The 72,089-nt window shown below is 34.5% G+C and overlaps 1 protein-coding gene and 2 non-coding genes across 4 annotated transcripts; 2 read left to right on the forward strand and 1 right to left on the reverse strand.

The window, feature by feature from the left end:
- Positions 1-17,317: 17,317 nt before the first annotated feature.
- Positions 17,318-17,390, forward strand: TRNAA-CGC (transfer RNA alanine (anticodon CGC)). Its single transcript has one exon. It is a non-coding gene; the product is annotated as a tRNA-Ala (tRNA).
- A 6,928-nt stretch (positions 17,391-24,318) lies between these two features.
- On the reverse strand, positions 24,319-24,391 carry TRNAE-CUC (transfer RNA glutamic acid (anticodon CUC)). Its single transcript has one exon. It is a non-coding gene; the product is annotated as a tRNA-Glu (tRNA).
- Positions 24,392-24,442: 51 nt separating this feature from the next.
- LOC131652334 (large ribosomal subunit protein eL43) lies at positions 24,443-27,486 on the forward strand. Of its 2 annotated transcripts, XR_009298686.1 has the most exons (6): positions 24,443-24,563; positions 24,675-24,714; positions 25,621-25,709; positions 25,802-25,884; positions 25,988-26,133; positions 26,495-27,486. XR_009298686.1 is itself a non-coding variant. In XM_058922173.1 (5 exons), exons 1-5 carry the CDS (start codon positions 24,561-24,563, stop codon positions 26,049-26,051), a joined length of 279 nt encoding a protein of 92 aa, XP_058778156.1. In that variant the 5' UTR covers positions 24,443-24,560; the 3' UTR covers positions 26,052-26,461. The 2 variants fall into 2 exon arrangements, 1 of the variants encoding a protein (XP_058778156.1); XM_058922173.1 differs by lacking the exon at positions 26,495-27,486 and having other exon boundaries at positions 25,988-26,461.
- The last annotated feature ends 44,603 nt before the right edge of the window (positions 27,487-72,089 follow it).

Genomic DNA, 72,089 nt, shown 5'->3' on the forward strand with positions numbered 1-72,089 from the left:
TGAGTGTTTGCAGGTTTCTGATTTGAGTCTACGGCCACGCTCGAAAAACCGTTGCCTAAAGTTGTTGAGTTTCTGAAAATTAACGATGAAGAAGAAGGGACCAAGGGCGGCGCGTATTCAGTTTAAAATCCCAGTAATGTTTTTTTATATATTATGTTTGTCGATTGCATTTCTAACAGCGAACAAATAATGGTCCAGTGGAAGGCACGCACTCTTCCTTTCCCTATAGGCGCAGGTTCGATCCCTGCTGGGGACATTTTGTTCCATAATATTTCTTTAACAATTGTTGTCCACCGATCCAGCGTAGCTTGCCAAGAAACACCTACGATGCACCCTCAGCCTCAACCACAGGATCTTCATGGAATCAGATCCTACGCCCCTGAAGATGCAGACATACCATGGTCCTTCCCAAGCTTGTCACACTGAAACATAAGCTGAGTTTCCTAAATTCATTATTTTTCTAATTGTTATTTATTTTAAGCTATTTAATAAAATCTCTTTTGTACTTTAAAATAAACTTCTTGTAAATTTCTTTTGTTATATATAAAATCTTTATTTTAATAATATTAACTTAATCAATTTAATTTAGTTATTAACATTTTTTAATTTATTTGATTAAATTAATTTAGTTGTTTAATTATTTAGTTAATTACAAATATTCATTAATCAATAAAAATACATATTAGGATTGAGATATTTAATCAAAACCCTATTTTCATCGATTTAATTAATTAGGTTGAAAAACCAATAATTAATTAATTCGAATTTATTTATTCTATTAACCACGATTAACTGGTGCCCTAATCAGGGTTTACGAAGATCATGCCCTACACTGAATACATTTCCTTTTTTTCTGTGCCTTTCCAGGTTTGGCTTTACAAATACCTTCCGACTACGCGCCACGCCCTTCACAAAGCTATGTATTTAATTCATTTTAAAAGTCTATTTTGTTTCCTTTGATTTTAGGGTTTGCCCTTATATTTCTTGAACTATGCATACATTCACCTATTGTCTGCCTTTGCCATTTTTAGGGTTACCTTTGAGGCTTCCTCTGACCGCCAACCATATCAGATCAAATTCGAAGCTAAGTGTCCTTTCTCTATTTTACTTTTAATTTCATTAGTCTATTTTTTATGATTAATAAAGTTCGCCTTCGAACCTGATAATGCACTCACCCTCCTTTATTCTTTCTTTTCCAATTTTCAGGGTTTGTCGACTGCCAAAGCTACGTGTATTGGTAACCCTAAACCTTAACTCTAATATTTTCTGTTTTAATTTTTAATTATATCCCGCTGGTTTCAATTCCCCTCTCCTCCGCTGGTTACAATTTCCCTTCCCCATTATTATTTTATATTATTGTGTGGTTAGTAATCTTAGGGAGTGCAAGCCTTAAATCAATGTAGATAATTAATTATAAGATAATTTTCTGAATATAATCACGTGATTGTTGCACACACGCACGCTTTTGGGGGTAACCTCTCTGTTGCCTTGTTGCCTGTTGCCTTGTTGCCTGTTGCCTTGTGTTTTTTTGCAGAATAAGCCAAGTCCCTCGAATACGAGGATACCTCAGCCATGTTGCCTCGGTCACGACCCTAAATGATGCTGCCTTCGATACACAAATGACCTCGACCCTCGGAAGTTGCCTACGGAAAAAGGCTGAGGTATCCTCTGGTTGCCTACGAATAAGGCTTATTCTGATCCTTGCCTTAGACTACCTGCCTTCCTATGGCATGGGACAGTCTTATGGCAAAGGATATTTCGATGACCCTTCAACCTCCAAACGAAAGGCTTCCTGCCCTCTTATGGCAAGGATAGACCCTTTCATTCTGAAAGGCTAAAAAGAGACCTATCATCTGAGTTTAAGGTAATTGCCCCTAATTGCCTTGCAATGCTCAAACCTTTTTATTATATTCTTTCTCACAATTTTTCAAAAGGGCAACGCTTATTCACAAGCTAAAGTCCCTATCTCTTTCATCTACATTTTCTAAACAAACGAGCAAGCAAAGCAATTAAGAGCCCATGGAAAACCATGGATGCAAAGGGTGCCTTACACCTTCCCTTTGCATAAATTACCCCCCGAACTCAGATTTCTTAAAAGGTTTTTTTCTGTTTCTTTTTGCCTTTCCGAATATAGTTTGGATAAAATAAAAGTCGGTGGCGACTCTTGCTTACCGCGACATTTCGATTATTAAAAAGTCAGTTCACCGTGTTACAGAACTGGCGACTCTGCTGGGGATTTTTCGATTAAGAGGGGTTACCTTAAAAGTTTAGGAATCACTTAATTGTTTTCTTTTGCTTGCTTTGCTTGTTTTATTTTTCAGGGCTGTTTTGGGAAAATTGAAGGACGAATCCTATTCCCGGATTCAAGAACACTTAAGATTAGGAGCGGCATAGTCATGGAGACCCCCCTTGTGCATGCTTGGGGTTGGTCAAAATGAAGTTCGCGCTTGAGTTAGGCCTCCACTGGTTATTGTGTACCTCTTTTGCATGAGAGAGGTTTATGCATGTATCTTTGGGTGCGTCGGAGCTCAAGGACCTTTAGTTACCCTTAACCCATCCTGGCTTTTAGGAACGTAGTGGGAGGGCTATTCTTGGTGCATGCCAAGTTATGGTCGCTACCCGATACTACAGCTCAGATAGGTTTCTTCCTAAAGTATCATTGCATGGTATGCATTTACCATGTTCGAGGGTGCTTTAGAGGGGGCTGACAATTCTGAGTCACTTGGTAGAACCCGTTGCTGAAATTCCCTTATCCATAGAAATGCCCTTGGGAAGGACACCTAATCAGACTCCATGCAAGCCATAAGCCAAAAATTGTGTGACTTGTGTGACTTGTTTGTGTTTGCTGCTAACCTTTGTTCTTTGCAGGTTTTGTTAAAAGGACGTGTTAGCCCTTACTATCCCACACTATGCCTAATGAATTGCATTCGCATAACATTCATGACATCATGACATCATAAGCATAACATGATTTAACTAACCCTTTCAAGGATCTTAGGGATTTAGGGCGCACAATTTCAGGTGCCCTTATCAAAGGTTGATCTCCTAATCAAGGGGCAAGAGGATTTACTTCCCTCTGGCCACATACCTTCCAATTCAGAGATCCAGTACCTATCAAGGGGCAAGAGGATTTATTTTCCTCTGGCCACGTATCTTCAAATTCAGAAGTATCCTGAATCAGAGGCGATGACCCACTCGATATGGTGAGCTTGATTCTTAAAGAAGGACGCTTAAAAAATGAAAGCCAAGGTTCTTCAGACGAAGCTGTGACTGATTAAATTCCTAAAGTTGCTAACTAAATTCCTTAAAGATCCTTGAAAACATTTCATTTGCATTCATAACATTGCATAACAGGTTTCCTATGATGGGTTTCTCATCCTTCCTCGCTGTTTATTTCAGCATCATGAATCTCGAACAATCAGTTAAGGATCTTCAAGCTCAAAACACCGAGTTCCAAGCCTTGATTCTGAATTTGTCCAAAGGGCAAGAAGAGCTGAAAGCCATGTTGACTAAAAAGAAGAAGAAAAAGGGTAAGAAGACTCGAGTAAAAAAGCTTAGACCAATCTTGCAACTCAGGGATGCTGAAACCTCTGAAGACAGTGATGAGGATGAGCAAGATGATAATGCTAGTATCAAAACCAATGCAAAAAGTAACCACGATTCTGCCAAACTCTCTGAAGAAGAAGAGGACTATTACCATGAGGGCGAACATCCCGATGACAAATACAAGATGTTAGAAGAGCGTCTGAGAAGTGTGGAAATTCAGAAGGTACCTGGGCTGGATTTTGAAGAGCTTGGACTTGTGCCTGGGGTCGTTATTCCTCCAAAATTCAAAACTCCCGCCTTTGCTAAGTATGATGGAGTCTCTTGTCCTAAACTACACTTGAGGTCTTATGTAAGGAAGATTCAGCCTCACACTACTGATAAGAGGCTCTGGATCCATTTCTTTCAGGAAAGCTTATCTGGAACTCAACTCGAATGGTATTATCAACTGGAAAGTACCAACATCCATACCTGGGAAGATTTAGTTGTTGCTTTCTATAAGCAATACCAATATAATTCCGATCTCGCACCAACTCGCATGCAACTACAAAGCATGTCCATGGGACCTAAAGAAAGTTTCAAGGAGTATGCTCAAAAATGGAGAGATCTAGCTGGAAGAGTCAAACCTTCCTTGGCTGACAGAGAGCTGGTAGATATGTTCATGAATACACTGACCGGCCCTTTCTATAGTCATTTGCTGGGAAGTTCATCATCTGGATTCACTGAGCTTATACTGACCGGGGAACGTGTCGAGAATGGCATCCGAAGTGGTAAGATTCAAGTGGCTACATCCTCAAGTACTACAAAGAAACATTTCAATGGGAGGTCAGATTCCAATGCTGTGTATGGGCAGAAAAGGATAAACCACGATCAATCTATTGGGGCAATTCTGAGCTCCACACCGGCACCTCAACAAGGCCGTCAAAACAAACAAGATACACCAAGACGTCAATTCACCAAGATCAATATGTCGTTAGCTCAAGCTTTACAACATCTGCTAAAGGCAAATTTGGTTACCCTGAGGGATCCTCCTAAGAATCCTAACACCTCTGCTCCCAGCTATAAGCCCAATGCGAGGTGCGCATACCACTCTAATAGTCCTGGACATGACACAGAGAATTGTTGGCCGTTGAAGAACAAGATCCAAGATATGATCGACGCTGGCGAAATTGAGTTCGACACCCCTGCAACTCCTAATGTGATCACTGCTCCCATGCCTAATCACAACAAGATTGCTAATGCTATGGATGGCTAGAAGGATGAACTTTTTAGATCATTAGATTTACTTTCATTTGCAATTTCTATTCTGTTTGTTTAAACATTCAAATTATGATAGACATTATCTGTTTTAATAATTATCATCAGTGCATTGCATATGATTGTCTTGAGTACATTATTTCGTTATCACTCATTTTAAATTGCGTATTTACTTTGCATATGTTTTATGTTTACTCAACTCCTGCTAAAGTTGTATACCTTTTGAGGGAGGATGACGAAAACGATACCGCAACCCCATACAGTATGCTTTTGAGCGGACTATGCTGACGATGTACAGGCATTGTTTCAATTCCTAAACAGTGGAGATATAAGGAGGATAATCCCTCGTCAACCCCTTTTAGCCTAAGAAGTAGAAGTTTCTTTCTTGTACTAATTAAAACCCTTGATCATAACCTGGGGCAGGGTAGTTCTCAGTTAATTTGGCTGTGCATTCTATTTTAAGAGAATCATTCAGTACACCTTTCAACAAAGGTTTCAATCACAAGCGTTCGTCCGCACACGTCAAAGAAGTGTTGGAGATGTCAGTCAAAAGCCAATGACAGCTCATCAATCACCAAACAAGGCAGTCAATATCTTTCAAAAAAGAAAAAAAAAATGAAAAAACATATATACAAAGAAAAGCCTGCTAAGTCAAAAATCAAAAGATGACTTAGGCAAAAATCAAGGCATCCCGCTGACTGTAAGCTCAAGATAGACAGTTCAGGCAAAAGTTAGGGATATCAAAAAGATGGAAAAAAGAGAAGTCAATAAATTCCTGAACAACACAATGTTGTAACTACCAAAAGGAAGAAGTGACTGCTGTCTCAAAAAGTGCTCTTTGCTTGTGAACCATCATCATTATCAAAAGGTGCAAAAGTCTCTTGGAACCCGAATGCATAAGTCGAATTAACTGAGCTTAGGATCGAAGAACATCACGAAGAGGGGTGGGTACAAATAAACTTTGAGCCTTTATCCTTTGTTTCTTAAACCGTGAACCAAGCCACGTTACAACCTTTTAAAGTCCTAATTGAAACATGGTTAGTTCGAAAGCATACTGTTACCAAAAAGGTATCCTGACTCCTTAAGGTTTACCATAAATGCCAAGTTGATGTCACGTTTTTACAAACGGTATGTTGTTATAAATATCATGTTCTTACAAATGTCATGTTTTTACATCTCATGCTTTAATGTTTTTCGAAAACTCAAGACAAACGTATGCACTGCATCTCATGAATTCATTATTAAACAAATTTTGCTACATAATTTCAAATGTTAGCAACAGAGAGAATTTGCACAGGATACAACTAATGACTGAAAGTTATCCCGACAGACAATATTACTCCAAGAAGCAATGTCTCCTACGTATACAAGGGGGCATGACACGTTTTTCCCAATCAATCTGGGGCAATCAAGTCAAGATTCCAAGAATCTCTCAAAAAGCCAAAAAGTCAGGGGCATCATCCTAAGTGTACGATTACTAGGGGCATGTCACTTACAATATACACTTCATAAAGTCCTCGCGAGGCGAATCTTTCCAAAGTTCCTGATAACTGGGGCAAATCTATGCAAGTCCAGTTCAACATCTTGATCAATACTCAGTGGCGTGTCCTGAATCAAGTAGTAAGTTACTATGATATTGGGGGCAACTTTCAAGACACTCACATCTCCCCACAGAGCCAGGTTCATAAGATCATATCCCTACAGAGTAATCATTAAAGAAGATATCTTCAAAAGTTCTCGACAAAGATATGGATCCCCAACAGAGTTTACATCTTCAACACTGTCGTTTCTCCAACACTTTGCTCTTCGCCAACATGGTTTATTAATGTCTTTATTCCCAATCAGGGTACATCAAGTTACTGATCATCCCCAAGCAAGAATCATAAATCCCCAGCATAACTCATGACAAGATCGAACGTCAAAATCACAATGATACAGAGATTTATTTTCTCAAGATACTCCAAATAGCATAACTCATGTTCATACATCATATATCATAGTTAATTCATAACATACATACGTCTCATGACATATGCATAACACTCTCATTCTTTTAAAAAAAAAAAAATTACATACATCACGACATTGCATAAAGCTGATGTTTCTTTTGCAGTCTACTTATACATCTTCTAGATATAGTGCAGATATAATCAATTCAACGATTAAATTCTGACACTCATTCAAGACAGAGATTTAGTTCTGACACCTAATTTTGGATACCTTCCAAAAATGGTTCAGATATAATCAAGACAGAGATTTACTTCTGACACTTAATTTTGGATATCTTCCAAAGATAGCTCAGGGATAATCAATACAGAGATTTAATTCTGATACTTAATTCCGGGTATTCTCCAGAGATAGTTCAGAGATAATCAATACAGAGATTTAATTTTGATACTTAATTTTGGGTATTCTCCAGAGATAGTTCAGAGATAATCAAGACAAAGATTTAGTTCTGATACTTAATTCCGGGTATTCTCCAAAGATAGTTCAGAGATAATCAAGACGAAGATTTAATTTTGACACTTACTTTTGGGTATCCTCCAAAGATAGTTCAGAGATAATCAAGACAGAGATTTAATTCTGATACCTAACAGTTCAGAGATAATCAAGATAGTTATTTAATTCTGACACTTACTTTTGGGTATCCTCCAAAGATAGTTCAGAGATAATCAAGATAGAGATTTAATTGTGACAATTATTTCGAAAATAGTTCAGAGATAATCAAGACGACGATTTAGTTCTGATACTTAGTTTCGAGCATCCTCCATGAATATTTCAAAGGATTTAGATCTAATTCAGGCACTACGAACAGTGCTGACACGATCAATCTCCAATAAACTTCCTCTCAAGGCTTCGATGGCATCTTTAATTCCATCTCCGATAAAAGTCTCTACTTCAGCTAGGGCAAATTTCTTGGTATTCTAGTGTTCAATCCTCTTCTACCTTCAGATTCCGACTGGCATACAAACCACTCTACATCTTCAGGTATAAGAAAATTGAACAGGGGCAGCTGTCATACCCCAAAATTTGCCTCATATATTTGCAAACGTCATTTTATTTCGAATAATTGACATAGCACAGTCGGTAAGGATTTGAGGTTAAAAGGTACAAGAGTGAGAGGTCCTCGATTCGAATCCCACTTCTGACATTTTTTATTTAGTTTGTCACTAACTTTATTTCTGTTTTAAATCATTTTTAAAAATCACAAAATTGTCTTTTTCTTATTATTTTAAAATTCTTATTTTATTAAATAGAGTAGTTATTTTCAGTTTTTTATACATACTAAAAAATAACCAAAAACTCATAATTAAAAAATTTTAGGTGTTAGTTTTTAATTTCATTTAGTTACGTCATTGTTATAGTATTACCATAAATAAAAAAATAAAAAAATGGAAAGGAAAGTTGTTTTTCACGTAAAGCCAAATACCCATCCTTAGCATAGAATCAAGAACAAATTTCTCTCAATATTGCTTCAAATCTCCAGAACCAATCAAATCTCAATCATAAGATTTATATGGATTTGTTTCAGTTTTGTTAACCTAAACCAATCTCTTATAAATACATGATATTCTCAAAAGCCAGAGGGGGATTTTGGCCGCAAGAGAACTCTGTAAAAAACTCAAAAAAACCGTGACATCCAAGTGAAGCGTCAGTCGAAGTTTGAAGCGATTCAAGGGCTTTTGAAGGATCAACCGTGTTGTTGGAGTCTTGTTGATCGTATCCCAATCAGAATCAAAGCTTGCCGCACCCTGGATCGAAGCCTATTAACTCACGGTTTAGCCAATTTTCTTTAAATTCGATTATCGTCATATAAGCATTATAAATATCAATTGATTGCATATTATGGTTTGTATCAATGTTTAGAACATGTCTGGATAGTTGGATTTGAGTTTTAACGCAGGTGTCATCGTGTGCCATGGCTAGGGTTTCGGTTTCTTGAAATTGGGAACCATGGATATAGGCCAAATTAACCCAAATTGATTGCGTTTTCCTGTTCAGGGGCTCGATTAGGGTCGATCTGGGTTATCGTTTTGTGTTTGGTTGATGAGTGTTTGCAGGTTTCTGATTTGAGTCTACGGCCACGCTCGAAAAACCGTTGCCTAAAGTTGTTGAGTTTCTGAAAATTAACGATGAAGAAGAAGGGACCAAGGGCGGCGCGTATTCAGTTTAAAATCCCAGTAATGTTTTTTTATATATTATGTTTGTCGATTGCATTTCTAACAGCGAACAAATAATGGTCCAGTGGAAGGCACGCACTCTTCCTTTCCCTATAGGCGCAGGTTCGATCCCTGCTGGGGACATTTTGTTCCATAATATTTCTTTAACAATTGTTGTCCACCGATCCAGCGTAGCTTGCCAAGAAACACCTACGATGCACCCTCAGCCTCAACCACAGGATCTTCATGGAATCAGATCCTACGCCCCTGAAGATGCAGACATACCATGGTCCTTCCCAAGCTTGTCACACTGAAACATAAGCTGAGTTTCCTAAATTCATTATTTTTCTAATTGTTATTTATTTTAAGCTATTTAATAAAATCTCTTTTGTACTTTAAAATAAACTTCTTGTAAATTTCTTTTGTTATATATAAAATCTTTATTTTAATAATATTAACTTAATCAATTTAATTTAGTTATTAACATTTTTTAATTTATTTGATTAAATTAATTTAGTTGTTTAATTATTTAGTTAATTACAAATATTCATTAATCAATAAAAATACATATTAGGATTGAGATATTTAATCAAAACCCTATTTTCATCGATTTAATTAATTAGGTTGAAAAACCAATAATTAATTAATTCGAATTTATTTATTCTATTAACCACGATTAACTGGTGCCCTAATCAGGGTTTACGAAGATCATGCCCTACACTGAATACATTTCCTTTTTTTCTGTGCCTTTCCAGGTTTGGCTTTACAAATACCTTCCGACTACGCGCCACGCCCTTCACAAAGCTATGTATTTAATTCATTTTAAAAGTCTATTTTGTTTCCTTTGATTTTAGGGTTTGCCCTTATATTTCTTGAACTATGCATACATTCACCTATTGTCTGCCTTTGCCATTTTTAGGGTTACCTTTGAGGCTTCCTCTGACCGCCAACCATATCAGATCAAATTCGAAGCTAAGTGTCCTTTCTCTATTTTACTTTTAATTTCATTAGTCTATTTTTTATGATTAATAAAGTTCGCCTTCGAACCTGATAATGCACTCACCCTCCTTTATTCTTTCTTTTCCAATTTTCAGGGTTTGTCGACTGCCAAAGCTACGTGTATTGGTAACCCTAAACCTTAACTCTAATATTTTCTGTTTTAATTTTTAATTATATCCCGCTGGTTTCAATTCCCCTCTCCTCCGCTGGTTACAATTTCCCTTCCCCATTATTATTTTATATTATTGTGTGGTTAGTAATCTTAGGGAGTGCAAGCCTTAAATCAATGTAGATAATTAATTATAAGATAATTTTCTGAATATAATCACGTGATTGTTGCACACACGCACGCTTTTGGGGTAACCTCTCTGTTGCCTTGTTGCCTGTTGCCTTGTTGCCTGTTGCCTTGTGTTTTTTTGCAGAATAAGCCAAGTCCCTCGAATACGAGGATACCTCAGCCATGTTGCCTCGGTCACGACCCTAAATGATGCTGCCTTCGATACACAAATGACCTCGACCCTCGGAAGTTGCCTACGGAAAAAGGCTGAGGTATCCTCTGGTTGCCTACGAATAAGGCTTATTCTGATCCTTGCCTTAGACTACCTGCCTTCCTATGGCATGGGACAGTCTTATGGCAAAGGATATTTCGATGACCCTTCAACCTCCAAACGAAAGGCTTCCTGCCCTCTTATGGCAAGGATAGACCCTTTCATTCTGAAAGGCTAAAAAGAGACCTATCATCTGAGTTTAAGGTAATTGCCCCTAATTGCCTTGCAATGCTCAAACCTTTTTATTATATTCTTTCTCACAATTTTTCAAAAGGGCAACGCTTATTCACAAGCTAAAGTCCCTATCTCTTTCATCTACATTTTCTAAACAAACGAGCAAGCAAAGCAATTAAGAGCCCATGGAAAACCATGGATGCAAAGGGTGCCTTACACCTTCCCTTTGCATAAATTACCCCCCGAACTCAGATTTCTTAAAAGGTTTTTTTCTGTTTCTTTTTGCCTTTCCGAATATAGTTTGGATAAAATAAAAGTCGGTGGCGACTCTTGCTTACCGCGACATTTCGATTATTAAAAAGTCAGTTCACCGTGTTACAATATGTATGCAGAGGATCGCGATGATCTTTGCGAGCATAATCAAACAAACACCTTAGGTCCCACCTATTTCATAAGAACCTCTCAATAATATGGAATGAAAAACAAAACAAAGAAACCTATAGAGTACTATAGAGACGTTGGGTGCTAATACCTTCCCTTCGTATAACCAACCCTCTTACCCAAGATCTCTCCCCCCACTTTTAGGTTATTGCAGCTTTTTTCCTTTTCCTCTTTTGGAAACAATAAAAAGTTTGGTCCGTACAAAAGAAAAATCATTTTTTGAGCACTCGAGCCCAAAGAAGGCATCAGGTGTCTCATCCCGAAAAAGGATAACGATTTTTCGCCCGCGACAATATTCTTTAAACACTATATTGAGCTCTTGAACAACCTTTAATTTTTGTGTAAAAACACCTCTAGAATCCCTCCAAGTCCGTTTTATCATATTTTCACAACGTGGGTCCTTCGTCCAAACTTCTTCAAATCTAAACCGGAGAAATTTCTTATCGCTAACATGCTCCTTCTCAATCTCAATGCGAATCACGGCATGATTAGACCCGTGCCTGGGAAGATGAACAACCGAAATGATAGGAAATTGATCTTTAAATAAAGCTGAGCATAACACTCTATCCAATCTGCACTTAATGTTTTCTTCTCCCTGCCGTCCATTGGACCAAGTGAATGGATAGCCAGAAAAACCACAATCTTGAAGGCTACACAAGTCTAGAACATTTCTACTCCGGGCCAATTGTGAGACTGTTCTATTACTTCCTCCTATTTTTTCACTAGTTTGGGTAATATCATTGAAATCTCCAAACAGAACCAAACACTCTCCAAACTCACTGTTAATGTCTTGGACCAACTACCAAATATTCCTTTTATGATGTTCTTCTGGAAATCCATAAATCCCTTCAAACTCCCATGACTCCTCTTCATTCTCCATGACGCACCTACGTAAGCCTTCTTTTCTATTGTCTGTGTATGAGTTTCTTACCATTTAAACGTATGGTTTTCAGATAACATATTAAATTCTGTAAAATAAAATGAGAAAATATTTTAAAAAAATCAACTTAATAGAATATTAACAAAAGCCTTCCTTTTTGCTTCGTTTCATTTCATTCTCAGTATGAAAGTTTTTTTTGGTCTCTTTATGTTCTAGTTTTACAACACACTAGATATAAATATAGATACAATAGTCTATAGAGGTCCTAAGAAATTTGATAAACATCTTAACTAAGTTTTTTATTTATAAAAATCAGCTCTTTTCAAATCACACAATTTAAATTTCATATCTCCTATATTTTTCCATTTCACCAATGTGGGAGTCATGGATGATCCTTGGTTGCACTACAATGGAAGTGTGTGTATCCCTTTGCCGCAACCTAACTAAGCTTCTTAATCAACATGAGAAGACATGGAATACAAAACCTAAAAAATTGAGAAAAATATAGTATTGCTTCATTTATGTTATGAATAAAGCTGAAACAATCATGTCAAGAATATTTGAAAACAACAACAATCGATGGAGAATAGATCAATTAATTTCTTAATTTTGATTAGTTACTTCATTGTAAAAGGAACAAGAGTAAGTCTTGAGGTACTAAGGTAATGAACACACATAAAATGTTTTTAAACTTATTTTCTTTTGGTAAATCTTCTTAAAATCAAACCAACCGAACACTTAATTTGATTAAAAGCTTGTATAATTAATTAGGAAGGTAAGATACATGTCTAATTGATTAAGATGTCTTTTTAATCGATTAAATCAAATTATAATGTCTCGTATTCGATTAAGGAGACAAATAATTGATTAAGTGACATAAAATTTGAAAATTTCTTAATTTAACTTAGTTAATTAATTAATTAATTAATTAATTAATGCATAGGTTTAATCAATTAACTCATTATAATGGCTCATGGATTGGTTCCTTTTTTAGCCAAAAAACTTTCCTACATAAAAGAGGTTTAATCTCATTTTAAAATACCTTTTTTTTAATAGAAACCTTTTTTACTATTTTTCTTCTCCCATTATTTTGTTGGGAAATAACCTCCATAATTTCCCTCTCCATGAACTCAAAAATAGGCGTTAGCGGAAACGTGAAAATTAAGCTTGAAGAAACAAGAAAATTTTAGCGTGGAAAACCTTTTCAATATGAGAAAGGAAAAACCATGGGACCCTTAGGCCTCTTAAACTTCCACTATAATGATAATGGAAATACAACAACTTCACCCTTAGGTGGAACTCACTACAATGTATCTCTCAATTTATAAGAAACACTCACACAAATTGACTCACTATTTCTATCACAAAGAAACCCTCTATGAGGAACACTTTTCTCTCTTTAGCAAGACTCTCTTCTTTTCTTGATTCTTGTTTCTTTTCTCTTGTGTATTGTGATTTTAATGCTTTACTTATGGTCCTATATATAGGTGAAGCAAGCCAAAGGTACCTGACATGCATTAAGACACTTGTCTTTTGTCTTTCATGCAAAACACCAAGTGTTTTTTGCAAAGCAAGCACCATAACAAGTGTTCTTTGTAAAGCATGCATGCCACCAAGTGTTCTTTGCAAGACATGCACCATAACATGTGCATAACATAAACCATTCTACTTGTCATCACATGTAACCTTCTATTTTGTCAAATGTATGTTGGTTAAGTGGAAATGGTTGGACCCCACATCTTTTATAAATTTTCTTTTTCACTAAAATTCCTTAATGACAAGAGAGTTAAATTTTTTTCTAAGAGTTATATTGTAATTAAACATTTCCTTTTTATTAGTTTTGAAGGTTGCAAGCTTAACTTGTTATAAGCTCGCGTGAAGGTTTTTGAGTTAAACCTGTCAAAAGCTCTGGTTTAGATTGTTGGTTTGAACTAGTTAAAAGCCCTGGTTTAGATTTTGAGTAAGTCCGTATAAAAGCTATTGTTAAAGTTTTGAGCTAAGATAATGTAAAAGATTTGTTTATTTTTTTAAAGGTTGTTGGGATGATCATGTGTAAAATCTCAAGTTGTTTTATGGCTCAGACAAGTTATGTGAAAAATCTCAAGTTTAATCTTAGTAGAAATCTCAAGACGAAACTCTTGGGGATTAGAGTAGGCCAAGTGGTAAGGCCAAACTATTATAATTCTCTGATGTGATCTCTATATCATTCATCTATTTAAATTTTAGTTATTTATGTTATTCTGTTGTTTGTTTCTCTTCCCGTTCTCTTCTATTTTATATTGATGCTTCATATCTTTTTTCTATTTCAAATTATTTTTAATAAAATAGTTTTTATAAACCTATTTTTTGAGAATCTTGAAAATTATAATTTATCACTTTTTTGTGTTTGGAGTCACTTGGTCAACAATATTTAATACTTATATTTTTCATTTTAGATTGGAACATTTCTCAAATAACAGAATCACTCAAATGTCTTAAATGTATCTCTTTCTTTATTTTGATAATAAAGCTACATATGTCATTGGTTATTTTGCAAGACAAAAAACATCCTTTTTCTAATAGTTCTTTAATTGCAAGTTCTAAATTTGAAATGATTTATTTTTCCATACGGGGACCATTATCAACTATTTTAGCTCATAACCACAAATACTTCCTCACCATACTCGATGACCATACTAGATTTGTGCAGATTATGCTGCATAAAATCAAATCTAAAGTGTCTGCACAAGTGCAAATTTTTTTGTTTATGATTGAAACCCAATGCTAAACTAACCCAAAATAATTAGAATATACATTGGTCTTGAATTTAGGTTAACCACATTCTATACTTCCAAAATTATAAAACGCTAAAAGTCATGTGTTAAGAAACCCCAACATAATGGTAGGATAGAAAGAAAGCATTAACTTTTGCTTAATTTTGACAGAGCCTTACTATCTAAAGCCAAATTCCCTAAAACTTATTTGTATTATGTCATTATGTATGTCACTTTCATTATAAACATGGTTCCTACACCAACTCTGTAAAAACAATCAACTTACCAAAAATTACATGCCAAAATTCTTTACATCATTTCATTTAATTTGTTTGGCTCTTTATGTTATACCTCTAGTCTTCATATACAAAAAACAAAATTGGATTCCAAAGCTAGAAAATCCATTTTCCTAGGTTATGAAATTTACATGAAAGACTAAGCCTTGATTGACCTTAACTTAAAAGATATATTTGCCTCAAGAAATATTTAATTTCATGGATAAATATTCCCATATCATGTCTAAACACCTTGTGCTACATATTCTTAGGCATATTATCCTTCTACTTCCATATATGTCTTAACACATACCTGCACTCAATCACACAACTAATCAGAATCCATCTTCAAATAACCCTTCATAAAACACCTCATATTCCTAATTAAAACACATTCTCAACTGGCCCTACAGAAAAATCACACTTCCGATCAGAACACAATTTCTCATGGCCCTACAAAAACATCTGGCCCTACAGAAAAATCACACTTTTGATCAGAACCTAGTTTCTCATGGCCCTACAAAAACCATATAACTGGTCATAACACATATACCTTTGACATTACTTATCCCCTCATGAATGATCAGTCCAGACCTATATATGTACTTTTCAATTTTTCTTATGACAAAAGTAATCAAATCCAACATCACATTTCTAATCCTAATAAACCACACATGTGTGATCACATTACTACACATCATTCACAATTACCTTTGGATGCATCTTCAAGAACTAGGTATAATCCATCATATTGACAAAGCTATATATGCATTGCAACTCATGATTCATCTCAATCAACAAAGGATATTGTATATCCTATCTCTCATTAAATGTCTTATTCTAATTTTTTATCTGAGTTATGAATTTCTATTGGTTTTCTTCAACACGAAAGAGCCTCACATCTTATTGTTATAACAAATTGAAAATATTTACCATGAGTTTTTTTGGGTTTGATGCTTCCTAATGAAACTTGGAGTTGTTGCAAGTCATGTATCGGGGATGGAACCGAAGATTGAGGAGGTGGAATATGATGTTGGGGTGGTGGAAGTGAAAATTAAGGAGGAGGAAGATGATGTTGAAATGAAGGAATTGGCTAGGGTATCATATTTTAAACTTAGAGATGTTGTTGTCGTGTAGGTAATTCACATATGACAGAAAGAACTAGTGAATCATTATCTCGAAAAATGTGATCGTTGATCGCATATTTTTATTTGCATTACAAGTAAGAATTAGCTTAAAACCTTATTTCAAAGAAGACAAGATAAAAAGTTTATTAATAAGTTAAGATTGTCTGAACTGTAACAAAAATGCTTGTGGTGGTGCAATTATGTAAGCTTAAGAATCCAGTGCAAGTTTCTAGAGAATCAAATGAAAATTCTCACAAACGATGCCACTATATTATACTATAATATATAATATGTACTAGGTTGAACATGACTTCCATGGTAACACTTTTGATGTGGTGGTTATGGTTCTTTGGTGATTAGGGGGTGCCTGCAAAAGGTTAGCACTCCAACGCATAAGTCAATATTTGAATGAGGTAGAACTTTACAAGTTTGTGTAAAAATAATATTTGGAAATTACTCAAGGTCACACTTATATAGAGAATACAATTATAAACATTCTCGGTTTGTTCGACATGAAGTGTAGGAGACAATTGGATGTGAATCAACAGATCCATGAATGAAGGTTTACATCTGCGTTAGTGATAAACACGCCTTTTGATGGATTTAGTCAGTCTTAATGGACCTTTAACCAGCCTAAAACAATTGTATTTCGTATAAACACATATTTAAGTAGTTCATTTTACGAGCATGGGGCTCCAATTGATTTACCATATTAAAAAATTGATTGAATTGGAGTGGGAAGTTAAAGTGTGTCACACATATTGTAAAACTAATACTCATGTTGATGCTTTAGCGATAGTGGGGTATAGGAATAGTAGTTCATATTATATTACTTATAAATAAATGACATCATACTCAAATTAGTCTTTTGCTTGTTGCTATCACTGTAGGAATGAGTCATCCTAAGATCGTTGCTTTGTTAAAAAAATTGGGCTTAAGCCCTCTTTTCCCAAACTTTTTTATATATTTTTTCAAAAACAAAATAAAGTTACTTTATATGTAAGAAATAATTTAAAATTATTATAAAAAACCTATAATTTCGTTTGGATTGAACAAAACAAAAATATAACTCAAATAATATTTTATAAAAGGGGTTGAATAAAATATAATAACTTTTCTTAAACTTTAGGAATATTAAAGTTTATTACATTACCAATAAAGGGGGTGTAGCTCATATGGTAGAGCGCTCGCTTCGCATGCGAGAGGCACGGGGTTCGATTCCCCGCACCTCCAATTAGTTTTTAAATATTAATGTTATTTAATTAAAGTTATTTGATAAAAATAAATAAAAAATATTTATTAGTATTTGTCTTTTAATATATTGGATATTGTAAATATTAAGTAAATTTTTATATTTTATGAATATATACATGGAGATTTTGTGGCTAGGACTTGAACCCAAGTCTTTTGAATAAGAGTTGAATATCCTGACCAATTAGATTATAAATAATTTATTAACACGGCAACAATCTTCATTTACCTCTGAAGCTCAAATTTAATACAACGAAATCACTTTCCATCCAGAAAACATGGTAAATTTCCTCCATTCCCACCATTATTATTTTATGTCACTCTGAATAATTGTTCAAAATTCTCATAATTTTAGTTCTCAAGATAAATCTAACACTTCAATAAACATGTTATGAATAAATGATCACTTATTAGAGTCATACGCCTTAATAAGTGAAACTTTAATCGACAACAAACCAATTTTTCTCCTTAATTTAAGCATAATAAGACACATCTCTTGTGTAATGACTATGTTTCTCATGATTTTTGTGAGACAACTTTAGCAACAATGGACTTCAATATATTTACCATGATTTTTGTAATAATAATTTAAAAAACATTACAAAGAGAAATTCATTGGATTTGATTGGAAATCTCTGATTTTTTTCACCTTTGAATTACATAGATATCAAACTCCATAATTTCTACGGGGTTGATTTAGACTAATCTAGAAAACTCACATAAACTACTAGCTATGTGCCTCTATCAATTCTGAAAAAAGTCGACTAGAATTCCCTCAAACCTAAGATTTTTCCTTAGATATTTATTTTACCTACTCACTATATTTTTTTTCTAATTAAAGGATAAGAACACGTGTTTTGAAAGCATTCGATATATGCATTTTGTTGGAATTAGACTCTCAAACCTTTGAGTAATTCCTTATCGTTAAAGATGACAATGAAGAAAAAATAAGAACAAACGTAGGATTAGGGTTTGCGAAAATTAAAAGAGAAGAAGAAAGTGTTTTTTGCAGAGTTTCTCTCTGCCCACAAACTGTGGAAATTCTGTTATTCACTTGCAACTGCAACTTCTGTGAATACAGGTTAATGACTTGATTACAAACTAATGAGGGTTACTCCCTATTTATAGATTTAGGTTAGCTTTCTCCCTAAGCCAAAGCCCAAAACTATAAAAGCCCAAAATACCTATTTTGGAGCTAAATCTAATCTATTTTAAATCTAAATCAAATCTATCTAGATTTAAAAACAAACTTATGTGTAACAAATTGTTACACACTTCGACACACCTTGTGTTCGAGTAACAGCTTCGACACAAGGAATTACAAATTAACACACCACCTAATTCATTGTGTCTAAGCTATCTACATTCATCATAGCTCTTAGTCTTCTGAATATTTCAACCAGCACTCCCTTTGTCATGATATCTGCAATCTGATTCTCAGTTTTGCAGTGTTCCAAATTCATCTTCCCTTTAGCTACCTGCTCTCGAAGATAGTGGAACCTCATTTCAATGTGCTTGCTTCGACCATGTGCTATCGGGTTCTTCGCCAGATTGATAGCTGACATGCTGTCGATCTTCATGGTAATTGCTCCATGATCTTTACCTGTTATTTCTTCGACCAAGTTCACCATCCACGTTGCTTGACATGCACAAAGAGAAGCACCTATGTACTCTGCTTTGCATGATGATAGTGCCGCTACTGGTTCCTTTCTCGAACTCTAAGCAACTGGTGCACCACCTAGCATAAACACATAACCAGCTGTGGATTTTCGATCCTCAGCATCACTACACCAACTCGAGTCGGTGTAACCTACTAATTTACATTCTTTTCCCTCATCAGCTGTAGGAAATAGAATGCCATAGTCGAGAGTTCCTTTTAGATACCTCAGTATCCTCTTCGCCGCTGCTAGGTGTGATACCTTTGGCTTCTGCATGAATCTACTTATCATACCTACACTGTATGCTATGTCAGGCCTTGTGTGACAAAGGTATCTCAATGACCCAATAAGTCTTCTGTATTGAGTTGGGTCGACATCCTCTTCATCTGGGTTCTTCGACAGTTGCAATCTTGTTTCAGCAGGTGTCGAATTCGAATTGCATTCTTCCATCTCAAATCTCTTGAGAATTTCACTTGCATATCTTCTTTGATGCATCATCAAGCCTCTACTACCCTTGTAGAATTCGATACCAAGGAAGTATGAAATTTCGCCCAAATATGACATTTCAAATTCCTTGCTAAGATCACCTTTGAAGCCTTCGATCTCTTTCTTGCAGTTACCTGTTATTAACAAGTCATCGACATAGAGACATAGTATAAGCAATTCACTCTTGCTTCTTCTTACATATACCCCATGTTCAGTTGTGCATTTCACAAAGGATTTCTCCCTTAGGAAACTGTCGATCTTCTTATTCCAAGCTCTTGGAGCTTGCTTCAGTCCATACAGGGCTTTATGCAGTCTGTACACTTTTCTCTCTTTGCCGTGTTTCACAAACCCAACTGGTTGTGTAACATAGACTTCTTCGTCCAAGGGTCCATTCAGGAATGCACATTTAACGTCCATCTGACACATGTGCCAATTGTTCATGTTCGCCAGACCAACAACCAACCTGATCGTTTCGATCCTGGCAACAGGTGCAAAGACCTCATCGAAGTCAATTCCTTCCTTCTGAAGAAATCCTTTTGCCACAAGCCTTGCCTTGTGTAGAGTCACTTCACCTTTGGGATTACACTTCACCTTGTATACCCACTTCACATCAATTGCCTTCTTGCCTTGAGGCAATTCGACAAGTGACCAAGTATTGTTGTCTTCGATGGACTTCAATTCTTCATTCATAGCTTTCACCCACTTCGAATCCTTCAATGCCTCAGTTGCATTAACAGGTTCGACATCTGCATAGAAAGCATAATGTACCATCTCACCTTCATCATTGACTACATCATCTGATGTAATCACACATTATTGCAACCTTGCAGGCATGTGTCTTGTTCTTTGAGGTCTGCCTGAGCCTGCATCACCTCTAACTTCTTCTTGTCGAACTTCTTCTCTTTCGACTTCAGTAGCTGGTTCGTCATAAAGAATTCTCACTGAATCCTTCTTGACATTTTCAGTCCAATCCCATTCTTTAAGCTCATCTATGATCACGTCCCTGCTGATCACTACTTGCTTGTTCACTGGGTCGAACAACTTGTATCCTCCAGCCGAATGATATCCTATAAGAATCATTTGACTCGACTTGTCATCAAGTTTTCTTCTCAACTGATCTGGCACATGTCTATGTGCTATAGATCCAAATACCTTCAGATAACTCAAGCTAGGCTTCACACTAGACCAACATTCTTCTGGAGTAATTCCTTCTAGCTTCTCTGTCGGACATCTGTTTAGAATGTATGTTGCAGTCGACACTGCTTCTCCCCAAAATTCTTTAGGTAAATGCTTGCCTTTCAACATACTTCTCACCATATTCATGATGGTTCGATTCTTCCTTTCTGCAGTTCCATTCTGCTATGCAGTTCCATAGACTCTCAAACCTTTGAGTAATTCCTTATCGTTAAAGATGACAATGAAGAATAAATAAGAACAAAAGTAGGATTAGGGTTTGCGGAAATTAAAAGAGAAGAAGAAAGTGTTTTCTGCAGAGTTTCTCTCTGCCCACAAACTGTGGAAATTCTGTTATTCACTTGCAACTGCAACTTCTGTGAATACAGGTTAATGACTTGATTACAAACTAATGAGGGTTACTCCCTATTTATAGATTTAGGTTAGCTTTCTCCCTAAGCCAAAGCCCAAAACTATAAAAGCCCAAAATACCTATTTTGGAGCTAAATCAAATCTAATCTATTTTAAATCTAAATCAAATCTATCTAGATTTAAAAACAAACTTATGTGTAACAAACTGTTACACACTTCGACACACCTTGTGTTCGAGTAACAGCTTCGACACAAGGAATTACAAATTAACACATTTGAGCCTATATATAATTCCTTGTAGAAATTATTCACCATCATTTTGAGTTGTGATTGATTCTTCACCCATTCTCATTATCATTAGAAAGCATAAGGATATTGTTTTTTCGCCTTCTACAAATAGTTTTGAAGTGGTAATACTGTGTATTATGATAACCATACTTGATCCATTGACCTCTATAAATTTGGAATCACATAATTAATTTCTGGATGAACCATCAAGTTAATCTCCCATTGGAGTTTTTTCTTTAGTCATTCAAGAAATTAGTAAAAAGCTTTTTGTTGGCTACTTTGTATGTGCAAGTATACACAGTCAAACTAGTAGCAAGGGATAAGAGAAAGTATTGATTCCACGTTGTATTAAGCATAATTTATTTCATACAAGAAATTGGAAATTAAACATTAGAAATGGTAACAAATTAATTGTGTGTATCATATGGTTAGAAATTAAAAAAATTAGGAAATAAGATTAAGAATTTTTTACTTAGTTGATTAATATGTTGTACAATGATCCATATAATAATTTTATCTAGTGCATGAACATGATGTGTGGTGTTATGACATATATGAGGCAAGAAATCAATCTTGTGGTGTATGTCTACGACGTAAAATTTTGCACTGATTCACTATAGAACTTATGTTTAAGCCTCACAATAGGGCAAATACACTTCATATAAAACTTGTTATGTTTACCCCTATATAATTTTTTTTATACCTAAAGTGACTAAGTAAGTAATGTATGTATACTTGCTACTTAACCATATTAGTTCATGAAATCCATTAATTAGATGATACCTCAACCTAATAAATTATTATCTACTCCTAAAGTGACCAAACAAAGGAATAGATATTTTGTAATAAATCGCAAGAACAAAACATATCAAAACTGCACATTCATATCATTTAAAAGATTACCATGTAGTGAACATTTTATGCAAAATAATAACATTATCAGTGGTGCTGCTATTAGGCAAGAAACCAACAAGAGTGTCTAGGAGAGACCCTCTTTGGATGTGATCATTCATTATGTTGTAGCCAATGTTTTTTGCCTAATAGTTTGAGCACGATTGTGATGATCAAGAGACTATGCACGTCTTTGGATATATTTGTATCTAGGTGGGCCTTAGGTAGAAGGACGTTCCCATTTACAAGCTCAGTGCAAACTTGATTTTTGGCGTTTCCATCTTCACTTTAACGGACAACGGGGGCTTGATTGTCTCAAAAAGATATTTTTTATGGCTTAGGAATGTCAGGTGGTTTCTTGGTGGGTTGGGGATAACATTCCTCATGCTCAAGAAAGAAAACAAACTCAACTTCCATCAAAGTTTGGGTTCAGATAAATGAGTTCAACATAATTGCATAACAAATGTAGAGCCACTGCCACTGCACATTTAGAGCCTCTCCACCGTGATTTTCAGAAGTTACTATTGGTAACTTTCACTAACCGTGATTTTTCATAAATTTTAAACATAGACGAAATCAAATGGCTTAAGCATGATAACTAGTGAAATGATAGTAATCACAGACAGAAACGTCATATTCAATCTCTTAATTTATATATGAACAATTATCAAAGTACACTAATTCAAGCAAAATATAATACAATATATACCTGTAAAAACATACAATAATTGCAATTTGACAATTATAATTGAGATCATAATTTTAATTACACTTAAGGTATACCCTCTCTGTCCCATATTATAAGAGAAATTTACTTTTAAGATTCATTGAAAATATATATATATATATATATATATATATATATATATATATATATATATATATATATATTTCAATAAATCTAAAAAATAAATTTCTCTTATAATATAAAACAGATAAAACAGAGAGAGAATATGTTATTTTAATAATTTTACCCAACTGACTTCTATAATAGTCATTCTATGTATATGCAACTGATTTCTATAATACACTTATATATAATGAAATAAACTAACTCAAAGGATGTAGTACTAAAATCAGATAATTAAATCAATTGATGTAGTTGCATATTACTTCTTGTTACAAGACATAAAATAATCATCAAATATTAGTCATTATTGGTACACATTATTATTCAAAATCAGACTATTCATACCATTACTAACACATATTTAAGCAATTTGTTTTTTTTAGCAACGGAGCTCGAATTCATTCGCCAAATTCAAAATATGAATGAATTGGAGTAAAAGGTTAACATGAATGAATTGGGAGGAAAAGATTATGGGCACGGTTGATTTATTTATTTTTAAATAATTTTTATAGTGTTGTATAATTTTGTATAAAAAAAATTTATAAAAAAATTTTTTTTCAAATAAAAATTTGGTTTGAATAATTATTCTTAAAATATTATTTTAGGTATTTCATTTTCTTATTGAAACTTTTTTTTATATCAAAATTTCAAAAAACCACTTAATTTTTAAAGCTATTTTAAATAGATTTTCATAAAAGTCATTTTTAAAATATCACTTTTTGAAAAAAATTATAATCTTTGTTTATGTTATAAGATGTTCGAAGTAATGTTTAAATTAAAAAAAAATAATATAACAAACTTGTAATATTTTTACAAATAAAATCTATTTTTAAAAATATAAAGAATTTTTTTTTAAAACCGAAACAAATAGGCCCGAAAACGTAACCCACTTATGATAAATTTAATATTTGAGTTCATGTATTGCCCATATATATGGAGGAGCAGAAATATTGATTAAAATTTAATTTTTTATGAGCAACCTCCTATACAAATTAGTTTTTTTTTTTTTTTTGGATTTCAACTCTCTTTCTTTCCTAAATAAAAATTATTGACAAAAACAAAACAAAATTATTTTATATTTTAAATTTATCCTTAAAGTTATACTAATAAATATATTTTATTTATTCGTATTAAATAAGTTTTTACATTTCAATCCATATTAGTGTAAAAATTTAAATTTAATAAAAAGAATTTCCGTTGCCGGGACTTGAACCTGGGTCTCTCGGGTGAGAGCCGAGTATCCTGACCAACTAGACTACAACGGATGTGTGTTCTCTATCTCCAAAATAATTTAATTATTATTATATTTGTCTACTGCGAGAACAATCTTTCGCATTGTCAAAGATTAGGGTTTGCGTGACATCAATCTTCATTTTACGATCCATTTATCTGAAACTCAAACTTGATACATCAGCATCACTTTCAATCCAAAAAATGGTAAATTTCCTTTACTCTCACCATTGTTATTTTCTGTCACTCCGGATATTACTTCGAAATCTTCACAATTTTCGTTTAACTTTTCTACGTTCTTTTATTCATTTTGTGCAGACGAAGAGAACCAAGAAGGCAGGCATTGTTGGAAAGTATGGTAGGTTTTCAGTGATTATTATTATGCTCTTTTTGTTCTAGGTTGGTTTCAGTAGTGTTTTTAAGATAATTTGCATTGGATAGGGCTTTTGTTTTTTTTCTGTATAAGATTGGTTTTTTAATGTGCTGCAGCTTGGTATAAGCTATATGAAATTTGTTATTGTTTATGCAATTTTTGTTAAGATATATGAATATGAATGTTTACTAAGAAAAAGTTGCTAAAATCCATGCTAATATGAATTGTTGATTGTGATATTGTAGTTGTGTTAAGATTTTGGGAAAAAGTTGTTTTGAAAAAAGGCGTGTCCGTGTTAGTGTCTGTGCCCGAAATTGACACCGATGCTTGTTATTACGTTAACTTGTTTATTTATTTAAAATTATTACTAGAGTCGACGTGTGAGTAACGGTGTCACATTTCCTGTGTCCGTGCTTCTTACTTTACTTGTCTTCTAGTGTTGTGAAGTTGTTGCGATAATGGCACGGAGGGCAACATTATCAAATATCTGTCATGGTGGCGCTATGGTGGATATACATGGCGGTTTTTGGACTCACGATTGATATTGTGGGCTTTTCCGCCATATTACGCTATAGCGGCACCACAAAGTGGTTGGTATGGCGGGATTTTGGCTCTCCACCATAGACCACCGTCTGTCATCAAAAATACGGACGGAGAGTTCGATATCTGCCTCCATAGACCACAGAGCTATACTTATCATTTTTTGCTGGCTTTGTAACCTGCCATTTGTAATTGATAACACTAGCCATATGGTTGCTTGAAACATTCAAGGACAATAGTTATGTTTATGATCAAGAAATTTGGATTTAAGTACTGGTCATTGATTATGCATTTTGAGAAGACATTTGTTTTCTTTGATGAAATCCATGGTAAGCAATTTTGTTGTGTTAGGTACTCGATACGGTGCTAGTCTGCGAAAGCAGATTAAGAAGATGGAAGTTAGTCAACATAGCAAGTTTTTCTGCGAATTTTGTGGAAAGGTAGATTTTTCATGTGTTCTGTACTATAAGTGCTGAACTGATCTAGTCCTTTATGAGAGTAAAAACCAAAGATGGATCTTATTTTGTTGCAGTATGCTGTGAAAAGGAAGGCGGTAGGAATATGGGGATGCAAGGATTGTGGGAAAGTGAAAGCAGGGGGTGCCTACACTTTGAAGTAAAGCATGTTTTTCTGCATTCTTTTTACTTCAAATGTTCACATTTTTTCTGCCCTTTCCTTAAATCAGTCTGCTAACGTTTTTCTTTGCTATTTCTGACAGTACTGCAAGTGCTGTGACTGTGAGGAGCACCATCCGAAGATTGAGGGAACAAACCGAGAGTTAGCTTTTTGGTTGCTGTAACTCTCGAGATTTTGGTCAATTCTTTTCCCGGATAGGAGTTGAGCATATTCTTCGTTACCTTAAAGGTATAATGGACATGAGTTTGTTTTAGTTTAAATGATCTAAATTATAATTAACACATTATGCATATGTAGGTTACTTTTTAGATCCTCATAATGGTAAATCAAAATAGTGTTAGTTGTTTACTTGTGGTGGTACAACCATTTCACGGAGATGTGAGAATTAAAACATATCAATAATTTTTTAAATCATGCAAAACTGTTAGCACTACATGATACAAGTCGAGAATGTGTTTATTAAGGCCTCTAATTCAACATATACATCAGACTTATAGTTATTCTTATGGAAGAATAAATATAACAACCATATATGAAGCTAATATTGTATGTATAACTCAATTGAAAGATATTTATCATTTCAACCTAGGTCGACGAGTGCCTTATATGGCCAAACAAGAAAGTTGGCCCATGAGGAAGAGAGTCCAAGAATGAGCTTTGGAGGCCAGGATCACTTGGATGAAGGCAAAAGATCAATAAAAATCAATCACCACTACTACAAAATATACCTTTCGTAACACCATATTACTACAGCTGTTTAAGCAATCGTAGTAATAACTCATCTTAACGCGCCTGAATTTATTTTTATTTTATTAAAAGATATTTCATCACGATTCATAATAACGATTGTGGTGATGAATGAAAGGTTACATGCTTCGAATTCCAACACCAATAATTTTTTTTCTTTTTTTTTTACAAAAAAGGCTTGTCCATATTTTTTTATAAATATATTAGGCAAAATACTCTTTTTAGTCCCGTAAGTTAACTTCGGGGTTCATTTTGGTCCCTTAACTTCAAAAAGTTTCAAATTGGTCCCTTAACTCTTCAAAAGGTTTCATTTTAATCTTTTTTGTCATATTAGTGACGGAAAAACTCAAAAATCGGTCGCTAAATCCGCCGCTAATATGCCAAAAAGGACTAAAATGACACATTTTGAAGATTTAAGGGACCAATATGAAACTTTTTGAAGTTAAGAGACCAAAATGAGCATTGAGGTTAACATACGGGACCAAAAAGGGTATTTTGCCAATATATAAAAATTAAAATGCCTATCACAACAGTTACTAACAGAAACTGTTGTGAATAATACTTACATTTTATCATGGTGTTTCTTATCAATCGTGGTGATAAGTTATATTTATATGGTGTTGCGAGGAGTAAAGAAAAAGAAGCAATCCACATATTTTATAATAAACTCATATATTTGCCACCTCTGTTGGAATATACAACAGTGGTGAAATGTTAATATTATGCACGCTTTAACTAAATTGTTGCTGTTGAGTTTCAAATCCATGAAAAATATATATATATATATATATATATATATATATATATATATATATATATATATATATATATATATATCACAACAATTATTTACTTTAAACGATGTGATAGGTAGCGTGCTATCTAGTTTATCACTATGATCAGACGCTGTCGCACGCTCGCGAAAAATGAACAGAGTCGCCACCAATATATTTATCCCATAAGAGAAAGGAATATCAGAAAACCTAACAAAGGAAGGAACAGGGTCTTGCGACCAGAGAATCAAGGTGCGGGAGTCGGTTACGCAAGGGGAAGGTATTAGCACCCCTCGCGCCCATCGTACTCGATGGTATCCACCTATGTTTGTTTCTATCTAAAGGGTGTGTATCTATGTCTATGTCTAAATGCGAATGAATGCAGAATGTAGGGAAAAGAAAGAATTGTACTCGCACGGGCCCTACCCCGCTGCCTACGTATCCTTTTCAGGAATCAGAGTTACCGTAGCTCGGCTGAAGATTTTCTGTTTGTTTTTGTGTTTTTTAATTGGGCGGAGTCAACGTTCACGTTCTTGCATAAGGGACGACCTACGATGCGTACGAACGGAAATGACATTGCCCTTAGGTGCCAACGAGGCAAAAGAAAAAGAAATGCTTGGTTTGTGTCTTTTAGGATAGATGAGTGATGAACAGTTCCCAATACCGGGCCACTCACCACTTTCTCTACTTTGCTTTAGTCTGAACCATTGTTAGATGTTTTAAAGTGTTTTTGGTTGTTGTTTTTTTTAGGGGAGTTTACTTCACGATTCGAATCACATAAAATGCATAATGATCGAGAAGCAGATTAAGGAATGAATCCTACTCACTTCCATCCCATTATGTAATGTTCGAGAAACAGATTAGAGAATGAATCTCACTCATTTCTCTCCCATTAATTAATGTTTGAGAAACAGATTAGGGAATGAATCCCACTCGTTTCTCTCTCATTAAGTAATGACCGAGAAACAGATTAGGGAATGAATCCCACTCGTTTCTATGCCACTAAGCGATTGAGAAACAGGTTAGGGAATGAATCCCACTCATTTCTCAATAACTTTCTTAATGTGATTCGCATCTTCCTTTTATTAACGTTTTAAGGAGTTGAAAAGAAAAAGAATGCAATAGGGAACTATATCTAAATTCTAGTCTAAGTTGCCTATACAAGTCTAAATCCTAATGTTAACATGGGATAGATTCTAAAAGAAGCATACGGAAGATATCACAAAATTATAGGTAAAAAATGATACAATATTAGTACAAAACTTGAATTGAAATGGCTTGGAATATGGTATAAAAGCATGAAATAAAAGGATTCAAAAATAGCGCCAAAATTAGCCTAAAAAATACTATTGTTTTTTTTATTGATTTTCTAATGTCAATGATCACCTAAAGGGGCTAAAATTTAATTTCTAAAATGATCTAAAATTTAACAAGGAAATTTTTCTATTTATTATATGTCCTTTATATCACCTAAGAAATTAAGTAAAGAAAAACTAAAATCTACTAATTTTAATGTGTCAGGGGGTGAAAACTGAAGTTGATGGTGTAGGAAGTAGTTCTGTAAATCAAACGCAGGCCCAATCAGATTAAGGCCCAGCAGAATTTTTGTTCAGTTTCTAGCAACAACAAAGATGGTGCATGACTGGGCTAAGGGGTGCAGGGAGCATTTTCGTAAACAAAGCCCAGCAACACTCAAACCAACTCAATTATTCAGATTTCATTTCATTTCAGATATTCACATTTATCCAATTAATCAAACCTTATGTTAGCATCAGATTTATATGATATTAAACATGATTATTTCCACCTACTTAACACTAATCAATACTCAGATTAATTCAAACCTTATTTCAATTAACATTAATTCAACTTAATTATTAAAATTAAATAAATAATAAGAAAAGAATACTAGGGTTAGAAATGTGACCGTCCCAATTCAATTTCGTCAAACTCTCTCTTCTTCAACCTCGCGACGGTGGTTCCTCTCTTGAACTCGCCTTCTCCGATCGAAATCCAGGGCGCCACCATCACTCTCCTCCGGTGAAGCGACCTCTCCGCTCCGTCTCGTGTTGTCTCATCTTTGGATCGAATTGCGCCACTCGCCGCCGTGAACATCAACGTCGGGACCAACACGACTCTCATCTTTTTCGAGTTTTTTCTAATTCAATTCCGTGATGTCGTTCTTGATATGATTGTGCTGATGATGGTTGCAGACCATTCGGTGAGTTGAGGCTGAAGCGTAGTGAAGATGAATGGAAGATTGTTGTGACGCAAAGCCGGCGCAAAGGTAGATGCGATAAACTGAGGGAGAAGATGGAGGTCCTCTCGTTGACGATCGATTGGAGAGTTGATTTATTTGTGATGAAGATAGGAAGATGAAGATCCGATGAGGGTGGAGAGTTTTCAGGTTTGTCACGATTTCCTCGTCTCTGATATCTTCTGTTACGATTTCTTCCTTTTCTGTTATGAGCTTTTTCTCGTCTCCTCTGATTTTGCATTCTTTTTCTTTGCCTGTTTTTTTTGTGATGATGATTGAAGTCAGAGAGAGCATTGAGGATGAAGAAAATTGAAGGCGTGAAAGGTGAAGATGGGTGGTTTGAGGTGTGAAGAAGATGAAGGGAAGGAACTGAGATGGATGTAGGTGATGGTGAAGATGAATGATTGTGAAGATTCAGGGAGAATGGTGATAGTTTGTGAAGAATGAATCGAGAGACTGAAATGAAGGTCAAGGGGAAGATTATATAGAGGTTAGCTCACTTTGTTTTTCTGTTATACTCCTCAATAATTCTGTTAGTAGCTGTTATGAGAGACTTAGAAAAATCGGTTACAATTCTGTTATGCTGGTTGGGAGTTGGTTACGGATCTGTTTGGACAGTTAGGAATTCTGTTATTTTTGTTTGATAACTGTTAGCTACATTGGGAAATGAAAGTTAGTTAGGCTGTTTTCTGTTTTGTTAGTTGTAGGAGGTAGGAAGTTGCTGGCTGAATGTTAGTAAGAAAACCCGTAATCCCTGTTATGTGTGTTAGCCATATGAATGTCTTCGGTCATTATTTTTCTTCTGCACTGACTGATTATAATGAGTCTGCTTTGCAATTTCGAAAACGAATGGACGTTGGCATTGTGCTGAACCGGTGTTTACTTTTGGTTTTGGCTTGAACTTGAACTGCGACTGATGCGTTCTTGTCTCTATTTATGAACCCTGTCTTTGCAAACTGAACCGGTCTTCTTTCTCAATTTCTGAACCGATGCGGTTTCCTTTGTATTTGCACTTATTTGAATGTGACTTGATGTGGATATAGCTGAATGTTTGAATGTGTGGATTGATATAACCTGTGTTTTTTCTTTTGGTATAGTACTGTCGGTTCTGAGCTTGTTTCTATGTATTATGCAGGCTCTTGATGGTATTGGTTTGAAATTGGCTTAGTGTAGAACCTGGCTGGATTATATGATTTGTGAATGAATGTATGCAGTAAGAGATGCTGAATGGTATGGACTGTGCAGCAGCTTATTGTCTAGCTTTTTTGAATGAAACTTGTTTAGAGCTTGATGAATATGATGGGTCATGTGTAGAAATGTTTCGATATTTAGTGATGATAATGGGGCTTGTTTGATTGCAGGGTTTGATGGAGTTTTGTATGATATGCAGGGCAGGGATGTATATGTATGGGTAGGATGGTTTTATGGTTGCAGTTTGGTTAAAAGATAGTTGTCAATTCTGAGTTTGTTTCCCGTTTTTGTCTTGGTGCAGGATTTTGTTGGAATGGAGACATGGCTTGAAGCTTTGAAGAAAAGGTTTACAAGATGGAACAAGAAATAACATCAATATTTTAGAACAATTTTTGTATTTGAAAGGTGTAATGTGTAATTGAAATCGGATGAATGTATAGATATTTGAATTTTCTGAATCTTTGTAATTGTAGCTTGTTTCTCGTTCATCTTTACACATTTGAGTGAGGAAATTCAATAGGAATGGTATTCATGAGATAAAAGCCACGATACTTGATATGAAACCTCGCCACTCGAAAACTCCGAACTTATCTCTTTCTTGAATTTTCCAATTAATTCTTGAATGGATGTTGATAATTAACTTAAGACATACATCTTTTGAATGAGCTTATACCGTGAATGACTTTTCCAATATGACTTTTGATCTAAATATCGAATATTAGGGAAGATCTTGCATTAGCGAAATCTTGACTTTAATTCGAATATTTTTTAGCCACACCCATATAGCGAGCAATAATAATATCTTGATCATAAAATGAGTCTGTAACCTCATCCTTGCGCTCTAACTTACTCTTTGCAAAGCAATCCATAGATCCCTTTTGTCTTGACAAAATTTCTCCTTGAAGATGAGATTTGAAGCCTAGAGGGAAGCCTTGTCATAATAATAACCCTGAATCCAAACATAACCTTCATAGTCCAATGCTCAAAGAATAGCTAAGTGAATCAAGCTTGAATGAAGTAGGAACCCTAATTCCCAAGATCCTTGATCCCATGTCAGATTATTGATTAATGAAGCATGATGTGTTAGATGACCTAATGGGGGGTATGTACATGAGACTATGAAATGCATAAGCCTAAGCCAGTTAGAAATTAAGGGGTAGGACAAATTTGGGGTATGACAGCTGCCCCTATTTAATCGTCTTAAACCTGAAGGTGAGATTGGCGCTAGCCTTTCGAACATTCGAGGTAGAAGAAGATTAAATATCCAAGTACCATAAATTTGTCCTAAAGAGAAGATGGTGTAAGTGTTATTCTTATTTTTGTATTTTTGTTTTTGATATCTGCTGGGGAAAGAGAAATTTTTGTTTTTATGATAGAAATATTTACAGTGAGCCATTGGATGAATGGTGAGAGCTTGTAACGTAGCCCAAGGTGCCAATACAAGGTTCTCAAAGGAAATGTTTACTACATGGAAGTGGTCGGAGCAGAAGTATGTCTGGTGGGAAGGTAAGATAGACAAGTGTTTTAAAGGAGATACAGACGAGTATCGACAGAAGTGACACATACGAGCATCAAAAGGAGATACAGACGAGTATCGGAAGGATGACACATACGAGCATCAAAAGGAGATACAGACGAGTATCGAAAGAAGTGACACATGCGAGCATCAAAAGGGATACAGACGAGTATCGGAAGAATGACACATACGAGAATCAAAAGGAGATACAGACGAGTATCGAAAGAATGACACATATGCGCGTCAAAAGGAGATACAGACGAGTATCGAAAGAATGACACAGACGGGCATCAAAAGGAGAGATACAGACGAGTATCGAAAGAATGACACAGACGAGCATCAAAAGGAGAGATACAGACGAGTATCAAAAGAATGACACATACGAGCATCAAAAGGAGATACAGACGAGTATCGAAAGAATGACACAGACGAGCATCAAAAGGAGATACAGACGAGTATCGAAAGAATGACACATACGAGCATCAAAAGGAGATACAGACGAGTATCGAAAGAATGACACCTACGAGCATCAAAAGGAGATACAGACGAGTATCGAAAGAATGACACATACGAGCATCAAAAGGAGAGATACAGACGAGTATCAAAAGAATGACACATACGAGCATCAAAAGGAGATACAGACGAGTATCGAAAGAATGACACATACGAGCATCAAAAGGAGATACAGACGAGTATCGAAAGAATGACACATACGAGCATCAAAAGGAGATACAGACGAGTATCGAAAGGATGACACCTACGAGCATCAAAAGGAGATACAGACGAGTATCGAAAGAATGACACAGACGAGCATCAAAAGGAGATACAGACGAGTATCGAAAGAATGACACCTACGAGCATCAAAAGGAGATACAGACGAGTATCGAAAGAATGACACCTACGAGCATCAAAAGGAGATACAGACGAGTATCGAAAGAATGACACATACGAGCATCAAAAGGAGAGATACAGACGAGTATCAAAAGAATGACACATACGAGCATCAAAAGGAGATACAGACGAGTATCGAAAGAATGACACAGACGAGCATCAAAAGGAGATACAGACGAGTATCGAAAGAATGACACCTACGAGCATCAAAAGGAGATACAGACGAGTATCGAAAGAATGACACATACGAGCATCAAAAGGAGATACAGACGAGTATCGAAAGGATGACACCTACGAGCATCAAAAGGAGATACAGACGAGTATCGAAAGAATGACACATACGAGCATCAAAAGGAGATACAGACGAGTATCGAAAGGATGACACATACGAGCGTCAAAAGGAGATACAGACGAGTATCGAAAGAATGACACATACGAGCATCAAAAGAATGACACATACGAGCATCAAAAGGAGATACAGACGAGTATCGAAAGAATGACACATACGAGCATCAAAAGGAGATACAGACGAGTATCGAAAGGATGACACATACGAGTGTTTGAAAGAAGATACAGACGAGTATCGAAAGAATGACACAGACGAGTGTTTGAGAATCTTGGTAGATGGACTTACTGGGGATTGGGATTTGGATTCGAAAATGGTGTGCCTGGACGAGAGGCGAGGGATGCGCAACACGGGGGTTGGATATGAAAATTTTTCTCGTACGAGGGAAGGAATCACGGAGACTAGGGACGACTAGGCTCGGCAATAAGATGACAGTAACCATGGGGGATTACGGGGATATTGATGATGACGAAGCATAAGAGTTACATTGATCCCTCAGGCCAAAAGGCGGGGTGTAGCTCTTCAAGAGCGGCAATCGTTCGAATTGCCATACACCAAGTATGGTTATTCAAACGGTTGAAAAATGAGATGGGTTGAATGCCCACCCTCATTCACACTCTAATATGCACGCAGCACACGGGAAATAACCTCGGAGACAACGATTCTGACGGAGAAAGACATTGTGTCCGATCCACATTGGGGAGAGAACATGAGACTTCTTTTGGGGATTGAGGATACCAGGTATTGGCACCATGATTGGAGGAGATTTGTAATGGAGTAGCAGATATCAATTGGAGTTTGTAAGGGCATTATTTTATGTGGGGAGGTATCGTTGTCTTGAATGAATGCTGATTTGTATTATCTGGCTTATGCTTTGTATGCATGTTTGAATTTTTCTATGGCGTAATGATCCGACTTGACGGATATGCTACGCTTTTGAGGATGCAATGTTATATGCAATGAATACTATATGCAGAGTGCCAAATAAAGGCATTGATGAGTGATAAACACCAGGGAGAATCCCCTTAGTGTTAAGAATCATGTGGAGGTGCCAATAGACATTGGACTTTGATTTGTAAGATGCACTTTTCTTTGACTTGAAGAATGATTTATGACTTCTCACCATGTGCCACTGCTTGGAGGATTTTCAGCTTAAGGAGATTCCCTTGATTCACCATGTTGGGGAGTATCCGAATAAGGGCACCAGGTTGGAGAAATGGAACAACTCTCAGGAGAAATAAACTTCTATGCTTGGGGAGAGACCAAATCTCTAGGAGAAGTAAACTCCTATAGTCATAGAGCGACAAAAAAAACCAGAATTGTGCCCCAAGCTTCGTGACTTATGGAGGAATTTGCCCCAAAGGATCCTTGGAGAGATTTACCAAATCTCGACGTAACTGCCCCAGATTGGTTGAACTTAATAGAGATTCCTCGACATGATTGCCCCAGATTGATCAAAGCTTGAGGAGATTTATCGACATGATTGCCCCAGATATGCTGAATTTGAGAGGTGAAACCTCGATTCAATTGCCCCTGATTAGGTACGTCTTACTAGAATCCCCAAGCTTTCTTTGTTTTGAAGTCAAACAAACATGGAAACAACTTTACCACGCTCAACGGAGTCTTCAAACTCTTCCCCTCGGAGTAATCGAAGAACGCACCAACTATTCATGCTCAACGGGTTTCTTTAGAAAACCTGCCCCTTGATGGTCAACATTTGGAATGATTAGCTTTTACTCCTTGGAGTTCTCAAGTCTCTTGTGCTTTGACATGATCAAGTTGCTCACTGATTCTCATCCTGAGATTTCTTTGATGTTTAAGCAGATGTTTGTATGCAAAAGAATGTTAATTCTAGGAATGATAATTCTAATGCAAAGTGTATGTTAGTCTTGAAGTTTAAAAACTTTTTTTTTTATTGAAATGAGGTTGCGACCTCTCGTGAATGGGTCACTAGTTGACACAACCCCGAATTTTCGCACATGAAAGATAAAGCAGGCATACGATACCAACATGGATATGAGTCTCGCTTCATTAGGAGTCAGTTAAACGATATCTCATCGGAGTGTGCTTTCAAAATAAACCCTACTTCAATTAGGACTTTTAAGGGTTGTAACTTGGCCGGGTTCACGGTTTTTAGAAAACAAAGGATTTTTAGGCTCAAAATTATTTGGTACCCACCCCCTTCGTGATGTTCTCCAGTTCTATGTTCAGTTAGCTCGACACGAGTGTTCATCCTTCACAAGGAATTTGGAATGGTTGAGGAATCAATGAGGTTTTTTGGACATGGCAGTCACTCACTTTCTTATTCTTATGATTGATCATCACACGACTTTGTTCCTTTGATAAGGATTTTTATTTTGTAATCCTTGTTTTTCGCTTCTGCTTTCCCTAACTTTTGCCTGGACAAATTCTCTTGAATTTTATTTTGGAGTCCAGCGGGATGCCCTAACTTTTTGCCTAAGTCACTTATTTCAAGTTTTTGACTTAGTGGGCTTTCCTTTTTTATTTTAATTCTTTTTTGAACAAGTCGTGTGATCTTGCGTTGCTCTCGATTTGTTCGAAAGATTGTGACTGCCTCATTTTTGATTGATGAGGGATAACCATTGTGTCATCGTCATCTTTTAACCTCTTGATGGAATAAGGATAATCATTGCGGTTTTGACATTCCTCAGCCCTTTGAAGGATAACCCTTGTTGTATCCTTAGATTCATACCTTTTTGGTGAGTTCTGAACACTCGATCAAGTTAAATGAACACTACCCTGCCCCAAGGTTAAAATAAGGGTTTTTATGATTACAAAAGAAACTCCTTCGCCAAGGCTCAAAGGGGTTAACGAGGGTCTATCTCCCTTATATCTTCGGTGTTTGGGGATTTGAAATAATGCCTGTACATCCTCAGTAGGGTTTTATTCGAAAACACATGATTAGAGATTTTTCATTTTTATCTTTCATCATTCTCCCTCAGCTTTTTGCATAAGCAAGCAATTAGTAAAGTTGGTATCGTAATGCCAAAACATTTTATGAGTGATAACGAATGGATTACTTCAAGACAAACATAAACAATGTATTATGATTTTCATTCAGAAATTAACAAGTTTTTACATGCTATTGACGCTTAAACACACAAATGAAAAATTACAATGAGAATGCAGTAAGAAACTAAATGGGTGTCGTTGTTGAGGAGACTTGACTCCGTCTGGACTTGTTGAGCTTGAATACTTTCTGCAGCTCCTTCCAAACACTTCATATTACTTCAAAAGAGAACTCCGACAAAGTCACCCAAGAGTTGTAAACTTTTGCCTTGCTTTAGGGATTCGAGCAATGCGAATGATGCAATGCTCAAGATAAGAGTACGTCTTGCTTATCCCTCGTGCGGGAGCCCCAAGCATAGTTGCTAGAGTAGTAATTGCCATCATAAACGGGAAGAATCTTGTATGATCATCAACTCAAGAGAGCTACTTGTGGTGAAGAAGACCCAATACTAGGATCTTAACCAATTGTGATTCCAACAAACAAGGAAACGAATGAGCACAAGGCAATAGAATCACATCAATTTGTTTCTCATGTTCTTCTTGTCTCTGTTAACTAGCAAGGCCACTGAGAAGGAGATCATGAGAAAAGGCAACTGATATATGAAGTAGAACCTTGAGAATGAGAAGCATTGTGAAGAACACTCTTGATTATCACATGGAAGAAGATTCTGACGAAGTCACCCAAGGACTTGTAAAGCTTTTAGGGATTCGAGCAATGCGAGTGGTGCAATGCTCAAGATAAGAGTACGTCTTGCTTATCCCTCGATCGGGAGCCCCAAGCAACTTCCACACATGTACAAGGGATGATTACCACTTTAGCTTCGATATCCACACCATTCGGAGTGAGAGTAAATGACCTTTTCATTTCTTGATATCAGGCATTAGGCACAAACCAACAACATCTGAATCAGTGGAGTCACGACTTTTTATGAATTTCAATCTTTTCTCCAATAGGTGGAACCTTTTGTCAGTTTTAATAATTGGAAACTTGAAGACTTTAATGATGTGAATTCTCTTTACCAAGAATAGGAATCTCAACATTATTTCAAACATTATGATACATAAGACCTTCTCATGGGTGAGATCAACATTTGCATTTGGCCTCTGAGGAATTTGTATCAATTATTCTTGTCAAAGAGAAAAGGCTTGAATAACCTCCACACACAGATTCATGTCAGCTCCCATTTTTGTTCTCATCTCAGTCAAAACCCCACGGAGTTGTTCCATTGTTAATTTTCAAGCACATAGCGGTGAGAAGTCAATTTTGTTGTCGAAGCCAGAATCTGAGTAGAAAGGGCCCCCAAAAGCTTCTGAGAGAATTATGAAATGCATGATTGTATGAATGCAATGTTTCATTTCCAAGGGATCCTAAAGTCCTTTCACACTTTTTGTTCTCTTTTGGAATCAAAGCATTTTTTGTATAGAGTATCTTTTCTTTTCTTTTTTGCTTTTCTATTTCCTTTTCTTTTACATATATTTGCTTTTCTTTTCTTTTCTCTTTTTTTTTTTGAAAGGTAAATATGCCATGATGTAAATGATGCAATGGAAGTTTCCCCACATAGGAGAAGTGTGTGTGGCCTCTGGATGAGATCGGACGTTGCAGGATCAAAGGTCCGGCATAGGCACAGTGAAACCATAAGAACACAAGTCACCAACAGAACGGTCACCAACGGTACCTGTCATGTATATCCCACCCCACTCACAGGTGTAGTCTAGGTCAGGGTAGGTCAATGGCTTCCAGCGTTATCAGTTCTCTTGAAACACCATCATTGTCGCAAATACATGCCAACAACGGTATCTCATTTGAACCTCGACTGGTCGTGGGTCTCATGATCGCAATCAACAGAACCTGACATTCTGTTGGCGTCATGACTATCCACTCTATCCTAGGTATCCTATGTGTCACTCTGGCCTGGGTATTGGGCCTTTTACCTCATAAAACATCCCACCCAACCTGCAAAACAGAACAGAAGACCCCAAGGAACACAGAATATAATCCATATGCATGATGTGCAAACAGAAATAAACATGATATGCAAGCAGAAAAGTAAACATGCAAACATATATACAAGGTATAGACATAAAAACAAATAGACACCCAGTAAATAAACAAACAAACGCAGGCTAGGATTGACTCACTAAGGATGGACCAGCAACAGGTCTCGCAACATCCCCAGCAGAGTCGCCAGATGTCGCACGCTCGCGAAAAATGAACAGAGTCGCCACCAATATATTTATCCCATAAGAGAAAGGAATATCAGAAAACCTAACAAAGGAAGGAACAGGGTCTTGCGACCAGAGAATCAAGGTGCGGGAGTCGGTTACGCAAGGGGAAGGTATTAGCACCCCTCGCGCCCATCGTACTCGATGGTATCCACCTATGTTTGTTTCTATCTAAAGGGTGTGTATCTATGTCTATGTCTAAATGCGAATGAATGCAGAATGTAGGGAAAAGAAAGAATTGTACTCGCACGGGCCCTACCCCGCTGCCTACGTATCCTTTTCAGGAATCAGAGTTACCGTAGCTCGGCTGAAGATTTTCTGTTTGTTTTTGTGTTTTTTAATTGGGCGGAGTCAACGTTCACGTTCTTGCATAAGGGACGACCTACGATGCGTACGAACGGAAATGACATTGCCCTTAGGTGCCAACGAGGCAAAAGAAAAAGAAATGCTTGGTTTGTGTCTTTTAGGATAGATGAGTGATGAACAGTTCCCAATACCGGGCCACTCACCACTTTCTCTACTTTGCTTTAGTCTGAACCATTGTTAGATGTTTTAAAGTGTTTTTGGTTGTTGTTTTTTTTAGGGGAGTTTACTTCACGATTCGAATCACATAAAATGCATAATGATCGAGAAGCAGATTAAGGAATGAATCCTACTCACTTCCATCCCATTATGTAATGTTCGAGAAACAGATTAGAGAATGAATCTCACTCATTTCTCTCCCATTAATTAATGTTTGAGAAACAGATTAGGGAATGAATCCCACTCGTTTCTCTCTCATTAAGTAATGACCGAGAAACAGATTAGGGAATGAATCCCACTCGTTTCTATGCCACTAAGCGATTGAGAAACAGGTTAGGGAATGAATCCCACTCATTTCTCAATAACTTTCTTAATGTGATTCGCATCTTCCTTTTATTAACGTTTTAAGGAGTTGAAAAGAAAAAGAATGCAATAGGGAACTATATCTAAATTCTAGTCTAAGTTGCCTATACAAGTCTAAATCCTAATGTTAACATGGGATAGATTCTAAAAGAAGCATACGGAAGATATCACAAAATTATAGGTCAAAAATGATACAATATTAGTACAAAACTTGAATTGAAATGGCTTGGAATATGGTATAAAAGCATGAAATAAAAGGATTCAAAAATAGCGCCAAAATTAGCCTAAAAAATACTATTGTTTTTTTTATTGATTTTCTAATGTCAATGATCACCTAAAGGGGCTAAAATTTAATTTCTAAAATGATCTAAAATTTAACAAGGAAATTTTTCTATTTATTATATGTCCTTTATATCACCTAAGAAATTAAGTAAAGAAAAACTAAAATCTACTAATTTTAATGTGTCAGGGGGTGAAAACTGAAGTTGATGGTGTAGGAAGTAGTTCTGTAAATCAAACGCAGGCCCAATCAGATTAAGGCCCAGCAGAATTTTTGTTCAGTTTCTAGCAACAACAAAGATGGTGCATGACTGGGCTAAGGGGTGCAGGGAGCATTTTCGTAAACAAAGCCCAACAACACTCAAACCAACTCAATTATTCAGATTTCATTTCATTTCAGATATTCACATTTATCCAATTAATCAAACCTTATGTTAGCATCAGATTTATATGATATTAAACATGATTATTTCCACCTACTTAACACTAATCAATACTCAGATTAATTCAAACCTTATTTCAATTAACATTAATTCAACTTAATTATTAAAATTAAATAAATAATAAGAAAAGAATACTAGGGTTAGAAATGTGACCGTCCCAATTCAATTTCGTCAAACTCTCTCTTCTTCAACCTCGCGACGGTGGTTCCTCTCTTGAACTCGCCTTCTCCGATCGAAATCCAGGGCGCCACCATCACTCTCCTCCGGTGAAGCGACCTCTCCGCTCCGTCTCGTGTTGTCTCATCTTTGGATCGAATTGCGCCACTCGCCGCCGTGAACATCAACGTCGGGACCAACACGACTCTCATCTTTTTCGAGTTTTTTCTAATTCAATTCCGTGATGTCGTTCTTGATATGATTGTGCTGATGATGGTTGCAGACCATTCGGTGAGTTGAGGCTGAAGCGTAGTGAAGATGAATGGAAGATTGTTGTGACGCAAAGCCGGCGCAAAGGTAGATGCGATAAACTGAGGGAGAAGATGGAGGTCCTCTCGTTGACGATCGATTGGAGAGTTGATTTATTTGTGATGAAGATAGGAAGATGAAGATCCGATGAGGGTGGAGAGTTTTCAGGTTTGTCACGATTTCCTCGTCTCTGATATCTTCTGTTACGATTTCTTCCTTTTCTGTTATGAGCTTTTTCTCGTCTCCTCTGATTTTGCATTCTTTTTCTTTGCCTGTTTTTTTTGTGATGATGATTGAAGTCAGAGAGAGCATTGAGGATGAAGAAAATTGAAGGCGTGAAAGGTGAAGATGGGTGGTTTGAGGTGTGAAGAAGATGAAGGGAAGGAACTGAGATGGATGTAGGTGATGGTGAAGATGAATGATTGTGAAGATTCAGGGAGAATGGTGATAGTTTGTGAAGAATGAATCGAGAGACTGAAATGAAGGTCAAGGGGAAGATTATATAGAGGTTAGCTCACTTTGTTTTTCTGTTATACTCCTCAATAATTCTGTTAGTAGCTGTTATGAGAGACTTAGAAAAATCGGTTACAATTCTGTTATGCTGGTTGGGAGTTGGTTACGGATCTGTTTGGACAGTTAGGAATTCTGTTATTTTTGTTTGATAACTGTTAGCTACATTGGGAAATGAAAGTTAGTTAGGTTGTTTTCTGTTTTGTTAGTTGTAGGAGGTAGGAAGTTGCTGGCTGAATGTTAGTAAGAAAACCCGTAATCCCTGTTATGTGTGTTAGCCATATGAATGTCTTCGGTCATTATTTTTCTTCTGCACTGACTGATTATAATGAGTCTGCTTTGCAATTTCGAAAACGAATGGACGTTGGCATTGTGCTGAACCGGTGTTTACTTTTGGTTTTGGCTTGAACTTGAACTGCGACTGATGCGTTCTTGTCTCTATTTATGAACCCTGTCTTTGCAAACTGAACCGGTCTTCTTTCTCAATTTCTGAACCGATGCGGTTTCCTTTGTATTTGCACTTATTTGAATGTGACTTGATGTGGATATAGCTGAATGTTTGAATGTGTGGATTGATATAACCTGTGTTTTTTCTTTTGGTATAGTACTGTCGGTTCTGAGCTTGTTTCTATGTATTATGCAGGCTCTTGATGGTATTGGTTTGAAATTGGCTTAGTGTAGAACCTGGCTGGATTATATGATTTGTGAATGAATGTATGCAGTAAGAGATGCTGAATGGTATGGACTGTGCAGCAGCTTATTGTCTAGCTTTTTTGAATGAAACTTGTTTAGAGCTTGATGAATATGATGGGTCATGTGTAGAAATGTTTCGATATTTAGTGATGATAATGGGGCTTGTTTGATTGCAGGGTTTGATGGAGTTTTGTATGATATGCAGGGCAGGGATGTATATGTATGGGTAGGATGGTTTTATGGTTGCAGTTTGGTTAAAAGATAGTTGTCAATTCTGAGTTTGTTTCCCGTTTTTGTCTTGGTGCAGGATTTTGTTGGAATGGAGACATGGCTTGAAGCTTTGAAGAAAAGGTTTACAAGATGGAACAAGAAATAACATCAATATTTTAGAACAATTTTTGTATTTGAAAGGTGTAATGTGTAATTGAAATCGGATGAATGTATAGATATTTGAATTTTCTGAATCTTTGTAATTGTAGCTTGTTTCTCGTTCATCTTTACACATTTGAGTGAGGAAATTCAATAGGAATGGTATTCATGAGATAAAAGCCACGATACTTGATATGAAACCTCGCCACTCGAAAACTCCGAACTTATCTCTTTCTTGAATTTTCCAATTAATTCTTGAATGGATGTTGATAATTAACTTAAGACATACATCTTTTGAATGAGCTTATACCGTGAATGACTTTTCCAATATGACTTTTGATCTAAATATCGAATATTAGGGAAGATCTTGCATTAGCGAAATCTTGACTTTAATTCGAATATTTTTTAGCCACACCCATATAGCGAGCAATAATAATATCTTGATCATAAAATGAGTCTGTAACCTCATCCTTGCGCTCTAACTTACTCTTTGCAAAGCAATCCATAGATCCCTTTTGTCTTGACAAAATTTCTCCTTGAAGATGAGATTTGAAGCCTAGAGGGAAGCCTTGTCATAATAATAACCCTGAATCCAAACATAACCTTCATAGTCCAATGCTCAAAGAATAGCTAAGTGAATCAAGCTTGAATGAAGTAGGAACCCTAATTCCCAAGATCCTTGATCCCATGTCAGATTATTGATTAATGAAGCATGATGTGTTAGATGACCTAATGGGGGGTATGTACATGAGACTATGAAATGCATAAGCCTAAGCCAGTTAGAAATTAAGGGGTAGGACAAATTTGGGGTATGACAGACGCCCATGGTGAAAAGCATCATATTTATAGCCACACCCTTCCTAATCAAGACTGTTTAACTGTTATGGTATCATTTTCCAACCGTAATGAAAAGGTCTCTGTATAGTAGTGCACCCAGGGATATGACGATTGCAATAGAATATTCTAGGGCCTTGAAACCCTAGAATGAAATTACAAAGCCTAATGTAAGCCTTGAATTTAGATAACCATTTTAACATTAAAATACCTCTAACTTTCAATAGCAACATTCAGAATAGTGTAATCAACTATTCTAGTCCAAGTCGTAATGCTCAAATTAGATCTGACCACATCTCGAACATGTAATCTAGCCTTAATGGAAAAGCAACACTGACCACAAGAAGGAGAAACTCCAAACAAAAACCTCAAAAAGTCGATATTTGTAAACACTTGCGTGGAAGATATAGTAAAAGTTGAGAGACCATAACCCCTCGAAGGTCATTCAAATTGGGGGAAATTTCCTCAATCAATCTATATATATATATATATATATATATATATATATATATATATATATATATATATATATATATATATATATATATATATATATATAAGCAAGAGAAACTGACGATGTGCCTGCAAAGAAACCACAATTTGTTCGCATGACCCTTGGAAAATGTATCATACATAGGGGGTAATTAAAAAAAAAGACTAAATTACATCTAGGATCCTTTAAGTTATTTAACTGTAATAATTTGGTCTTTTATCTTATTTTTGCTACAAATAGGTCCTTTAAGTTACCAAATGTCTTCAGTGTTGCCCTTCCTCATAAGTTTGGTTCCAAAAAAGATGATGTGTCACTAATGTTGCTGAGGTGTCCGTTAACGTTGTTGAGGTGGCACTAACGTTGCTGACATGAAATTTTTTTATTTGATTATTTTAATTATTTGCTGACGTGGAATTTTTTATTTAATTATTATTTGTTGATATGGAATTTTTTTATTTAATTATTTTAAAGATTTATTTCTATAAAGTTAAAATGAAACCTTTGGGCCTTTAGCACGTCCATTGCAAACCTACTTCATCCTAGTCCAGAACCTTTTTAATCATCTAGTTTGTTTAATCAATATATACACTAAACTTTTCTATACATAAAACGATGCGGGACTATCAATATTGGCCTATGTAAATATCTCTGTCAAAGAACTAACAGGAAACACCTAGAGATTGGCCTACAGCAAGGGCTTATGATATTCCCAACATGCTCACAGCCAAAGCCAAATTATAACAATTATTATCATAATCATGGGAGAAACAGAGCACACTGCATACCAGTAGCCAAAGATGTAAAAAGTGTAGTCCATAATGAAGACCTCGTTGGCCTCAGTTGTAATTTTGTATGTTTGTGTGTAGTTTCATGGGGTGGTTAATTTTGATTTGAAAGGGAAGTAAAGTACATGGAGAACATTAGCACCAAATCCTGCATCAACGACAGCACCAGTCGCACCAACTGGACAAAGGAGAGAATGAAGCACAAAACAAACAATATGCTACAGAAGAAATGAAGCTCGCTATCATTTTCCAAAGCATGCAAATATATATTAAAGATTCTCTGTACCATCAATGACCGGGAATTTAAATTGGGGAGCCTATTTTAATTCCAGAAAAAATAAAATAAAATCTCTGGCTATATAAATAAGCATCATAATGGCATAAATTAACAGTTTTACCAGCAGCACCAAGTTTCTTGGCTAGATCTTCGATCAACTTGAATTTCTCATCACTCTTTAGTGCACGACCACCAGTAACTACAACTCGCGCACTCCCAACATCTGGTCCTTCGTCATCTCGAGAAGTTTGAGATACAAACCTAGACTTGTCCAGATCTACCAAAATAGTGAAGACTTTTAAGTTTTTTTTGGCTTTTGCAACTGTTCAATTATCCAAGTCTAAAAGGAAAAGATGTGGATCTAATTGTCAATATACAAGGACTGGCACCAGTATATCGCACCGTACTAAGTGCATTTCCAACATATATTGGCATGTATGAAATTAAAATATTATTTAGTCAGATAACTTTATCCTTTTGCTTGATTTATTCTAAGTAAGGTTTTGATTGATTGTTGATTAGTAGTTTCCTTATACGAATGGTGTTTTTGATGTTTGTGGTTTTGTGTGGATTGTGTTTGCTTTTGTGTTAAAGGGATGCAAATTATAATAACTGGTTCAAAGCTTGCAATGTTGAAGGGAAAACTGTACTTACCATGTCCCACATCGTTTGTTTACACTTGATTTTAGTGCTTATATATTTGACACAAACATAATAATTAATTGTAAGTTGGAGAAATAGTCCAAGGCTGTGGGGCCCAAGGTTCATTCAATTTTAAAAAAAAGTTGTATCAATTAATTTATAATTAATTAAATTAATATAAAAAGTCCATGTCAGCAACGTTAGTGTCACCTTAGCAACGTTAACTGACACATCAGCGTCGTAAGTGCCAAAAAAAAAAAACTAATCTAAAATTTATTTAGGAGTAATTAAAATCTATATAATATTGTTCAAATCATATATCAAATATAGATACTACTCATTGAAAATTTAACTAAACTTCATCTAAAATTGAGAATTTCCCTTTTAACTTTAAAAGATCTATTTTTTTTTTTTAAAAAAAAAAGGATGAAAACACAATTAAATATGAGTAAATTTAAATCTTGAAAAAATCATTTTTAATATTAAGTAAATAATACATAACCACCAAAATTAATAATTACATGAATGTCACCAACAATATAACTTTTAGCAAAAGAATTCATTTCTCTTAATCTTCATATTTAAATATGACTCTTAAAATCATGCATGTTATGTGAGAATGAGTAGTATATATTCTAGATGAAAGTGTTAGTCGAGTTAAATATAAATGGTTGATATTTATAAACTAACAACTTTAAAAAAACTAACTTTTTAAAATAATCTTATCTAGTATGTACTATCTTTCTTTTTTAAAAAAAATTATTAATTCCATCACTTATCACTTTGAACTTAGACAAAGAACACCATTAAAATTATTTATTTTTTGCTCTTCGAATTCTTTTTATCTATTCTTCTATATTTATTGGTTTTTTTTTCACACATGCATAAAAATAATAGTGTCTCGATCATATCTCAAGTATATTACAAATATTAAAACAAAAACCAGCATATCTTTAACTATTTACACACCTATAGAAATATTTTATTATTGAGTTTGAGTTTGAGACCGTGGTTATTTCTAATCATGGGGAGAACTACCACTAACATAAATTATAAGTGTTGTGTAGATCACGGCATAAGAATGATTGGAAATAACAACCAAAAATTTTCAATTTGATTATTATTTATAACATTTTTTTAACAACTTTTTAATAATAAATCTTTAAATTTAAGAATTATATTTAATAACATATATTTGTGACTTGAAAAAATAGTTTTCAAATATAAATAATGAATAAGACAAAATTATTACAAAAGTCAAATATAAAAAATAGGCAGTATACGTTTCTCTATGTTTAAACAAAAAAACAAGCAAAAAATGGTGATAAGAATATATTAAATATCTTAAACTATCAATTTAATTATATATAGTAAGTTATATCACATATTATAATACAATGTAAGAGTATATCTGTTTTTTCTACAAAAATTCTTTTGTGTTAGAATGTATTTTAGAATGTGTTAATATTTATTTTATTCATTATATAAATTATTTTTAATAAATTAAAATCAAATAAATACTGCATTAACATAGTTTAGTTTTATATGGGAAATTTTCATAAACGCAGTCTTTTAAATAAATAAAGAAAAAGTAGAAAAATTACCAATTTTAAAATTCCCTTGTTCCCTACAAAGAACACTAAAGGTTGAAGATTTAATAGAAGAATTTTGTCTTCAAAGTTCCATTTCAATCAATAATATGAATTTTCTTGATGAAAATATGAAAATAAAAATATGTAACTTTCTGTCTGTCACCTTTCTTTATGTATAAGCTTCTTAATTATGCACTATATAATTTTAGTTGTGTCTCTTGGTTATATAGTTGTGTTTCTTGAATAGTTTTTAGCATATCGATTCTGAGTTTATGAAACATAATCTCAACAAATACAATATCGACTATTCCCAAGTGCAGCATGGTCTGCAACACTTGTCCCAAATTTTGCGGGCTAAATAATATGTAAAATCAAATTTTATTTTCAAACCTATGTCATTTTATATTAGTTTTTTTAAAAATAGTTCTAAAATTATAATTTTTAAAATTGTATTTTTTAAAATTACAATCGGACCTTCAGCTGATTGGACCGTCTCTGGTTATCCTCTATCTATGTCTAGGGGTGTTCAAAACCAAATCGGTCCAATACCAAATTGCAAAACTGAATCGAGTCAAACCGAAACCGTAAAAAATCGTATTTGGTTCGGATGTGTTTGAGTCATTTTTTAACAAAACCGTGCAGTTCGGTTCGGTTTGCGGTTTGTAATTTACAAACCGAACAAAACAGAACCAAATCATATTATGTTACAACCAACATTCACTTAACCCATATCCAACCCAAACTCAAACCATATAGCTTTAGCCTTACAATTACAAATGATTTTTCTTTCCTCACACTTAAGGTTTCAGTTTAAGTCTTCTCAAATTTTGCTTTATGGTATCTTGCTTTCTTCTCATCTTCTTTTCCAAATACATATCACATTTTCTTCTCTAGTCTCTCATCTCTTAAGTTCTTTCTTCTTCATCTTATTATTTTTATTCTACTGTTCTCTCTTACAATTACATTTTTAATACTCATATTCTCTAATCTCTCATTTTTTTCTCTTTCTTTTTCATCTTCTCTAATCTTTCACTCCTTTTTTTTTTTTAAATTTCATTATCATATTTTTTATATTGTTTTATGCTTCTATTTTATGTTTTTATTTTCCTTTTATCTAATCTTATTTCTATATATTAAATGGAAAATTGTTTTCCAAATATGATAAGTTTTGTTGTAATTTGATAGCGCATAAATGGCTAAATACAAGGTTATGTTGTTATCTATATCTATATGTTTGACTCAATAATCTTTTTTTAAAAAACTGAACCAATCGAATCAATCCAAACCGCATTGTTTTGAATTGGTTCGGTTTTATTTCTAAAATCCAATCGAACCAAACCAAACCATACACTTTTTTCTCTTGCGGTTCGAATAATTTTTTACGTCAAAACCGCCCGAACCGCGTTGCGAACTCCTCTATGTATGCCTATTAAAAAAACTTGTTCTCTATGATACTTTCTATAATGAATTGGAAACAAAGGAAAAGGACATTGAGAAGTTGCATAAAAACATCAAAAAAAATTGTGGCTCAAAGATCACAAAATTTAGTATCTCACTAGCAATGAAGTTAGTGATCAATGCTTTGATTGGCTCTGTTTATTTTTTTTAATTAATTATAATTTTGTTAGACGTTCTATAATCCTTTTTTTTTCATTTCACTTCTACATACAAATTTAATGGACAAAATACTACTATTTTAACATTAAAATATGAAAAATCAACTTAATAAAATATTATTAAGAACCTTCTTTTTTAGTTAAATGAGGATTGAAAAGAACTATCTTCTTATGAGATGCTTGATTTCTTTGTTGATGTGAGACTTTTGTACTATGGTTTCCTTGTGAGTGCTTATGTTCCTTATTTCTCGTTCTTGATTTCTTTCTCGTTGTGAGAGTTTTGTATTAAGCTTTTGTTGTTTTCTTGTATAAGTGCTTTTGTGCCTTATCTCTTGTGTGCTTTTCGCCTTAGCTATTCAAAATGCCTAAGTTTATTTAATTACTTTAGATGAATGTTCAGTTTACATTTTAACAACCTCTGATGTTAAAAATGATATTTGGATTTCTAGTAATATCCTATCAAACCAGAAGTTAAAACTTAAATTCATATTACTATTGAGTCATAAACCATAAATTCAATCATTTCAATATTCGACTAAAGAAATCTAGACATTTAAAGCTAAAAGAAAAGGATTCATAATCCCTTCAACTTAACCAAATCCATGAGCAATATGTTATTCATAATTGCCATTTAAATGTTCTTAAGTGTATAAGCAAATAAACAAAATATATTTCCATATTCTCAAGCAAAATATATGAATAACATATTTCCATATTCTCAAGCAAAATATATGAAAAATATATTTCCATATTCATGATTATAACAAACAAAATAAACTCAAAATTATAAAAATTTCATTGGTCAATACTCAGGAACTATCACTGATGATCCAAGGCAATTTCTAAAGATCGTTAGCAATTTCAAGATCCATGAAGTAATTGGTGATGCTTTTAAGTTGCGGGTTGTTTCCCTATTGTCTAAGGGATATGATTAAAGGTTGCCTCAATTCTTTGGAACTGAATTCTATAGCCACATGAAATGACTTGATTTAAAAGCTTTAAACCAAATACTTTTTTGCTGTCAAGAAAGCTAAAATGAGAAATGAGATCACATCATTTAGACAAGAGGATGATGAGTTTTTGTTGTTGGGAGGAAATCACAAACGCAACATAATAATTCAACAACACAAACTCTCCTAAATACAAAATGCAACTTAGACAATCAACAAAAACACGCCAAACAACACAACACAATTTTAGCGTGGAAATTTTTTTGTTAACTAGGAGTAAAAAAACCACGGGACCCGTATGCCACTTAAATATCCACTATAATCAACAATGGGTACAAGTAAGGTTCTCTCTAACACTAGTTAAAGGCATACATAAACATCATCAAGATCTACAGAGAGACAAAACAATCCAAAAACACCAAAAAATTATGACCTCAAAGATCGACTCGACAGACTAACTTACACAACTCAAAATTCAATCTCCATCGTTCAAAATTTGCTCCTATGAATCATGAACAATGTGCCTAAATTTCAGAATGATCCTGCCGTTGGATTTAGGGCAAGCTTTGATTTTCTGGAACTGATTTGTGTAGAAAAGGGGATGCAAGAATAGTGTTTTATCTATAGCTTTTCTTGTTATTTCTATCACACAATGAATGAATGACCTAATTCTCTTTGTTGGATAATAACAAAGGCTTACATACAGATGGGCCACTAACCCACATCCAATTGAGCCACTTCAAATAGGAGGAAAAAACCCAACAAACACCCTCGACCGACTAGTTGGAGAGCAAGACCAATCTAACTTCTATATGAAAAAACTTAAACTTTTCCTTAGGCAACACCTTTGTCAACATATCTGAACCATTTTCATCGATATGAATCTTCTTAAGCTCCACCAACTTGGAATCTAATGCATCACGAATCCAATGATAACGAACATCAATATGTTTCAATCTCGAATGAAAGGAAGAATTCTTCGATAAGTGAATGACACTTTGATTATCACAAAATAAGACATACTTTTCTTGTTTCACACCAAGTTCCATTGCAAATTTCCTCAATCATAACAACTCTTTTGACATTTCTACGACGACTATAAACTCATCTTCAACAGTAGAGAGTGCAACATACTTTTGCAACTTTGATTGCCAAGCCAAAGCACCGCTGACAAAAGTCACCATATATCCCGAAGTAGATTTTCAATCATCTAAGCTTCCGGCCAAATCCCAATCTGTATATCCAACCAACATAGGCTTCTTGCATCCCAAAGTTAGTCTCAAATTCGAAGTTCCACGCAAATATCTCATCACCCACTTCACGGCCTCCTAGTGATATTTTCCTGGATTTGAGAGATAACAACTCACCATTCCCATGACATGAGCAATGTCGAGTCTTGTACAAACCATATACATCAAACTACTAACGATCGAAGAGTACGGAATATTCTTCATACTCCAGTTTTCTTCATCCGTAGATGGACATAGTTTATGACTAAGCTTGAAATAAGAAGCAAGTGGAATGATCGTCGCTTTAGCCTTATACATACTAAAACGCCAAAGAGTTTTCTCCATATACTTTTCTTGTGACAAGTACAACTTCTTCTCATCTCTATCTCAAACAATTTCAATACCAAGAATTTTCTGAGCCTCTTCTAAATTCTTCATAGCAAAAGATTCACTCAAAGTGTTCTTCAACTCTTTAATTCTTAAAACATTCTTTCCAACAATTAGCATATCATTCACATAAAGCAAGAGAATAATGAAATCACCTTCAGAGAAATTCCAAAAAAACACACAATGATCGGCCTTGGTCATCTTGTACCCATGTTCAATCATCACCGAGTTGAACTTTTGATACCATTGGAGAGGTGCTTGTTTCAAACCATAAAGACTTTTTACCAATTTGCAAAGATTGTCTACTTTGCCCTTTTCTAGGAATCCATTCGGTTGCTCCATGTAAATTTCTTCATGTAGATCACCATGAACGAAAGTCGTCTTCACGTCCATTTGCTCTATTTCCAAATCAAGACTAGTGGCTAGCCTAAGAACCATTCGAATAAATTGCATCTTCATAACGGGGTCAAAAATCTCGCCAAAATCAACACTTTCTCGTTGTTTAAAACCTTTTACCACTAAACGAGCCTTGAATCTTCTTTGAGAAGTACACTCATTTTGCTTAATTCGATAAACCTATCTATTCTTCAATACTCTCTTCCCTTTGGCAACTTCACTAACTCAAAGGTATTATTCTCATGAAGTGATTGAATTTCATCCTCCATGGCATCCATCCACTCCTTTTTGTTCTCATCCTCCAAAACTTCTTTAAAGCTTTCGGGTTCTCCACCGTCGATAAGAAAAACATACTCGTTCGAGGGGTATCGGACGAAAGGCCTTTTATCATGAGTAGACCGCCTCAACTCATTAATATTCAAATAGGGTGTTATAATATGAATTTTTATCATCGTCACATAAAATTGATTAATAAATAAAAAGGTAGACTAAAAATATTTTTAATTAATTAAGGGCTCAGAAATTAAATTTCATAAATGTATTAAATGGACATTTAGTTATAATAATCTAATAAAATAAGAATGCTATAATTTCATTAGATTCATTATACCTAAAATAATTTATTAAATAAATAATAAAAGTTATTAAATATAAATTTTATGATTCATATGAAATATTAAGATGTTACATATTTGCTTATAATAACTAAATGTACATGTGTTGTGTTGCCTACTAATAGGGAAAAATATCATTTTTCGTCCTTTAGCTTTGTCTCGGAGTCCATTATGGTCCCTTAACTTTTAAAAAATTCAAATTGATTCCTTAAATCTTAAAAACGGAGCACGTTAGTCATTTTCATCCATTATGTTAGTTAAAGTCAATCCATAAGACCACATGACACTGATGTGGATGACACATGGATTAGATCAATTTTGTGACAGATTTAGCGATGAAAAATCATCATTAATTTTTTACTGGGTTTTGATAATGATTTTTCATCTTCTTCCCCAATCTTTCCTCTCTTTCTCCAGAAACAATGAAACCTTGGAAATAATTCAATTTTTCCATTTATTATGAAATCCTAAAAATAAATTTCCTTCAAAAATTCAAATAAATAGTATAAAATAAAGATCCAAGCTATAAAAACGAACTGGATTACAATGATCTACACAGATTCATAATATAAATTTCCCTTCACTCAAAAAACCAAAACCTATAAAATATGTCAAGAAATATTGTACAGTAACAACAACTCAGAAGGTACCAGAAGCAACACCAAGAACAACACCATGAGCAATTGGAACTTTAAAAATTGGAATTTAAAAATGTAAACTTTCATCAGGTTGGTGGTTACTAATGAACAATTTAAAATTGAAGCATTTGAAACTTTCACCGGGTAGTAGGAGCAATATCAACCACAACATGAGCAATTGAAACTTTAAAAATTGGAACTTTCATTTGGTCGGTAGTTAATTACAACTTTTCTTCTTTCGCTCAAATTGCATTTTTCTTCTTCCTTCATACATGTGAAACGCGACGCCGACTTATCAGTGGAACGCAGCGTCTGCGACAGTGATAACAACACCAATCCAGCACCTCCTCTTTTTGATGAAACTCCATTACAATTCCAAGTTCCAATCTCAAATGAATCAAATATGTGAAAGTTACTAGGCTTATGTACAAGAGAGAGATCACAAACCCAGATCTAAAATCAAAGATCCAAAATGCTTTTCACATACTCATATTAATTATTTTTTATTCGGATGTGAAATCCATTCTCAACGATTATGGTTTGTTGAATCAGAAAATTAGGAAACTGGAGTGAATTTATAGAAAATTAGGAAACTGAATCTGAATCATGCTTAAGTTAACAGAGATTACTGACTTGTGGAACTTGCATGCCTACTGGTCACCATTATCAGCAGTGTAATTTTTATCTCTTTTTCTTCAATTTGGATAATGGGTTTTGTCCCTTTTTCTTTAATTTTTATTGTTTCTCAACTTTGAAATATAGGTCATGGATTTTTTTTACAATGTTTCCATGTTAAATGATTATGTAAGTATGATATATAAATGAAAATCTGTGTTGAAGGTAGAGTTTGGATTTTCGGTTAAAGGTATGGATGAAGATGATAACCAAAACCCATAAGTTTTTTAGTGACCAAATTTTCCATTGCTATATCGGTCACAAAAGTTTATTGTCGTAACTCACCACATCAACAAAATTTGACGTTGTTACTGCCATTTAGACATAAAGGACTAACGTGATACATTCTAAAAAGTTGAAGGATTAAAATGGTCTTTTTAAAAATTAAGGGATTAAACTGGACCCTGAGTGAAAGATAAAGGGGAAAAAAAAATTATTTAGCCTACTAATAATAATATGTAAAACATCTATTTAACTTGAATATGCTTTTCTATAAGCAAACATATTCAATTTATATTTATAAATCTTACTAAAATATTACATATTGATAAAAAAGAAGTATTGTGTTTGTTTTCTAAGAGTAATTTTTATTTGTTATTTGCAAATATGTACAACGATGGATTAAAATATTTCGATTGGGGAGGACCTATTTCTGTATTAATAATATCTATATATATATATATATATATATATATATATATATATATATATATATATATATATATATATATATATATATATATATATATATAAAAGCAAATGATTAAATGACATCATTTTTTATCGCAGATAGATTCAATTGTGAAATTTTCACTTCAAATCCCACAAAGACTTGTGTTTGATTCTTGTTATTGTGATGATCTTGTTATTTCGATGATCTTGTTATGGATTAATATGTAACTAATTATCTTTGTAACTATTTTTATATTTTTGTAAAGCTTTTCTCTCACCATGGGAAATATCAGGGACCTAACTCATCTAAATCGTTTATAACAAAAATTAATGATATCATTTTGTAAAAAATTAGAAATTACAAAATTACACATTTGTTTACCTAAAAATTGAACATACCTTAGCATTTAGGAATTACTGTTGCTAAGTATCTTCATATGTTAAAAAGTTGTACTTTTTCTTTTAATTCGATCAAGTAGACCAAAATCAATATATTTGATTAAATCCAACTACATTATCATTTTAAGCACCATACTCAATTTATTATATTTTATTCAAAACCATTTCACTATATTTTATTAAAAAGATTATACAATTAACAACAATTTCTCTAAAAATAGTTTAGCTTGTTTTTCAAAACATAGAATAACATTAAAATATTTTAATAATATAATATTTATCGATATAAATTTTTATTTTGCAGTTTGTGCGTGACAAATTCAATATTATGTGGTGGAAAAACACAAAAACATCCTATTATTAGTTTAATCCAATTAACAAGGAAGGATATGCTCCTGAGTGCGTATATATCCCCTATTTACAATTCTTGTTTAATAATAATAACCAAGTATTCTTACCATTAACAAAGGATGCACCGGTCAGCGTGTATTTCCTATTTATAATTCTTGTGTTTACTAATAATAGTTATGGGTTTATACAATTGACAAATGGTGAATGTGTTATATAGTGATGTTTTCCCATTTTCAATATCATAAAGAGACACTATGGATTAAAACTTGTGAAGAAACATATAGAGGATGTCAATGGCAGAAACAAAATAGGAGAGAACATGATAGAAAAGTTGTATGACAATGGTTAAATATCACACCAAGGAAATACAATACTACAAATGAGAGAGAGAAAAAGGATAAATTAATGATTGAGATTAGAGTACGATAGAAACATGAGAGAAATAGCATGAGAGAATCCAAATCCAGGCAACATGAATTGTGTAATATTCTTGATTGTATTACACGCCATTCCTATTTCAAAGTTGCTCAGAAAATGAAGGCCAAGAATTTCCACTATATTTAATTTTAAGGTATCTTTCTTCCTAAAATAATAGACACTATTAAACTATTATTTCTTTACAAACTTTAAAAAAACTTTGATTTTTATATTTCATAAGGATGATGATATTTGATTGAGCTGGCTAATACCATATATTGGACAATAAGATGTGACACCTTGTTAAATTTATTCACCATTTATTTGAATAGATTTAACCATGCAAATTGTTATCGACTTTTCTTCAAATTTGTATTTTAAAATATCAATTATGTAAGAGTAAATAGGTCATTAAAAACACTTTTTTTTGTCTTTTCATTTTCATGTTTAGTTTTGCAAAATCAATTTCTCACCACTTTGATGTTTACTTACAAAAATGTGATAAAATGAACTATAAACATAATTTCTAAAAAAAAATTGAACCAACACTAAAAGGCACCTAGATGATTTAATATTACTTACTTAATATTTACATGTAATATTCAAAACAGCAAATTAATGATATAGCGGGAAATTTGTTACCGAGCTATTTTATTTGGTAAGTCATCTTCATAATTTTGTATGTTTTCAATTAGAAATACGTATGTTCAAGTAAGATTCTTGTTTGATGTGTTTTTAATTAAAATCATACATGATTGTGAAGAGGACTTCTTAAATATAATAGCTTGGTGACAGATTTGCAGCTATAGTACTTATTTGTTGTATTAAAAATCATATGAAAATCATTGGTAAGCAATATTAAATCATTCATGTGTCTTTTAAGATTGGTTTAAATTTTCCTTAGAAATTACGTTAGTAGATCATTTTATCATATTATTTTGTAAATAAATATTAAAATAATGTAAATTTGATTTTGTAAAACTAAACATGAAAATTAAAAGGAAAAAAAATAGTGTTAATGACATATTTACTCTTATATATTTGATATTTTAGAACACAAATTTGAAAGAAAAAAATCAATAACAATTTACATGGTTAAATCCATTCAAAGAAATGGCTTATTATATCAAATAAATTATCAATAAAATTAACAAAGTGTCACACCTCATTGTCCAATACAGGTTATTAACCACTACTTTGAATGTTATTAACCATGACATATAGAGGCCTGAGTAACGACCATTGAAGGCTACAATCCCTAATGCTTAGGTAAAAGTGCTAACCCGCTTTGACTTTTCTGATCACCATCCTTTATTAATGTCACTGGCTGATAATTCTACTAGGCACTTCCCTCAATATTTTAAGTTTGAAAGTGCTTGGATCCTAGAGGATAATTATCATGACATGGTAAACTATGTTTGGAACACTAGTACAAATCTTGCTACTAATTTTGAAGCATTTCAAAATCAAGTGACAAATTGGAATATGCATTATGTTCAAAGTGTTCAAAAGGAGAAAAATAAACGTATGGCCAGATTACATGGTATCCAAAAATTTGTCTAGGAAGGTAGAAATCGTGAGGGTCTTTCTAAATTAGGAAGAAACTAAAACATGATTTAGCTAAATAATCTTGCAAAATGAGGAAATTAGACAAGCCATATTTTACATGGCTCCTTGGAAATTCTCTAGGCCAGATGGCTACCCTGTAGGTTTCTTCCAAAGTTCTTGGAATGTTATGGGTGATAATGTGTGAAATTTCATTCAAAATTTATAGACAAATCCCTGTAAGATTGAAGAGGTCAATCACACTGAGTTAAGCCTAATTCCTAAAGTCACAAATACCGAGCATGTTTGTCAATTTAGAATCATTCCTCTTTGTAATAACACCATTTATAAAACTCTTAGTAGAGTCATTGTTAATAGAATGAAGGAGTGCATGAAAATAATTGTGTATCCAAATCAAACCGGATCCATTCTAAATAGAAACATGCATGGATCCATTCTAAATTTTTCTCATTGATGAAAAAAATAATTGAAGTGTGAAAAAGTATATTAATTTTACTATAATTATTTTTATTTTTATTTCGACAATATTAAAAAAAAAAATTTAATTAATTTTTTATTCTCATTTGTCCCTATATATTTTTATAATAATATAATGATTCTGATTTTTAATTAAAATATAAAAATTAAAATTTACTAATTGAATTGTGGCAAACAATTATTTTTATATAAGGGTTAAAATTTTAATGTATAAAAAACTATAGTTAATGTATTATTATTATTATTATTTTAATATTGATGTTGGCTATTAAAACACCACTAATTTTATTCTTTTACTACAAATATTTGTCATGAATATAACTTTTATAAAAAAAATAATTTATATATTATAATCATTTTTTATTTTTTTGAAGATAAAAAAATAAATTACTGTATTAATTAATGACAAATAGTTCTCCCGAATATAAATTGCATGCTCCATCATCAACCTTCGACGACTATTTTCGAAAAAATAAGATGAAAATAGTGAACTATAAAAAATTATAATAGGTGTATTATTGTTCTTTATTTTTATGTTGCCAAATTTAAACAAAATACTAATTTACGTGTAATGACACGCATTTCTGCTAAGTATAGTTTTTTATAATAATTATTATTTTATTTATTATCATTTATTTTATTAAATAGAAAAAATTAATTTGATTAATTGATAAAAGATAAGCAATTGTCCCACCCATAAATTATATCATTCAATAATATTGTTTATTGATTTATTTGTCAAGTTTATAATTTTTATAAAAATATTATTAGGAGTACTAATTTATATTAATTTTATATAAATTATACAAAAAATATTAAGTTAAATTCATTAATGAATAAAAATATATATAGCTAGAGCAATACTAAATAAATAAATAAAAAAATAAGAAAGGTGACTAAGACTTTAATAATTTGATTAATTGATAAAAGATAAATAATTGTCCCACTCATAATTTATATTTTTCAATGATATTTTTTTATTGATTTATTGGCCATGTTTATAATAATTATAAAAGATAATTATGAATAATAATATATTTTAATTTTGAAACCCCCGCAATATGTGTCTTTTTCTTTAGTGTTGACTGTTACTGACGTGGCGTGACACGTAAGCCTCCGTTAGAGTAATCTAACGGAAGGGACCAAAATTCGTGACGGAAAATTTTGTGAGATCAAAATTCGATGAAATTTTTTGTAGGAACTATAAGTGAAAAATGTCATATTTATAGGGACCATTAACATATTTAACCCTAAAATATATAAAAGCAAATGATTAAATGACATACTCCCTCCGTCCCAAATTATAAGAGAAAATCACTTTTTAGATTCATTGAAGAATTAATGTATCTGGTCTTTATATAGACCAAATACATTAATTATAGAATGAATCTAAAAAGTAATTTTCTCTTATAATTTGGGACAGAGGGAGTATTTTTTATAGCAGATAGATTCAATTGTGAAATTTTCATTTCAAATCCAACAAAGATTTGTGTTTGATTCTTGTTATTGTTATAATCTCATTAGGGATTAATATGTAACTAATTATCTTTGTAACTATTTTTATATTTTTGTAAAGCTTTTCTCTCACCATGGAAAATATTCGGGACCTAACTCATCTAAATTGTTTATAACAAAAATTTATGATATCATTTTTATTAAATAAAAAATTATAAATATTACAAAATTACACATTTGTATATCTAAAAATTGAATATACATTAACATTTAGGAATTAATATTGCTCTAAGTATCTTCATATGTTAAAAAGTTGTAAGTTTTTTTTTTTAATTCTATCAAAATAGACCAAAATCAATATATTTGATTAAATCCAACTACATTATCATTTTAAGCAACATACTCAATTTATTATATTTTATTCAAAACCAGTTCACTATATTTTATTAAAAAGATTATACAATTAACAATTTCTTTGAAAATAGTTTAGCTTGTTTAGTTAAACATAGAATAACATTAAAATATTTTAAGAATATAATATTTATCTATATAAATTTTTATTTTGCAGTTTGTGCGTGACAAATTCAATATTATGTGGTGGAAAAACACAAAAACATCCTATTATTAGTTAAAATGTATTTAAAGAAGTGGTGTTAGTTTAATCCAATTAACAAGGAAGGATAATAATAGCCAAGTATTCTTTAAATTAACAAAGGATGCACCACTCAAGGCGTATTTCCTATTTATAATTCTTGTGTTTACTAATAATAGTTAGAAAATTTCTTCACACACCTCCTAACCTTCTTGGCCACCTCTGGTGAATTTACCACAATACTCTTATTTTCGGAAGTTCATTTCCGAAAACGTACTTTTTTTGAAAAAAAAGTTGTTTTCGGAAATGTATCTCCGAAAAAGTGTTTTTTTAATAAAATATTGATTCCGGAGATGCATCTCCGAAATAAAGTTATTTTTCAGAAAATGTGGTGTTTTCGGAAGTTCATCTCCGAATTCACCCCCTTGGAGGAATTCGGAAATGTACTTCCGAAATATTGTCTGGACAGAAGAAAGATGAAAAACAAGAACGATTCGCTTTATTTAATCGGGTAAAAATTATATCGATCACATTACATAAGATTAAAGTTACATATTGTTAAACACGGGTAGGTGGGGATGAGTCAACATTTTGATAACGTCGTCCGCCGATCTTTGAAGTTTCGCGTTCAACTCGATCGGGCCCTTCGAAGAAAATCGGTCGAACGTTGTCCACATAACCGCTAAATCTTCGTCGTTCTTGATCTCAAAAGGTGTGAATTCAATGGCTCCCTCGTCGTTAAGCGATGGCGAGCGGTACTCGAGCTTGACAACCTTTCGATTCCCGGGATAGCGCAAAAGCGTGTTGAGCGACGTTATCAACTCCGCAAACGGCGTGTCGCGCGAGAAGCGAAATTGGAACGGCATCAGGTAGCCGGTGGTGAAGTAGACGAATGCTAGGTGGGGGTAGGTTTGTGTCATTTATGTTTCTAGGTGTGAAGAGGATGAAGAAGAGTGTGTTGTATTTATAGACTTATTGGAGCAATGATGGCCCAACAAACCTTATCCTGCCTCAGGGGACTTTTCGGAAATGAACTTCCGAAAATAGGAGGCAGACAAGCATATTTCGGAAGTTCATTTCCGAATTATGCAGAAACAGACATAAATTTTGCATTTTGTTGATTGCTTAGTGTGTTGTGTAAATTGGACAAATGGAATTCAAAATAGACTTAAATTACACAATGATGACATAAAACATACTTATATTATATATGTATTGAATCGGTCCGATTTTACATGATAAACAACAATACATACAAAAATGATCATTACAAACAAAAACGATCCGGAACAAACTAAAATTCACCGAACCAATCGGTGGATCCTAAGTCCAAAATAGGTACGTTCTTCGACCGCTCTCTATTTTGCTCGCGCTCTTTGCTCATCATTTCTTCAAACTCCGCCATTCTCGAAACGAACGGATCCGGCCAAGTCTCCGCCTCATTTGAACGATGTGCCGTCCATTGACAAGAAGTAGCCGGTATAGGACAACCCGATTTCAAAAACACTTGAACGAAGTGCCGCGATCGTAGATACCCGATGCATATGATGCGGCCCGACGCGTCCAACGGCGGCCGACTATGAAGTGGAAAGAAAGTCTCACTTAGTCCAAACCTCGTCAAATCGACGCACACCATATCATACGCACTTGCTATTAGACGACCCATCTCGGGGAATGACATCCACTTCGAAACCGGAGCGATACCGGTAAGTGATGGAACAAGTGCATCATGAATTTTCGCAAACTTTTCTTGATTTTCATATAGTCGGCCGTAGATGTCCCGATACGAAGTCAACTCCGCAATGAGCTCCCGTCGGACTAAAGTGTGATTATTTTCCCCTTTACCGAGCAAACCCGCAACGGCCCGATATCCACAATTGCCGTCGCCTCCAACATCAACGATGTTATCGATATATTTGTGCATAAAAAGTGGCATCTCATCAATGTAGACAATCGGTGATTTTTTGATCGGCGGTGTGCGAGGTGGCTTCGTAATACGGGCTCCTTTGTTACCACTACACTTGGACTTCGGTGTCGGTGAATCCGGGAATGATGCATCAACATGTTCAAAGTAGGATGGAGATCGTTTTGTTGATGTGTCTTCTTGTGTAACTTTGGACTTTTTCGGTGCACCTTTTGTTTTAACCGGTTGAGATGGCGGTTTCAAATCGGTGGTCTCCGGAAATGCAATTTTCCGCAATTGTTCTTTTATGTGCATTTTGGTGGTGTCATCCGCTTTAGCAAACTTCTCCATTATCACTTCCAACTCGTCGGAGATGGTGATTTTGGAGTCATTTTCCTTCGGCGGGTCAAAATCATCAAAACGAAGTTTCTTCCAATGGTCGGCTACCTCATCCATGCGTATTGGTAAATTCAACTTCTTCTTTTTTGAAAGTATACAAGCACATGGAAGGCCGTATGTAGTTCTAATGGTACACCCACATAAAGAACTATCCGGGCCCGTGGTCTCCGACCGTTTCGCTTCATGAAACAAAAAATTCAAACCCGTCCGAGATATGTTGTAAATCAATTGGGAGAATAGAATTTGGCTCTTATACCGGTGTTCCATAACCGTCTTGCTCCGACCGAACGATGTTTGAATTTCATTGTGTTGATTTTGGAGCATTTGGTTGACGGTGTCCCATCCCCGACACAAATCTCCCTTGCTATCACCCAACCACCTCTTGAAGACCGCATGTGCGGATTCAACTCGGTTAGTCGTGGTGCAACCAAGATGTCTAACTCGATTTGTCCAAGCGCACACGACTTTTTCTCTAACTTTGTCAAGAATGGTGGATTCGACGTAATGACAAAATGTCTTAATGGAAACACACAAAGACCTAAAGTGTACCAATTTCTCGGTATACACCTCTTCGGAGTGTGCATCCAAAATTTCCCTCCATGCCGCCATTATCCTCTCAACCACAACACCGGCTTTGATAACTTTACCGTTTTCATCCGGCCTATATTTTGTCCCAACCGCGGGTTTCAACTTACTTCTCACGTTGCAAGTTATGTGATACCGACAAAGTAATGTGGTCGATGTCGGGAATACGGTATCAACCGCATTCATCAAAGCATTGTCCCGATCGGTGACAATGACGTTTGGCATAACCTCTTGATCAACCAACAAAGACTTGCAAATTCCTAAGGCCCATGTAAAGTTGTCTTCTTTTTCACACTCCAAAAAAGCAAACCCGACCGAATAAGTCTTGTCTGTCGAGGTCACACCGACTATCTCTAGAAGAGGAAGCCTATACTTGTTTGTCTTGTACGTCGAATCCATGACTAGAACGATTGGAAATGTGTTGAATAATTTGATACTTTCGGGATGAGTCTAAAAAATATCACGCACCGTAACTTTGTCCTCGGAGGTTCGGAAGCTTGAAACATAATTGTTATCGCCTAGTAGTTTCAAAAGTTGTTGCATTTCCGACCGAGGGCCCATATTCAAAACATTGAGATTATGTCGTTCATTGTAAACTTGTTTGATATTTGAAACGCTATCCGGTTTCTTACGCTTCAAATCGGCAAGTATGTTGCGAGGCGCCACTTTGACTATCGTTAAGTCCGATATCACATTCCTCTCTTCGCGGGACAAACGACACGCCATTGGATGCCCGTGTAACTTGACATCCAAGGCATGATTATGAATTCCACTAATTACGGTTAACCGCCACAAATCATCAACCCTCCGAGTAGCACGCAACTTAAAAGGGCACCCGCACTTTCTCGTTCCCGTGTCGTCGTGTTTTAGCACCCGGTTTGATTGTACATAACTCCCACCCCGTTCGCAATTCAAAACAACGAAAGCTTTCCGCCTACTATTTCCATTGTCCGACCTTAAAATAACAATTCCAAATCCAAGTTTACTAGCTTTGTTCCTAACCCACTCAATCAATTGTTCGCGACTACCGAAGCTCCGATCATTTGTAAATTCTTGTCGAACATCAACCGCATTGATCATATGATTAACGTCGATAACCGGATCGTTATTAACGCTGAAAACTACTGGAACTACTACGTCAACGTCTTGCACAATGTTGTCCGGATGCACCATACCTAACAAATGAAAAAATTAGTAAAAGTTGGCCAAAACAGTTTTTTTTAACAGCCAGGGCATATTTCGGAAGTTCATTTCCGAAATTTGTTAGGTAATATATTTCGGAAATGAACTTCCGAACCATATCAGTTTCAGCATAAATTTGTTGAATCAATGTAGTGAAATAGGGGATGAAATGAGAGATGTTTACCTGAAATTGTAGCTTTCTATGCTCCCTTTAACGTGATCAACGGTTTGAAACTTGATTTTAGGACGAAAAATGGATGGAGATTGATTGGGTTTTGGAGAGGGTTTGGGGAAGTTTTGGAGAAAAATGATGAAATAGTGAAGGAGGGAAATTTGTATATGCAGCAATATTTTCGGAAATGAACTTCCGAAAATATTCACGGTTTTGAATTTTTTTTACTTCGGAAATGTATCTCCGAAAACACCACTTTTTTGGTGTTTTCGGAGATGCATTTCCGAAGTAAAAAAAAATTCAAAAAAAAAATAACTTCGAAGATGCATTTCCGAAGCAGGGGCAGTTTTGGGTTTTCGCTAGGGGTCATAGGGAGGTGGGTAAAGAAAAATTCTAATAGTTATGGGTATATACAATTGACAAATGGTGAATCAGTGAACATGTATGTGTTATATAGTGATATTTTCCTATTTTCAATATCATAAAGAGACCCTATGGATTAAAACTTGTGAAGAAACATATAGAGGATGTCAATGACAGAAAATAAAATAGGAGAGAACATGATAGAAAAGTTATATGACAATGATGAAAATCATTGGAATAACAAATATGAAAGAGAAAATAAATTCGGTAATGTCCTCTCTCCTTTTTCTAATTTAATGGTATCACACCAAGGAAAATCAATACTACAAATGAGAGAGAGAAAATGATGAATCAGTGATTGAGATTAGAGTAAGATAGAAACATGAGAGAAATAGCGAGGATCCAAATCCAGACAACATGAATTGTGTAATATTCTTTATTGTATTACATGCCCTTCCAATTTAAAAGTTGCTCAGAAATGAAGGTCAAGAATTTCCACTATATTTAATTCTAAGGTATCTTTCTTCCTAACATAATAGACACTATTAAACTATTATTAAAAATATATTGCTATACACTTATTATTTTTATTAATTTTAATCATTATCATTAATGTGTATTTTTCTATCATATAGTGTCGTTTATGTTTATGTTCATGTTCATGTTATCTTTATGGCTGCTGCTAATTTCTCATAACTAATAAAATATTTATATGAACTTGGATGAGTGAATATAGAGTCTAAAATTAAATCAAGAGGTGAAACTTATAACAAATACAATAAAGTGGCTCTTAAAAGGATCCATTATTCAAACACCATTGTGACAGAAACATCATATTCCTATCTATTTCATATCTTCTAAATACCAAAAAAAAAAAAAAAGTGTAACGAATTTTATTTAATCAACTTAAGATTTTATGGATGAGTTGTGTTATTTTATCAGACTTATTAAGGTTGATATTATTGAAGAGTAATTCAATATTCAGAAGATGAGCATCAGAAGTTGTGATGTGGGCTGATCTTCTGATGGTTACTCAGAAGATGTCGTTGACCAGAAGATGTTATCTGGGTCCCGTTAGCTTAGCTGTTAAGTAGTAAGGGTACTTTAGTATTTTGTAGTACTGTACTGTTTGTACCTTAGACTTGTTCACTAAGTTTACTGTTTTAGGGCTTATGTGGCAAGATTTTCTTTTCTTATAAATAGCCTTGTAATAGCTATCATTAATAGCAGAATACACATTTATTCTCTCATCTCTTTTGCGCCGTTATTCTATTATTCTCTTTGTCACCATCTTTATTCATTGTGCACCAACAATTGGTATCAGAGCTCCGGTTCCAAACACAGGGAAACACGAGTGAACGTGAGTTTGTGTGACTGTGTGATTGATTTTGTTTCTGGGAAACAAAGTTGTGTTGAATCACATTTTTCTTGATTGTTTGTGGGTTGGGAAACACTGTGTGAGTGTGAGTGAAATCTGTTTTTGTCTGCACAAGTTTAAAGATGAGTGGAAGCAACTTGAATACCAAACTTCCAGTTCTTGATGGTAAAAACTGGAATAGATGGATGATTCAAATGCGTGTATTATTTGGTGCTCAAGATGTTCTAGATCTTGTCAATGGAGGATATATTCCGGTTGCAGCGGATGCAACGGAAGAACAAAGAGAAGCGCAGAGAGAGACGAAGAAGAGAGACCAAAAGGCGTTGTTCTTCATCCATCAGTGTGTGGATGTGAATGTGTTTGAGAAGATTGCTGATTCTATGACGTCAAAGGAGGCGTGGGATATACTGGTCAGGTGTTACGGTGGTGACGTATCAGTGAAGAAGGTGAAGCTTCAATCCCTGAGAAAGCAATATGAGAATCTCAACATGAAGAACAACGAGAAAGTCTCTGAGTATATCTCTAGAGTGATTGTGATCACTAATGAGATGAAGGCTTGTGGAGAAACTCTTTCTGAACAAGTAATCATAGAGAAGATATTGAGGTCACTTACTCCTCAATTTGATTATATTGTTGTATCCATTGAACATTCTAAAGATCTGGAAACCATGAGAATAGAAGAGTTGCAAAGCAGTTTAGAAGCACAAGAGTTGCGTCTGACTGAGAGAACTTCTGAGAGAGAAGTTGAGCAAGTTCTGAAGGCTTCTTTTGTCAAGAAGGACCAGAAGCATAGACGTGGTGATAGATTCCAGAAGGAAGCCTCAACTTCTGAGGAGAAGAGATATCAGAAGGGAAAGGATAAGAAGAAAGTTCAATGTTACTGTTGCAAACAGTTTGGCCATTTTGCTAGAGACTGTTTGGCAAACAAAGGAAGGAGATCAGAAGAAGCAAATATAGCCAGAGGAGGTTCAGATGATGAACCTCTGCTATTGATGGCTTCAGAGTCGGACAAGAGATGTTCGTCAGAATGGTGGAATATGGACACTGGGTGTTCAAATCACTTGACTGGAAACAAACAATGGCTGATAGACTTTGACTCTGAAAGGAGGACAAAGATCAGATGTGCTGATGATAAGTACCTATATGCATAAGGTATGGGAAATGTCAAAGCCAAAGTGAAGAATGGAAAGACTGTTCTGATCAAGGATGTTTGGTATGTTCCTGGAATCAGAAGCAATCTGATGAGTGTGGGTCAGCTCATTGAGAAAGGTTTCTCAGTTGTTATGAAGAACAACCTCTTGAAGTTGTATGATTCCAATCAGAAGTTGATTATGCAATCTGAACAGGGAATCAACAGAACATTCAAGGTGAATGTAGAAACAGCTGAAACAGAGTGTCTGAGTGCTAAAGGCTCAGAAGGTGATAGTAAGCTGTGGCACAAGAGGTTGGGGCACTTGAACTATAGAAGTCTGGGGCATCTAAGTTCTAAGAAGCTCGTACGTGGCATTCCTAAGATTGTAAAGCCTGAGAAGTCATGTGAGGTATGCATGAAAGGCAAACAACCCAGATTGCCATTTGTATCAGAAGTTGCTCCAAGAGCAAAGCATGCTCTGGGAGTAGTGCACTCTGATGTGTGTGGACCATTTCCAGAACCTTCACTTGGAGGAAATAGGTATTTTGTGTCTTTTGTGGATGAGTTCACAAGAATGACGTGGGTAACTCTCATTAAGTTTAAGAATGAGGTGTTTACAGAATTCCAGAAGTTCAAGGTGAAGGCTGAGAAGCAGAGTGGTCAGAAGATAAAGATTCTCAGAACGGATGGTGGAGGCGAGTATAACTCTACAGAATTCCAGAAGTTCTGTGATGATAATGGAATTGAGCATGAAGTTACTGCTCCTTATACTCCTCAACACAATGGTCTTGCTGAACGTAGAAACCGTACTCTGCTTGATATGACGAGAAGTATGCTTAAAGAGAAGAAGCTTCCTCATAATCTATGGGGAGAAGCTGTTGCTACTGCAGCATATGTGCTAAACATGTGTCCAACGAAGAGGCTGAAGGAAATTGTTCCTTTAGAGAAGTGGAATAAAGAGAAACAGAGTGTTAGTCATTTGAAGGTTTTTGGTTCTGTGTGTTACAAACACGTTCCAGAAGCTAGAAGGAAGAAGCTGGATGATAGAAGCAAAGTGATGTTATTGGTGGGGTACCACAGTACAGGTGCATACAAGCTCTATTGTCCAGAGACTAACAAAGTTGAAGTCAGCAGAGACGTCATTGTGAAGGAATCAGAAGTTTGGGATTGGAGAAAGTCTCAACCAACTTCTGATGTAGAGATAACTTTTGAAGAAAAGTTAGAGTCAGAAGATGAAGAATCTTCTGAAGACGAGTCAGAAGATGAAGCATCTTCTGAAGATGAGTCAGATGGAGAATCTGATTCTGATCTAGATTCTGATGATGATTCAGAGTCTGGTGGTAGTCATGATTCTGGAAGGGAAAACTCTGAAGACATAGGGTCTGGAGGACAAGCTTCTGGAGATGATCATGGAGGTGGTGACTCTGGAGTAGCTGACTCTGAAGTAGCTCAGCGACCACAAAGAGTCAGAACTATACCAAGAAGGTTTGCAGATTTTGACATGTTGCAAGACACAGAAGTTGACTCAGAAGGAGAGGTCATTCAGTGCGCCATGTTAGTAGATTCTGAACCAGTGAGTATAGAAGAAGCGCTCAAGAAGAAGGTCTGGCTGAATGCCATGAAAGAAGAACTTGAGGCTATAGAAAGAAACAAAACTTGGAAGCTGACAGAACTTCCAAAGAAGAAGAAAGCCATCAGCGTCAGATGGGTTTTCAAAGTAAAGCTGAAGCCAGATGGATCAGTTGGTAAACACAAAGCAAGGCTAGTGGCTAGAGGTTTTCTTCAGAAACCTGGACTAGATTACTTTGAGGTGTTTGCTCCTGTAGCTAGACATGAAACAATCAGACTGGTGATTGCGTTAGCTGCGAACAGAGGTTGGTCCTTGATGCATCTAGATGTAAAGTCTGCATTTCTGAACGGTCCATTACAAGAGGAGGTATACATGTCACAACCCCCTGGCTTTGTGAAAAAGAATAAAGAAGGGATGGTGTACAAATTACACAAAGCTCTGTATGGATTGAAGCAAGCGCCCAGAGCTTGGAATTTGAAAATTGATTCATTTTTCAAGAAGCAAGGGTTTCAGAAGTGTGAGATGGAATATGGAGTTTATGTGCAACATTCTGGATGCAATATGATTCTGTTGTGTCTTTATGTTGATGACATATTGCTTACGGGGAGTTGTCTAGAAGATTTGATGAAGTTCAAGAAGGTGCTGATGAATGAGTTTGAGATTACAGACCTTGGGAAAATGTCATATTTTCTAGGGATGGAGATTCTGTACTCAGAAGATGGTATCATTCTGCATCAGTTGAAGTATGAGTTAGAACTTCTGAAGAAATTCAAGTTGGAGAATTGCAAAGCTGCTGTTACACCGTCAGAAGTGAATCAGAAGTTGGACTCTGATTCTGAAGGTGAAGATGTTGATGCTACGATATTCAAACAGCTGGTTGGTTCTCTAAGGTATTTGTGTAATACCAGGCCTGATATATGCTATGCAGTTGGATTGGTTAGTAGGTTCATGAGTAAACCTAAGTGGTCCCATTACCAAGCTGCTGTCAGAGTCTTGAGATATGTCAAGGGAACTCTGAAGTTTGGCATATTGTTTCCTTCTGGGAGAAAGGAAGAATCAAAGTTATTGAGTTATTCTAATTCTGATTGGTGTGGAGACAGAGTTGATAGAAGGAGTACTTCTGGATATTTGTTCATGTTTCTGGGAGGCCCTATCTCTCTTGGAGTTCCAAGAAACAACCTGTGGTTGCTCTATCAACCTGTGAAGCTGAGTACATCGCAGGCGTTGTAGCTGCATGTCAAGCTGTGTGGCTTCTGAATCTATTAGAAGATCTGAAGATTAGAGTGAAGAAGCCTCTGAAGCTGATGATTGATAACAAGTCTGCAATCAATCTTGCCAAGAATCCGGTGTTACACAGAAGAAGCAAGCATATTGAGACTAAGTATCATTTCTTGAGAAGCCAAGTCCAGAATGGAACATTAGAAGTTGTGCACTGTAGCACCCAGAAGCAGATGGCAGATGTTCTGACGAAGGCGATCAAGACGGATCAATTTCTGCTCTTGAGGGATGGAATTGGCGTTGTCAGTTTTGAGTGAAGAATATGAATTAAGGGATGATATTGAAAAGTAATTCTATATTCAGAAGATGAGCATCAGAAGTTGTGATGTGGGCTGATCTTCTGATGGTTACTCAGAAGATGTCGTTGACCAGAAGATGTTATCTGGGTCCCATTAGCTTAGCTGTTAAGTAGTAAGGGTACTTTAGTATTTTGTAGTACTGTACTGTTTGTACCTTAGACTTGTTCACTAAGTTTACTGTTTTAGGGCTTATGTGACAAGATTTTCTTTTCTTATAAATAGCCTTGTAATAGCTATCATTAATAGCAGAATACACATTTATTCTCTCATCTCTTTTGCGCCGTTATTCTATTATTCTCTTTGTCACCATCTTTATTCATTGTGCACCAACAGATATTAGTGCATATATCATTTAGATGACTTAATTCTCTCTTAATTTGTACGTCATAATTTGGATAATTATAATGGATATATTTTTATTTCAACGTCAATAAGTCATGTTTAATGACATTCAAAGTAGTGGTTAATAACATATATTGGACAATGAGATGTGACACCTTGTTAAATTTATTGACCATTTATTTGAATAGATTTAACCATGAAAATTGTTATCATTTTTCTTCAAATTTGTATTTTAAAATATCAATTATGTAAGAGTAAATAGGTCATTAAAAACACTTTTTTTTCTGTCTTTTCCTTTTCATGTTTAGTTTTGCAAAATCAATTTCACACCACTTTGATGTTTACTTACAAAAATATGATAAAATGAACTATTGAGATAATTTCTAAAAAAAAATTGAACCAACACTAAAAGACACCCAGATGATTTAATATTACTTACTTAATATTTACATGTGATATTCAAAACAGCAAATTAATGATATAGCGGGAAATTTGTTACCGAGCTATTTTATTTGGTAAGTCATCTTCATAATTTTGTATGTCTTCAATTAAAAACTAGTAACAAACCCGTGCGTTCGCACGGGTTCTGGTACGAGACGCGCATTTGTTTCACATATATATTTTTTAATAGAAACAAATTAAATTAAAAGTAATTAACATTTTGTGGAAAAAAATAAGAACAATTAACATTAAATTGTGTCTAAAGAAAATAAGGAACAAAATTGAAATCACCAAAATTAAATTGTGTCTAAATAGCCTTTTGTAACTTCACGTTCCCGTTAATAATCAATATTTTGATCAGTAACTTCATGCTCCCATTAATATTTAATATTTTGCTCAGTAACTTCGTTCCCGTTAATTTCAAAATATTTTGATTAGTAACTTCATGTTTCCGTTAATATTCAATATTTTGATCAATAACTTTGTGTTCATATTAATATTAAATATTTTAGTCAGTAACTTCAAGTTCACGTTAATATTCAATATTGTGATCAGTAACTTCATGTTCCCGTTAATATTTAATATTGTGATCAGTAACTTCATGTTCCCGTTAATATTCAATATTTGAATCAGTAACTTCCGGTTCCCGTTAATATTTAATATTCTGATCAGTAACTTCATGTTCCCGTTAATATTCACTATTTTGATCAGTAACTTCATGTTCCCTTAATATTCAATATTTTAATCAGCAACTTTAGGTTCCCGTTAATATTCAATACTGTGATCAGTAACTTCATGTTCCCGTTAATATTCAATATTTTAATCAGTAACTTCAAGTTTCCGTTAATATTCAATATTGTGATCAGTAACTTCATGTCCCTGTTAATAAAAAATATTTTAATCAGTAACTTCAGGTTCCCGTTAATATTCAATATTGTGATCGGTAACTTCATGTTCCCCTTAATATTCAATATTATGATAAGTAACTTCATGTTCCCGTTAATATTCAATATATATATTGTGATAAGTAACTTCATGTTCTTGTTAATAAAAAATATTTTAATCAGTAACTTCAGGTTTCCGTTAATATTCAATATTGTTCAGTTAGACGAATTTGGATACATAATTTATTTTAAATAAAAATGTTAAAAAAAAAGAAAAAAGTTAGATAATTAATTGATTATTTCGTATATAAAAATATTTAGATCAATAATAGATTTTCTCCCGTATACCATTTTTGGATTAAAAATATTTAATCATAAATACCATTTCTCGTATATAAAAATATTTAGATTAATAATAGATTTTTTTGTCCGTATACAAACTTCATTTTTGTTTATGTATCATTTACAAAAATATTTGGATCAATAGTAAATTTCGTATATAAAAATATTTAGATCAATAATAAATTTTTTTCCGTATACCATTTTTGAATAAAAAATATTTGGGTCATAAATACCATTTT

Source organism: Vicia villosa, linkage group LG2 (assembly GCF_029867415.1).
Source record: "Vicia villosa cultivar HV-30 ecotype Madison, WI linkage group LG2, Vvil1.0, whole genome shotgun sequence".
NCBI classification, from domain to species: Eukaryota; Viridiplantae; Streptophyta; class Magnoliopsida; order Fabales; family Fabaceae; genus Vicia; species Vicia villosa.

Coding starts and splice junctions, on each gene's coding strand:
- LOC131652334 (XM_058922173.1), top strand. Junction 24,715..25,620: donor AGGCATTGTTGGAAAGTATG/GTAGGTTTTCAG, acceptor TTGTTGTGTTAG/GTACTCGATACGGTGCTAGT. Junction 25,885..25,987: donor GGGGGTGCCTACACTTTGAA/GTAAAGCATGTT, acceptor TATTTCTGACAG/TACTGCAAGTGCTGTGACTG.